Source organism: Tamandua tetradactyla, chromosome 17 (genome assembly GCF_023851605.1).
Source record: "Tamandua tetradactyla isolate mTamTet1 chromosome 17, mTamTet1.pri, whole genome shotgun sequence".
Lineage (NCBI taxonomy): Eukaryota > Metazoa > Chordata > Mammalia > Pilosa > Myrmecophagidae > Tamandua > Tamandua tetradactyla.
Window position 1 is genome coordinate 38,129,421 of NC_135343.1, and position 72,089 is coordinate 38,201,509.

Consider the following 72,089-nt stretch of genomic DNA (forward strand, 5'->3'; position numbering starts at 1 on the left):
CCTGTTCCTGTGGGTGTGAACCCATTGTAAGTAAGACCTTTTGATGAGGCTACTTCAGTTAAGGTGTGACCCATCTCAATCAGGATAGGCCTTAAACCCGGAGTCCTTTATAAATAGAATGAATTCAGAGATGAGGAAGAAAAAGCCATGGAAACAAGAGGCTGAAATCATCAAAGCCTGGAAGAGAAGGGAGAGACCAGTAGATACCATGTGCCTCGCCATGTGGCAGAAGAGCCAAGGATCACCAGCAGCCAGCCTGGAAGAAAGCATCACCTTCATGATGCCTTGATATGGTCACTTTCCTGGCCTCAAAACTGTAAGCAAATAAATTCACAATGTTTAAGCTAAACCACTTCATGGTATTTACTGGAACAGCGTAGGAAACTAAAACAGGATCCATACCAGATTGTTTCTTGTGAATGCAGGTGGAGGCCACACTGCTATAAGGCCATTTTATTGACAGATAGATGTGGTATATTTCTAAAGGTTTTATCAGTCAAGATCCAGTCAGAGAAACAGAAATCACACTAGGAATTTCCAACAGAAGAAACACAATATAGGCAATTGATTATAAAGGTGTCAGAAAGCTGGAAAAAAGCAAATAGGGAAGCTTGAAGTAAATTAGAAATTTGTAGCTGAAGGAAACCCTACCACCCTTAGGACTGAGAGGCAAAAGGGCTGATGCTCTGTGGGAGTGGCAGTGGCGGACCTCACACATCTGGTGGTCAGTCCTGCCTTGAGGGGAAAAGCTGATGCTGCTGAGGAAGGTGGGGGCCAGCTGACCATGTGGGGGAAATGTATGAGGCAAGTGCTGGAATCACAGAAAGAAGCTGTTAGCTGGAGCTAAAGCTGTCTGCTGCTGCTAGTGATACCCTGATGGGAGACAGAAACAGAAAACTCATCTTTCTTTCCCTTTTTCTGCCTTACTTTTCCCCACCAGTTTCTCCCAGGACCACAAGAAGCCGGTTGGCAATAGAACATGGGAAATGCAACTCTACTCTGATAGCATGGGGTGGGGGTGGAGGGGCTGGAGTCAGGGGACAGATGGATAACCAGTTCAAAGGTCATGAGATCACCCTAACTTTCCAGCTTACTAACTGAACTCCAACTCCCCTAAGTCCTTTTTATATTTTTGAATCTTGTTCTGGTATAAAATATTTTCTAGTTGAATTACCAGTCTGTGTGTGTCAAATTTTTTCTTATCAACCTTAATATGATACTGAATATCATATATATATACACACACACACACACACACACGCATTCATATGAAGCTATGTATTCGAATTTCAATATTACATAAATGGGCACTATTACATACTAGTACCCATGTATATTTTATTCAAAGCCTGGCCTGGGCTGGAATTACATTCCCCTCTCTTTTATATGAGCTCTTTGACCCTCATTCCGCAGGAGTGATTCTCAACCATGTCAGATCTAGCACCTTCTCTTGTCCGAATATGGTAGAGGACAGTCCTACTGTGGCCTGCCGCCTTTCCCTGGGACCCACAAAGACATGCTCTGCTCAGGACCAGGTGTGTTGGCCAGGCGGGATATAACACAGCCCCGTAGTAGATAAGGAGACTTCTGGTACATTCCTTCCCCTATGCCCCAAGCATATGTAAGTATTCACTGGGGACAGTCTGACTCTGGTAGGCATGTTTTATGATATCCAGTTCACACCATGATGGTATATCTGTCCCTGGCGGGGTGGGAGCAGAGCTCCTCCACTAAAGTGCGTGTGCGCGCGTGCACACACACACACACACACACACACACATGGGAGAAGCAATGCATGTAGATTATCTCCCTGTGTCAGCCACCACAGATTGAGACCCACTGGCTACGGGGAACTGAAGTCCACTAGCAAAGCTGACCTTGCTCTGTCTCTTAGGTGAGTAAACTGTTGTTCTATCAGGTTCTGTGAGTTGTGCTTTTGCGGGTACCCCGACACCTATATTGGAGTGGTTTGCATCTGTTTAGGTGTCTCGCCTTCTGACCAACACCTTAAAATGAAGTTCACAGGTAATACAGCCTACCTATCACATAATTCCAAAAAAATCAATATAATAAAATAATATGTACTTCACTGTAAGTACCTGAACAAGATCGCACAGGTGGATACATTGAAGTAATTGGATGCTTGCTCATTGTATATTGTGGCCGTGACCACAAATGTAGACTGTCTCAGGAGCATTGGGTTGGCCATTCAAATACCTCAAGTAGCATTTCCCCTGGTGGCATGATTTTCTAAAATGGGTAAACAACTCTTTGGCAAGTTTGAAACAAAGCACTCTTTCATATTGATTTCCACATCAATTGAAAATTCAGTGTATATTCCTATTGGTCAAACGTACCTGATGTTTCTGTGTTAAACAGAATTGGGTTCTAGGCTCAGATCATTTTGAACAGATTATTCACCTTGTGAGTATCATATAGGAACTGGAAATCCATGAAGGACTCAGGATGATTTGTTGTCAGGACAGTCCTGTACATTGCAGGACATCTACCAGCCCTGATCCGTGCCCATTAAGTGCTAGCAGCACCCCCTCAATCACTGGGGCACCCCAAAATGCCTCCATACATTTCTAAAATGTCCCCTAGAAGGCAGTGCCCCTCATATTCAGAATCAATGTTCTACAGTAAGTTGGTCCTCATGCCTGTATCAATTCTCTCTTACCACAATAATATCGTGTAACTGTGGCAGCTGTGAGAATGCACCTTACAAACCTTCAATTACAGGGAACACAAATGACCAGTTAGTGTGCTCTGAAATCTAACGTCTTAGTTTATACCAGGACCGTGCTCCCCACATATTGCTCCGGGCCAATGGTTGAAAGTAGTAAGAAAACTAAGGCAGACTTAGGAGGCATGAAACTCCTCTGACAGCTGACTTTGGCTTGAGGGTTCCCCAACAGCCTTGTTTAGACTGCAGGACAGTCTAGGAAGTTTCCATCTAATCTTCATCCCTCTTTCCTTCCCTTGGGGTCAGATTTGCCTTGCTGCCTGACGGCTCTCTCAGCCTCCCAGCTCTCTCCCTATTTTCTCTCACATAGGTGTTTCCTCTAATAAAATCCCTATATGTTTTATCCTATCTTGGCATCTGCTTCTTGTTGGACTTGGACTAACATAGTAAAAAATAACCACAAAACCTCGATGGAAAACAACATGTGTTTTTATTGCTCATGTTTTTGGGGTGGCTGCCTCCATGGCACTGCTGATCTTGGCTGGACTTCCTTCCATATCTGGGGATCAGCTGGCTGTTGACCTAGGACTTGGCACTACACCAGGATGACGGGGAAGCTTGTCCTCACCTGCCAACAGGCCAGCTCAGACATGTTCCCTTAGCTTTGAGAGAAAAGCCCAAAGCATACATCTATTTCAAACTTTTGCTTGCCTTGGAGGGGTAGAAGGGTAGAGGTCAGCTGTACCCCATTGGCCAAAAATCACATGGTCAAGCCAATTCAGATCACGGGGAACAGGGGGAAGTGAAGGATGGGGCTACTATTGTAATCGGCCACAATGCCCATGCATTTTTTTTCTTAGAAAGTGGAGTAATACTCTTCCTCAATTTTGTTTTTAAACTGTAACCTCCTGTGCCAGTTTGAAAGGATTACGTACCCTAGAAAAGCCATGTTTCAATCCTGATCCATCTTGTGGAGGCATCTGTTACTTTTAATCCCTATTCAGTGTAGGTTGGAAACTTGATTAGATTATACCCACAGAGATGTGACACAACCAGTTGTTGGTATTAACTTTGATTAGAGGGAGAAGTGACTACACCCATTCCAGGTGGGTCTTGATTAATTTACTGGAATCCTTTAAAAGAGGAAACATTTTGAAGAAAGCTTCAGAGCCACGAGAACCATGACAGCCCACACAGCCAGAGACCTTTGGAGATGAAGAAGGTGAATGCCCCTGGGAGAACTTCATGAAACAAGCTTAGAGAAAAAGCTAGCAGCTGTCACCATGTTCACCATGTGCCTTTCCAGTTGAGAAAGAAACCCTGAACTTCGTTGGCCTTTCTTGAATGAAGGTAACCACTTATTAATGCCTTAATTTGGACATTTGTATACACTTGCTTTAATATGGACATTTTCACAGTCTTAGAACTGTAACTTTGCAATTTAATAAATTCCTTTTAAAAGCTGTTCTGTTTCTGGTATGTCATATTCCAGCAGCTAGCAAACTAGAACACCTCCCTTACAATTTTCTATAATCACATCATTGTAGAGTCACTTATTAATAGAGACAAAGTCTGAAACACTGATTATCTAACAAAAGACCCTGAATTATCCAGATACATCTGTTTGATCTGGAAATGACTGCCATTACATTTATTGGCAAGTTAAACCATTTTCTCCTCCCCACAGGAACTCAGTGACATGACTACCTAGGACAAGGATTAGATCAGTTACATATAATAAAGAGTCTACATTTTCTTTGCACGTCAGAGTGATTTATCAAGTTTTCAAACCCCTTCCACATAAAAGTACAGAAGTCAGGACATTATTATTTTTAAAATAATTTTGAAAAAATTCAAAGTTATCCCTATGATAACATCACTTACTGACAGGCCAACATTCTTTCTGAAAAATTTGTAGCTTTACAGGTTGGTAGCCAAGAATTACATCTAAGCCTGGGTCCACCCGTAGTGGTGGGTGTTGTGTGTAACCATGACTTGTCACATGTGCTCTAGCAGAAAATGGGTGGAGAACCAAAGTTCTAGCCCAAAATGACCTCTCATTGCGCCATGTTCTTGTAAAACACATCTTTCTACAAGAATTCTAAAATCTGTTTTGCTACAAAATCAAATGTGGCACTTTCTCCATATCGTCTATTTTCTTTTGCAAAAAAAAAAAATAATAATAATATTTTCTAATTTTGAAAAAAATTTAAACCTACAGAAAAATTTCAAGAACAGAGCAGCAAACATCTGTATATCCCTCACCTAGTTTGGCCAGCTATTAACATCTTGCTTCCCCCTCTCCATCGCTCTCCTAATATTTACACACATTTCTCCTTTACCCAAAAGGGGTCTGCAGACACCATGACACTTTACTCCTAAATTCCTCTCTGTGTTCTCCCAAGAACAAGGCCTTTGCCCTACCAACCAGAACACTGTTTCCACAGCTAAGAAAGTCAACATTAAGTTCAACACAGAGTCCATAGAAAATTTTTCTGAACTGTCTCAAAGTTCTGCCTTTTAGATACATTTAAAAATCTAGATTCCATTGCATTGGTTGTAGTATCTCATTATTCTACTACCTGGAAGCATTTAAAATACAGAGATGTTAAGTTGCTATTCTAGAGCTACAAAACAAAATTTCCAACAGTGGAGCCACGGAATCTGTCTTTTTCAAACCCTTTCCAGGTGACTCTGCTGAGAGTTGTATCTGTGGCCCACTGAACTCTAGTTGTCAGGCTAGTTATATTTTCAGGAGTCTTATCTGTTTCTCCAAACAGACTTTACTTCTCCTCGGCGGGTGCTTGTACCAGGCAAAATAAGTTGTTGTGAGATCTCGAGCTGATTCTAGTTCTGAGATCTAGAGCTGATTCTAATTGATATCTACTTCTTCTCTCCCCTCTCAGCCCTCTTCCCCTCTCCTCCCACCTGCTTCTCACCACTTAGCACTACGCTTGGTAGGAAAGACTACAGGTCAGGCCTAGCTCTAGACCTGCCTCATGGACTTCTCTCTACTTCTAAACTCTGTTAATTCAACGCCCTTGTAAATACTTCTCGACCAAATAACCTGGGGGAAAGGGAGACAGGATTGGCATGTTGAAGTACAGAATCCTACACTCTGCTCCGAGTGGAGGAACAGGCATTTTAACCAGTTCCCCATGCAATTCTTACTCTCGTTTTCTGTATTCTTTGTATGGACCTCACATAGTATTTTACTCATAGTTAGCAACTCAGTAAACATCTGGTTGTGTTGTTGAATGAAATCCAAACCCTTAGAACCCCTACCCACAAAACACAGACCCCAAACTAACTTGTATTCCCATCTTTTCACTCATCTCTTTGGATGCCCCTCCTGTCTTTCATCCTCTTTAAGAATAAAATGTCAGTTAATGTATCTTTAACTGGTCTCTGAAACATAGATGTGGACATCTCATTTCTGTTCCATTCTGCCTTTTACTCCCACTCTGACCAAACTCCCTTTTAGTATTTGCTCCATTTGTTTGTCTGAGTCTGGGCCTGACTGGTAGTCTTGGGCTCTAGGGGCATTTTTATGGCCCTTTTTCCTTTGTTTTTGGTTTTTTTTTTCATGGGTGAAGAGGACACTGAAGGAGCCTGCAGGAAAGATTACAGTTTACAAAGTCATAAGTACTTTGAAATTAAGAAAGCTACAAAGCTGACCACCACGGAAGAAAATGATGTATTAATAAATCATCATGAATTTTCACCTTGCTTGCTTTGTTTGCTAAGCAGTCTGTTCTATTTGAAGAGTAAATGTTCTTTTAAAAAATCACATTAAACTTTCTACAAAGTTATGGTTTGCTGACATAGAACTAAACTGAAGCTCAATCTTTCTAATATACTTGCTAGTTCAACTATCTGGTGTCTCTCAGTAAAGGTAAAGAAGTACTCTAGAATACTCTCAAGTGTGCCTGCAGTGAAGAACACAATTTTCTTTTTTCAGTCCATTCATAGCAGAAAATAACACCTGCCATATTATTCTAGCGATGCCACTAGTAATTCCACCAAAATACTAATAATGTGGAAAAAATGTAATTGTCATCAGATGTAAAGTTAGAGCTGAGATAACCTTTTTCCTAGCAGAAGGTGGCATTTGCAGCTAATACAAACTATTCCCGGATAGATAAGTGTATTGGGAGTGATAAACCGTCATTTTGACAAAGTAGGAATATTCTTATCTTTTAATGAGCCGGAAACCCACAGCTGATGCTTTTTTAATGAGAGAAACTGAATCTTCCTCAAGATAGATGGTGCTACTATGCTTTAAAAACATGATGCCATGTAGCCAGAGAGTCACAGGATGACCCCAGAGCCAGCCCAAAGTGAATTCTGAGGGCAGCCATTCCTCTACTTCCCAGTAACAGGGGCAGCAGGAAGCAGAACTTCTCGCCCTCCCGCGCCCCCCACCCCTACCTCACATAGCATCCAACAAGCTGCTGCAATAAAAGAGTCATTTTTGCTAAAACAAAACAAAACAAACAAACAAACGTGATGCCAAAGGAACTTTACTGGCAGAGTTGTCCCGAAAAAGTTCAGGGCTGGGTCGCTTTTGGAAGTAGTGACCTCTGTGTGCTGCTCTGGCCTAGAACAGGAGCACAATTAAGTAGAGGTGTTACTGTGGACTAAAGATGGCTGCAAATTGTTTGCTCCTTCTTCCACAGAGAGGTGGAGCCTAATTATCCTCCCCTTGGATTCCGGCTGGCCTTATCGATTTGCTTAATTACCAGAATGGGAAAGAAGTGATTCCTGACATCTCTGAGGCTAGTCCAGAAGAAGCCTTGCAGCTTCCGCCTCTAGATTTCTTAGGACAGTCACTCTGGGGGATGTCAACCACCCATGTAAGAAATTTGACTACACCTACACCTCATGCTGTGAGGAAGGCCAAGCAAGCCATATGGAGAGAAAGAGACAGAAATGTCCAGTAAGCCCCAGCTGTTCCAGCCAAACTAGCTGAGTGAGTTTTGTGAGTGAAAGAGCCATCTTGGGCATTCCAGCCTCGGTAGGTGCATGTGGAGAACAGATTGGCAGAATCGAGGCCAAGGCAAACGGCCTCAGGTGAGCTGTACCAGCTATCTCCAACCATCTGGGCCACTCCAGCAGAGGCACTGGTCATCATGGAGCAGAGATGACCACCCTGCTATGCTATCTGGATGTATGGCCTTCAAACTCATGAACATAATAATAGGGTTGTTGTTTCCTGCCACTGTGTTTTGTGTTGGTTGTTATGCAGTAATAGATAACTGGAACAGAAGTTGAAGAGAGGATAGTATCACTCAGCTATTGCCACAATAATGCAGCACTACATCTGACTCCAAAACTCAGTGGCCTTCAACCACAAACATCTATTTTTTTCTGCATTCACACTTCTTTGGGTTTTACTGGGGCACTCTTCTACAGGTGATGAGACAAATGTGCTGAGCTGGTTCAAAGCTGCAGTCTAGATTTGGAGACACTCTCCTGTCTTTGTTCTGGGGCCAGGCTGAAGGGGCAGTCCCCACCTAGCTGGGGCATGCTGGGTCACATACGCAGGAGTCCAAGGCCAACTACACACAATTTTTGCATACACATTCACAATTGCAACACATTTGCTTATTCCATTGGCCAAGTCGGTTACACAGTCAAGTCCAAAGTTGATGGGTGAGAAAATGCACTCCCAGCCAAATGGGGGGAATAAGGGAGGAAACGCTTGCTGAATAATGCTCCAACCTTTCACAGGATTCAAGCATCGGATGATGGTGGTTGTGATAGCGAACAATGCCAGACTGGATTGCTCTTAATGCATTTCTATAATTTGGTATTTATACATCGAGAACCCAGAAAGAGCACACATTAGTGTTGGGCGGAGGAAGGTGACTAATAGAGGTCTCAATAACTCAGGTTTCTTTTTCCACTAAATAGCTACAAGCAGGAGGCAAGAAAAATTATGAAAAGACAAACAAAATGTAATGAAAGAGCCAAAGGAAGGAGATTACGGGAAGAAAGGAGAGAAAAAGAGGGCAGAAAGTGAAGCCCTTTCATGGAGTTGGTAGCATCACCAACTGTTTCAGAGACCAGGAGAGGACACCTGTTTCTTGCTTTGCCTTCCAGGTAAGCAGAGCAGCTATAGGGCAATCAGGGGGAAGAAGCCTCAAGAGACCAGACCTTCTTAAGGGAGGGTATTGCTAAGTCAACGACAAATATATACGACATGGTATAAAGCATCTCCAAACACTGATTTCTCATTCAGCACATACTTGTGTCCAATGAAAGTGCCAACAGTGCAAGGAGTTTCCTGCTCCTAATTGAGGGTCAACTGCTAACTCAGCCCTGGGGTGCACAGGAACAGCATAAGCTATGGGCAGCAAGCAGAGTTGGAGTGAGGGGGATTAAGAAAGGCTTGTGGGGGTGGGCAATGGTGGCTCAGTGGCCGAGTTCTTGCCTGCCATGCCCGAGACCCGGGTTCAATTTCCGGTGCCCGCCCATGTGAAAAAAAAAAAAAGGCTTGGGGAAAAAAATTCATGGAACTGTACAACACAAACACTGAACCCTAAGGTAAACCTAAACCATGGACTCTAGTAATAGTATGTGCCAGTTTGCAGCTATTATGTACCACAGAAAAGCCATATCCTTTAATTCTCATTCAATATTGCTGGGTGGGATAGTTCTGATTGTTTCCATGGAGATGTGCATGATTGTTTCCATGGAGATGTGCATGGTAACTTTTGATTAGATGGTTTTTCTTAGAAAGTGGAGTAATACTCTTCCTCAATTTTGTTTTTAAACTGTAACCTCCTGTGCCAGTTTGAAAGGATTATGCACCCTAGAAAAGCCATGTTTCAATCCTGATCCATCTTGTGGAGGCATCTGTTACTTTTAATCCCTATTCAGTGTAGGTTGGAAACTTGATTAGATTATATCCACAGAGATGTGACACAACCAGTTGTTGGTATTAACTTTGATTAGAGGGAGAAGTGACTACACCCATTCCAGGTGGGTCTTGATTAGTTTACTGGAATCCTTTAAAAGAGGAAACATTTTGAAGAAAGCTTCAGAGCCACGAGAACCATGACAGCCCACACAGCCAGAGACCTTTGGAGATGAAGAAGGTAAATGCCCCTGGGAGAACTTCATTAAACAAGCTTGGAGAAAAAGCTAGCAGATGTCACCATGTTCACCATGTGCCTTTCCAGTTGAGAAAGAAACCCTGAACTTCGTTGGCCTTTCTTGAATGAAGGTAACCTCTTATTGGTACCTTAATTTGGACATTTGTATACACTTGCTTTAATGTGGACATTTTCACAGCCTTAGAACTGTAACTTTGCAATTTAATAAATTCCCCCTTTTAAAAGCTGTTCTGTTTCTGGTATGTCATATTCCAGCAGCTAGCAAATTAGAACACCTCCCTTACAATTTTCTATAATCACTTCATTGTAGAGTCACTGATTAATAGAGACAAAGTCTGAAACACTGATTATTTAACAAAAGACCCTGAATTATCCAGATACGTCTGTTTGATTTGGAAATGACTGCCATTACATTTATTGGCAAGTTAAACCATTTTAACTTGATTGTACACGGTAAATTTTGATTAGATGGTTTCCACGGAGATGTGTCTCCACCCACTCAAAAGTGAGGTCACTTGCTGGAGTCCTTTAAGAGGGAACCATTTTGGAAAAAGCTTTAGAGCCACCAGAACCAACAGAGCCCACACAGCCAGAGACCACTGGAGATGAGAAAACGCCCCTGGGGAACTCACTGAAGAAGCCTGGAGAGAAAGCTAGCAGGCATTGCTATTTGGTTTTCTGGCTGAGAGAAACCCTGAACATCATCAACCTTTTTGAACCAAAGTATCTTTCCTTGGTTGCCTTAATTTGGACATTTTTACAGCCTTAGAACTGTAAACTTGCAACTTAATAAATTTCCCTTTCATTGTAACAAAGTACAATTATAAAATGTGCTTTCATCAATTGTTACAAATATACCATACTAATGCAAGCAGTTAGTAATAGGGTGGGTGTATGAAAACCCTGTATTTTATGCAAGATTTTCCTATAAACCCACAACTTTTCTAACAAAAAAAAGAAGAAGAAGAATAAGAAGAAGAAAGAAAAAAAAAAAGAAAGGCTTAAAGGGAGAAGTGCTATCTGAACTGGGACTGGATGGAGAGGCAAGAAAATGCGGGAGAGGCAAGAAAATGTGGGAGCAGCACACAGTCCCATTATCGTTGCATGTGTAGAAGGTATTAATACTGGACAGTAAACTGAGGCCTGATCGTGGTAGGCCTTGAATGCCAGGATGAGAAACATATTTTTAATTCCGTGGAGAGCCACTGAAAGCTTTTGAATAAGAAGTGATAGGAAGGGGACTGCTGGTTGTCCTCCAACATCATTCTTCCCTGCTTCTTTAGTTAACAGAAGCCCCAGGTTTTAAATGGGTATATCCTTGGGCAAAATAAAGATTAAAACACCTTATTTCTTTTGCAGAGAGGTATACTAATTTGACTGAATTCTAGTAATGAAATATAAGGGAAGTAATGTATGACACTTCCAGAAAGTCTCCTTTAAAGAAGCATACCTTTGTGCTCACTATATACTTGTATGCTCACCGCCCCTTTTTCTTTCCTGACGGACTGAAGATAAATTAATACCAACATGTATAGCATTCATTAGGGAGATTATCTTGGAGGCAAGACAGAAGAGAGGATGAGAAGAGCACTGACGGAGGAAAGACCCATTAAGAGAACATTTCAATAGTCCGGGTAGGAAGTGAAGAAATGGTAACAGTGAGAATAGATGGGATGGGAGGTGTGGGTGTGAGCGATATTATGAAATAAATGTCTGTGGGACTTGGCAATTGATCAGATGTGAGAAGATACTAGAGGGAGAAGAATCAAAGGTCACTTAGAGGTTTCAGGCAGAAATGATCGCGCAGTGAGGATAACAGAAAAAGGAGAGCCAGAAGGATGAGCAGGCTTAAGGGAGATAACTACAAGTTCGGTTTTGGACAGGTGGAGTTAGGATGCCTGCAGGATATGCAGGTGGAGAAGTAAAACAGGGAATTGGAAATTCATTTCTGAAGCTTGATTGGAGAGTCTTTTGCATAAAAGCGGTAGTCAAACCAAAGGGAGGGACTGGTTGGAAAAATAGAGCGTGTGTATGTGGCATTACTCTTTCTTGAGTGCAGAGAGAAGTAAATAGCGTTCTGCTGGACAAGATAAAAGTTAGTACTTTACTTGACTCGTCCCTTACCCCTCAAAAAAATCCTCCAACCATTAGATGGCTTTACTTCAAGAGATGAAATCCTTGTGCTCTCAAAATTTGGACAGCTCCCTAAAGTTACTTTCCAAGGTATTTTGATTTGCACAATTATCTGTGAAGACGTGTTTTAAGATGATTTTTTTCCTATGGTAAATTGTCTTCCTTTTAAATTCAGGTTATCCACGCGTAAGAGGACTTTGCAGGGGGTTCCCTTATATCTGTCGCGACCAGAGCAAATATTAGAGTTGAAATAAAAACGAAATCGATTTAATGTGAATAGGAAGAGACCATCTTTTCGGGTTGGCGCCGTTTTCGCGCGGGGGCTGGGGGCCGCGCGGGACGGAAGAGGTTCTAATCCAGTGCTTGTGTGTTTCCGCTGGGGGCAGAAACGACTGGAAGGGGTAAAGGGAGCGTTCTGTTGTCTCTAGAAGAGTTCTGCGTCTCTAGCCCGCCTCTCGCAGACAGCTGTCGGGCGACCGTGACTCAACTTGGAGGCCCCAAGCTACCCTGGTGCGCGCAGTGGCGTGGCCTGGGCGCTGCATTTGGCGCCACGCCGGGTTTCACTTGCGAGTGAGGCTTTTTTAGAGCTCTTAAGGAGAGTGTGATAAAGCTTCTCATTCATTCACTCGTTCGTCCTTTGTTTCAGGGCCAGGGCTTGTGCTGGATACCCTAGCGAGCTTTATCTCACCCAGGCCCACACGACATCTGTGGGGAGGGATTTTACGCAGACGGAGAACGCGGCGGCGGACTGCGCTGGGCCACTTCACCGCTCGCCGCCCCTCGGCTGGAGCGGCAGGCAAGCTCTCTGGCGGGCCCGTGCGGCGGGGCGAAAGCACCAACCCTAGAGAGAAACTCTCTCCTCCCAAATCCTCAGGAAAAGAGATGCGACCACGTTCCACGTTCTCCCGGGCCCTCTGACCCCGAGGGCCTAGGCCCGGGTCGGCTCGAGCGGCTCCGGCAAATGCGAATGAGCCCGGGGCCGTCCCCCAGGCCACATCTCCCAGCGGTCACCCGCAGCCGGTCCCGCGATTGGCTAGCGTTGCCCGCGTCCGGGCAACCTCGGGCAGCACCTCCTGCGGGGCTCCCCTTCGCCCCCCCACCGCGCGAGTGGCCCGGGGCCGGGCGATGGGGCGCGCGGTGGCGGCTCCCGGGCGCTGATTGGCCGAAGCCTCGGGGGCGGGGCGTCGGGTGTGAAGGGGGTGGATTCAGGCGCAGGCTGCTGCCTTCCTCCTCCCCAGACTGCGTCCCCCCCAGGCGGTTCACGCGTTGCATCATCTCCAGCCCGCCGCTGCTCTGGAAAGGTTGGGCGCGGCGAGATCTACTCCGCCGGTAGCTCTGGCACCAGCCCGCACTCCCTCGCCTTCATCGCCTTCCCCGCCTCTGCCTCGGCTCCCAGGCCGAGAGACCCCGCGGGTCACACCCGGCAGACCTTGCTAGCTCTGCCCGTCTCCATTCATTGGGAGAGCCCAGGCTTTTCCCAGAGCCCAAGTCCCCCGCCTCCTCCAGCTCCGAGTTGCGGGCAGCGCCATGGAGAACAGCAGCGAGACCAACGGCTACCTCGACAGCGCCCAGGCTGGGCCTGCGGCGGAGCTCGGCGCGGCCGGGGAGGCGGCGGTACGCGCGCGGCGCTGCGCGGGCTTTCTGCGGCGCAACGCGCTGGTGCTGCTCACCGTGTCCGGGGTGCTGGCGGGCGCGGGGCTGGGCGCGGGGCTGCGCGGGCTCGGGCTGAGCCGCACGCAGGTCACCTACCTGGCCTTCCCTGGCGAGATGCTGCTCCGCATGCTGCGCATGATCATCCTGCCGCTGGTGGTCTGCAGCCTGGTGTCGGGCGCCGCCTCGCTGGACGCCAGCTCCCTCGGGCGCCTGGGCGGGATTGCCGTCGCCTACTTCGGCCTCACCACGCTGGGCGCGTCAGCGCTCGCCGTCGCTTTAGCGTTCATCATAAAGCCCGGGTCCGGCGCGCAGACCCTTCAGTCCAGCGACCTGGGGCTAGAGGAGTCGGGGGCCCCTCCCACCCCCAAAGAGACGGTGGACTCTTTTCTCGACCTGGCCAGGTAACGTTTCCCTACTTCGCCGAGGTCTCCCTAGGAGACTCCAGCTCTCCGTGCAATGTGGTTCATAAACATACCCACCCTCATCTACTTCTAAGGGTTAATTATTGGACATTAAAAAAATATATTAAAATATAACCTCTAGAGTCTTTGGGTGCAAACCGAAGATGTTTGCAAACATCACCCCGGCCCACCCAATGATAGCAATTTGCCAGGCCGCAACTTTTAGCAAGAGCCAACCCTACCGTTAGGGGCGTGGCAGCCATCCCACCAGTTCTTAAGCCTTATGCTCTTGGGCTGCCCTCACAGGTAAAAATGCTAAGATGTCGACCCCGTATCTTCATTCCCTTCTCACCTCACAGTGCCAGAAAGCCCCTGGGACCATAGGTTAAATTTTGTCTCTTGGGCTGTCCCACTGTAATTAATATGTGTGAGCGCTTGGGTTACAAGGAAGCTGGCATTTTCTGAAGAGTTGTCAGTGGACCCAAGGATGCAGGGGTGGGGTTAGTTTTGTGGAGTCCGTTGGCCAGAAACGTGCCTGTCTTCCGGACTTGGGAGCCGGTTGCTGTCCAACAGTGAGGACCATGGCAAAGTTTCATCAGCTTTACTTGGGAAGATGTGAGGAGGAAGGGAGAAGCATCTTCACTGAGCTTGGCCTGCTTTTTTGGGAATCTTAAAGGTTGCATTTCATCCCTTGAGATGATGATTATCCAAAGCCTCAGGCCCTTTTTGGTTTCTCGGTGAGCTCCAAGTTCACAGATGGGAAAACTGTTTCCTGGAGTCACTTATAACCTAGCCAGGCTCCGTTGAGTGAGGAATCCAGCTGGCTCCCTCTTCAGGTTTCCGATGGTTCTGGATTCTGAGAGGTATGTTTTGTCTTGATCCACTGAGTCAAAGCTGCTCCTTACATAGGCTGTGGAAACAGCAAGCTCTGGGCAAAGCAAGTTGACCTCCTGCTGTTTCCATTTCTCATCTGGAAAATGTGATGAGTGTCTGCTACATAGAGAGAGATTTTTGTTTAAAATAACAAGTCCAGGACATTTGTGTTGGAAATAATCCCTGGTGAGGGAGACCAAAAGTTCTTTTTGGTCTAGTGGGCAGGTGGGGGTGGCCTATTGGGATTTCGATGAGATCACAGCCTATGTTCAGTGTCCGGCAATTTGGTGTTTGGAGTCTTTAGAGATTCTTAAAATTTGGGAACTTATTTTTAGATGGTTGCTGGGGAAAAAAAGAAAGTCTGCTGAGGCTGAGAGCACCTTTGGCTTGAGGTCAGGTTATTGGCTCTCATGGGGAGGGAAGTCATTTGGGGGAGGTTGAAAGGATTCTTTTTTTTCGCCAGGAGCTGCAGCCAAGAGAGGGAGTGTGGCTATTCAGTTCTGTCCTGCTTCATTGGCCCACAGGGAGCTTCAGTAGCATCCATTTACCTCCAGGAGAGGAACAGCAACCAAAAATGTGTGCTGGGGACTGAAGCGGGGCAATTATCTCATTACCGCCAGCCCCCAAAAGGACTGCTAGTTTTCTGATTTTAAATTGAAGCCCTTTCAGCTCCTGCTTCTGAAGTGAATTGGCGAGCCGGAACCGTGGTTTAGCGGTCAGTCTAGGGGTAGCTTTTTGGTGGCTTGGGCTGCGGATGCAGGGGAGGGCTTAAGAGAGGCTTTGCCATTGCTTGTTCAGAATAGGTAGCATTTCATAGTATTCCCAACAGGCAACTTCATGTAACCCAGCAGTTCACAGACAGAGGGAAGGCAGGTGTTATGATCCTATTTTACGACTGAGGAAACAGAGAGATTAAGTAATTTGCCCAAGGTCACAGAGTGGTTTATCAAAAGAACGATTAGAAGAACTAGGAATCTCCAGCCATCGTTCAGTACTGTCTCTGCTTCTTCCACGCTCCCTGCCCCAAGTCAGCATGCCACAGTAATAATGCTGGACATCAACCTGTTAGTCATCTGTCCAGTCTAATCTGATTGGTTCAGAAATGTTTGCTCTGCGCCAAAAGAAGGGACCAGGTAAGCATGTGACTGGGTCAGGGCAAGTGGACATACTTCTGCGGGTGGGAGTTAGGGGAGGTCTGTGCCCCTGAAGTGAAGGAAAGCTCACATGCCATGCTCAGATTTGGTTTTCATTGTGAGCAGCTTGTGAGAGAAAATGGAGTCCTGAGCCACCTGTAAATGTTTCCTGGGTCTGGGTAGTCTCTGGGTAAAAATTTTTTTAATTGCTTCCTTCAAAGAAACTTCAGAGGTTTTATGTGACTCTAGGCATGCTTTTTGGCAGGGGCAGGCACCTAGTCCTTGCTTGCCTGTGGGCACCTGGGTGAAATGAGACTCTGTCAGGACACACCTCAATTATCTAAAAGGAAGTTACGTGGTAACCACCCAGAACTGAAAACACCTGGGAGGACTGGAAAGTCTGATAAGTTAGAGACTTTTCATCCAAAATGAAATGGTTTTAGCACTCAGAGAGACAGAAGCAAGTTAGAAGAATCTAGGCGTTGTGGAGCCTCTTGATGCCTAATAGTGCTCCCGGATTGTGGATCCTGGGGCACGCCCATCACTTTTCTGTGCCTCAGCTTCCTCATCTGTATAGTGGGGATTGTGACAGTACCTGCCTCACAGGGTTGCTATCAGGGGTAAAAGCCTTTATAGGACAGGACTGGCTGAAAACATGTTTGCTCTTATAATAAATGGAGCAATATGCAGAGTGATTGGGTTTTTTCCAGTTCACTTGGGCTGAGGTGGGATGGCCCTCTTTTTATAGCCTGAAATAAATGAGGGCAGATGGGAAGGAAAATGACAAGTTCAAAGATCTCAGGCTTTGAGGAGTGGTGGGGAGCTCAAGACGACTTGAAGCTAATGTAAGCTTTAAGCATATTGGGAGTCATGCAGAGGCTGGAGGAAAAGAAGGAAACAGTTGGGAGTGACTGACTTGCGCTAGATTATAGACACACTATAGGAAATTTGGAGAACAAGAAAAAGGTCAAAACTGAACACTGAAGTTCCTCCCATTATGAAATAGGGCAGAAATCCCCACAAATCCTTGTGACATTCGGTTTCTTTCCCTCCTGCCTTCTTTGCTTACTGTCTTCAAGAATGTCTTCACAGTCGGCCTCAGTTTTCTTCAGCTTCATCTTTGCAGGGATTGAGGTAATAGGCTGCTGCCTTTACTTCGGACGCTAAAATTTGTAGTTTTTAAATGGAGACCCAGAAGTTTAGCTGCAGAGGAGGCAGGGAGGGACAGCTTCTGGGCCCAGGGCTCCCATCGGCACTGCCAGCCAGAACAGTGGCCCTGGGACCTCGTCCATTGCAGGAGCATAGCAGCATGCAGTCACCTACAGGGCACACAGGAATTGAGATTTTGTCTGTTTTTTTCTTTTTTTTTTATTCTTGTGCTTATTTTCCAAACAGTAGACAGTGCCCTGAGACTTTCCCTCCACAGAGGGAGGTGTGGCAGCACGCCCTTCCGGAGAACCTGCGTGAATACGATGCCTCTCAAGTCACAAGGAACACACTTTAGTAGGCGCAAAGGAACCTCTCTGAGATTGGGATCTAATATTACCCCTTTGATTGCAAAGTCAAGGGAATGAATTGTGAATCTTTTTTTTTTTTTGGTGAGGGCAGGCACTGGGAATCGAACCCGGGTCTCCAGCATGGCAGGCAAGAAGTCTGCCTGCTGAGCCACCGTGGCCCACCCTGAATCATTTATTTTTAATGTTGGTCATTGCAGGTTGTTTTAACTATGCCTGTGCCTCTTTTGTTGGCAAGATAAAAACACTTAGCAAACCTAACAAAGATCCTATTTACAGATCCCTGGAAATTCCTCAGCCATACTGGTCACGAAAGGAAAAAAAAAAACGCTACTTAAAATTAAAAAAAAAAACTGTTGCTGTCATTCCTTCTACCACCCAGAAGCATACCTGAGAGTTCCAGAGGATGAAAGATGCATAAACTCAGAGAAACAGCTTGGTAGTAGGAACAGACACTACAGCCAATTACCTGAGTTTGAATCCCAGCTCTCCTACTTACTAGCTGTATGTGGACAAGCGATTTAGCTCTCTGTGTGCTTTTCCTTATCTGTAAAATAAAGCTAATAATAGTTTCTACTACCTAGAATTGTTATGAGGATTGAGTTGGTATTTGAGTGCCTTGCTAATATTCTGATGTGTCCCAGCCTCTCAAGGACAGCTGAAGATACTTGATACAAAGAATGAGTGCTGTTCTTAGCCTTATTTCCCAAAAAGCCCCCCCCCCAAAGGCCCAGCCTTAGCCTTTCCAGTTGTCATCTGAAACTGGACATGGGCCTTAAACAGAGGATGTGTTAACCCCTGTCCCGCTAGTGTGAGCCCACCACACCCACCCCTCCTCTGCTCCCAGCCTTGTAGGGGGTACCAAGATCTGAAGGGGCACATCTCTGTTAACTCAGTGCCTAACAGTAAACACTAGGGATAATAAATATTTATCCAGTGTACATACTGTGCCATATCCTGTCCTGAAGGGTCTTTGAAATTTCCATAAATTTGGTAAGGCGTTTTTGAACTTAAATAAAAGGAAATATTTCTGGAACAAAAAAGTATACCCAAGCAAAAGTAAATTGTTTTACAATCTTTTTATATATGACAGGAAAGTGTGTATCACCTTGACAATAAGATCAGAAGAACAAATAATACCTGGTGTAAAGAGGGAACATTTTTGAAGTTTTGAGTTGTGTGAGCTCTGTTGAGTCCATCCAGCACCTCTGAGAGCAGTTCTGCTTTTGTCAACTTAGCCTCATACCAGTTTTTTTGTCCTAAGTAATGTATCCAAGAATTCTTAGTATGCCAGATATGCTTGTCCGTTCATTCTCTCCCAATCGGATCTGATTTGGGTTTTTGAATTTAGTAGTATAGTCTTGGAGTTTTTGCAAATGTTGTTGACTTTGACCTACAGTGAGAAATATGTTTTACATTACGGTGCCCATGCACACATAGGCAAACCAAAACCTTAAAGTAAAACAGTCCTTTAGGTGTCATACACCTGATATTTTCTATTCTGTCTAATGTATTTCAGCTTTTATAAAATGCTGGTTGAGAGCCAGTAAGGTGATTGTTTGAGAAACAACACTGTTTGAGAACCTTTGGTCTAATGTGTATGTGGTATTACGTACATTCAAGTAAATTTCTCAAGATCAAATAACAGAAAAAGGGAAGAGTTGAGACCTTGAGTAAGGCAAATAATTGGTGGGTAGCAGCACCCCGAAACCTGATGAAACTGAGTGAAATGCAGTGGTAAGCATGAGAAGACCATCCCATCCTTCTAATTTCTAGACTCTGGGTTTCAGAACTCTAATCTGTACTGTCCAACAGGATAGCCACTCCCCACATGTGGCTATTTAAATTTAATTAGCTTAAGTGTAAATTAAATTTAAAATTTACTTCCCTCAGTAGCTATCAGCACATTGCAAGTACTCACTAGCCATGTGTCCACCCTATTGGCCAGCTCAAATACAGAAATGAAAATGGAAAATTCCCATTTTACAGAAAATTTTTGTGATGGTTGGTTCATCTGTTGACTTGGCCAGGTGATGGTGCCCAGTTGTCTGGTCAGGTGAGCACTGGCCTAACTGTTACTGCAAGGACAAATCATGGCTGGTTAATAAACCAGGAGCTTAATAAACCAGGAGGCTGGTTTATTAAATCATCAGTCAGCTGATTGTGTCTATGGCTGATTATATCTATGATCAACTAAGGGGAGTGGCTTCCACAAGGAGAGAACCAATCAGCTGGATTTACTCTGATCAGTTTTAAGGGCGAGGTGATGATTCCAGCAGTCAGAAGAGAGAACTTTCATCTCTGCATCAGCTAGCCAGCCTCTCCTGCGAATTCATCAAACATCTTCATCGTGGTTGCCAGCCTGAGGCCTGCCCTAAAAATTTGGACTTTTGCATCCCCATGGCTGCATGAGACACTCTTATAAAAACTCGTATTTACAGATATCTCCTGTTTGTGATATTTCCCTAGAGAACCCTCACGAATACAATTCTGTTGAACAGTGCTGATTTAGATGGAGCACCAGTGGGAGATATATCAACTTAATGTCTCTTGGCCTTGGTTTTTCCATATTGCTGAAGAGGGGGTTTGAGTTGGCTTTGTTCTAAAATGTCTCCCAGCTCAAATGACCCTCATTTGGGGAACCCACAAAGTTACTGTGAAGAGTGGGGAAAAGAGACTAGAGACAGAGCGCTGGGGAGCAAAACTGTTTGCATCATGAGCAGCTGATCCCTGAATGCAGGAGGGATCAGGAGTGAGAAGAAGCCAGAGGACACTGTAGCATGTGTGTTTAAAAGCCAAAAGAGACAGGGGTGAGAACGATGCAGAGAAATGTCTTGCCTTGCTGCCCTAGCCAGAGCTCCTTGTCCCTTGATGCTGGTGGAGGAAACAGCTTTGGGTCTGTGACAACCAGAGGGGCCAAGCAAAAGGAGTCTGTGCTTTGCCAGTGCAGGAGCATCAGTTAACAGCCCCAGGCGACTCCCTCCTAGGGATTAGTAACAAAGTGCTGAGCTGTAGAATCTAAAGAAATTTCAGCCCTCTCGATTGACTGTATTTTTTTAATTGCAAAATCTGTTTCACAGCACTATAGCACTGTACAGTATCTTTTAAAACAATTAAAAAAATAATTTCAAACAATTTCTTAGTAATTTCTTTATTTTTTTAAATAATTTTGATACATTCAATAAAATGCAACCATTTTAAGTACACAGTCAAATGAGCTTTGGAAAATATGTAACTCACTTAACCACAGCTACAATGAGCATACTGAACTTTTCCATCGCCCATGACCAGTCTCAGCAATGCTTACTTCCTACCCCTGGCTATCGGCAGCTGATCAATTATCTATCACTACAGATTGGTGGGTTTGTTTGGGGTTTATTTTGAGCTTTTTAAAAATTTAATATATTTTTTGTTAGAGGAGTTGTAGGTTTAGAGAAATATCATGCATAAAATATATGAAATACAGAGTTCCCATATACTATCCTATTATTAATACCTTGTATTTGTGGTACATTTGTTATAATTCGTGAAAGAATATTTTTATAGGTGTACTATTAACTATATAGACCATAGTTTATAATAGGTTCACTGAGTTGTATAGTCGTATGTTTTTTCCTTTGATTTTTATTCTAGTAACATATATAACCTAAAATTTCCACTTTTAGTGACATTCACATATACAGCCCAGTGCTGTTAATTACATTCATAATGTTGTGCTGCCATCTGTAATCAAAACTTTACGACCAACCCAAATAGAAATCCTGTACAATTTAAGCATCAACTCCCCATTTCCTACCGTTAACCCAGCCCCTAGTAACCTGTATTCCAGATTCTGACTCTATGAGTTTGTTTATTCTAATTACTTCATATCAGTGAGATCATACAATATTTGTCATTTTGTTTCTGGCTTATTTCATACAACATGATGTTTTCAAGGCTCGTCCATGTTGTCTCATGCATCAGAATTCATTCCCTTTTAATGCTAAATAATGTTCCATTGTATGTAGATACCACATCTTATTTACCCATAAATTGGTTGATGGATACTTGGGTTGTTTCCATTTTTTGGCAATTGTGAATAAAGCCACTGTGACCATTGGTGTGCAGATATCTGCTCGAGTCCTGGCTTTCAGTTCTTTTAGGTGTATACTTAGTAGTGGAATTGCTGGGTCATAAGGTAATTCTTTGCTTAGCCTTCTGAGGAACTGCCAAGCTGTCTTCCACAGTAGCTGCACTGTTTTACATTGCCACAAGCAATGAAGGAGTGTTTCTATTTCTCCACATCCTCTCCAACACTTATAATATTCTGGTTTTCTTAATAGCCATTCTAGAGGGTTTGAAATGGTGTCTTATTTGTAGTTTTGTTTTGCATTTCCCTAATAGCTAACGATGTTGAGTATGCTTCATGTGCTTTTAGCCATTTGTCTATCTCCTTTAGAGAAATATCCATTCAAATCTTTTGCCATTTTTAAAATTAGGTTGTTTGTATTTTTTTTGTTAAGTTGAAAGAATTATTTATATATTCTAGATATTAATTCTTTATCAGAAATATGGGTTCCAAGTAGTTTCTCCCATTAAATAGATTGTCTTTTCACTTTCATGATAAAGTCCTTTGATGCACAAAAGTTTTTAATTTCATTTTAAAATGAAAATTTATCTATCATATTTATCTCTGTTTTCTTTTGTTGCGTGTGGTTTGGGTGATAAGTCTAAGAAACCATCGCCTAACACGAGATCCTAAAGATGCCTTCCTACATTTGCTTCTAGGAATTTTGTAGTACTGACTCTTATCTTTAGGTCTTTCATCCATTTTCAGTTAATTTTTGTATATAGTGTAAGACAGGGCTCCCTTCTCATTATTTTGCATATGGATATCAAGTTCTTTCAGTACTATTTGTTGGAGAGACTGTTCTTTCCCAATTGAGTGGACCTGGCAGTCTTGTGAAAAATCAGTTGTCAATAGATGTGAGGGTCTATTTCTGAACTCTCAATTCGATTCAGTTGATCTATAGATCTGTCCTGGTGCTGGTAACATGCTGTTTTGACCACTGTAGTTTGTAATAAGTTTTAAAATCAAGAAATGTGAGTCCTTCAACTTCATTCTTTTGAAAGATGGTTTTGGCCGTTTGGGAACTACAGGTTAGTTTTCCTTTTCCTAGAGTTTCATGTGAATGAAATTATTCAGTATGTACTCTTCTTTTCCTGGCTTCTTTTACTCTACACAATGTTACTGTGGTTTTCTATATTGCTGCTTATATTAGTAGTGGTTTCTTTTATTGATAGGTACTATTCCAGTGACTGCTTATATCACAGTCCATTTATCCACTCATCTTGTGATGGACATTTGGGTTTTGGATCACTGTGAATAATGCCATTATGTGTACAGGTCCCTTTTTCAGACATATGTTTTCATTTCTCTTAGGTAAATATCTAGGGATGGAATTGCTGGGTCACATGTAAATGTATGTTTAACTTTATAATAAACCACCAGAACCCACTGTGACCTTTATCAGAACTTGATATTTTTGGCAGGAATTGCTGATTTGCCTCCAGTATTAGCTGCACTCTTCTGTTCCCATTGGATTTTGTATACTTCATGTTGTAGACTGTCTGAAAAGAGGTTGTCAATGCCTGTTTGGGGTAGAAATTCCTAGGTTAGGGTCAGGGTCTGTTCTGGGTTATCACTCATAATAAAGAGACCAAGTAGGCGAGATAGAAGGGTTTAAACAACACTTTTTAGGGTTTGTGCTTTTTGGAAGAGAGTGCATTTCAGTGCTATGGGAAAGGCTTTGCTTGCACCAAATGGGGAAACAGCAACCCCCTTAAAGATATGAGGTATTGGTAGGGGAAACTGTTCCCTATGAGGGAAGATGGAGGGCTTCTAGATGACTTGTTCTTTCTCTGACTTCCTGGGAAGAGAATCCATGGCTGGCTCATTAGAGCTGTCATGTGGTGGATGTAGAACAGGGACGTCTTGGTTCCAAGCAGTTTCTGTTTGTAACTAATATAAAAAATGGAAATGAGATACCACATCTACCCCCAAAGACTGAAATATGTCAGAAAGTTGCTATATAATTTAAAAGGCTAGGCAGATGTAAGTTGCTGTTTATCTATATACTAAAGAAAATAGCCAATATAACTTGTTAATTTACTTCTTTTAAAGTAACTATACATGTAATAGGAATCAAGTTTCTGATCACAGTTTTGCAGTGGTTAGGTCAATTGAAGATCAATTTTTGTCTGGTTAAATGCAGGCATGTAATTGCTAGTATTCTATAAGTATGTTGCAAGCAATTTAGGCTTCACAGACAAGTAAGTTGGGGAAATACTTTGCTGCCATTTCTAAATGCTGGCTCTCCTGTGGGAGCATTTTATGTGTTCTATTTAAATTGTTTTCCCATCTCATTAACTAATCCCTCTGGCTGGTGTATCCGTCAGTTATCTATTGCTGCATAACAAATTAGCACAAATAGAGTGGCTTAAAATCACCCACGTTTATTACTTCATGGTATCTGTGGTCAGGAATCAGGGCAGAGTTTAGCTGGGTCCTCCTCTTCAGAGTCTCTTAGAGAGCTGTGGCTGCAGTGCCGGCCAGAGTAGAGTATCATCTGAAGCCTCAACTGGGGAAGGACCCATTTTGAAGGTAACATGGACTTTGGCAGAATTCAGTTCCTTGACTGGGAGGTATTAGACTGGGAGCCTCAGCCTCTAGCTGACCGTCGGCCAGAGGTTGCTCTCAGAGTCTTGAGGGTCTCTCCACCGTGCTACCTTGCTTTATCAAAGCATGCAAGGCCAGAAGGCTGCTAGCAAGATAGAAATCACAATTTTTTGTAACAGTGTCACAGGAGTGACTTTTTCTGTGTTCTGTTGGTTAGAAACAACAAAGGCCCCATTCCCATTCGAGGGGAGGGGATTCCATGAAGGAGTGACTGCCAGAAGCCAAGATCACTAGGGAGTTTTAGTAATCTTAGACTCTGTCTGCCTCAGGTGGCTCCTCTGAAATCAAGTGCCCTACAAATAGTTGCCTGGAGATCCTAGTGCTAGCACAGAAGTAAAAATTAGCAATGCCAGATGTTTCTTGCAGGAAATGTGTAGAACAATTGTCTGTGGGCTGGAATTTCTTGCATCTCATTATCAGCATCCTACACAGAACCTGACCCAAAGGATCCCTTAATAAAATTGTTTGCAGGAATAAATTTTGGTTTCAGAATCTAGCTTAATTCGATCAGCTCAATTGCCCTCCTTTTGTAATAAGTATTTTTATAACAGTTATAGCAAATATTTTATAATAGCCATCATCCTACAGTGAAATCCATTAGTAGAATTTACCTAGGCACATAATTTCGACATCAATGTGACTTACCTGTAATAGAAAAGACAAAAGGAAAATTATTTGCAATAAAAATAATGTCTCAATATGTCAGTACACTAAAACAAAGCCATTAGGTGCTTGTTCCTGAATTGAGAATCATCATTCATGAGAGAGCTATCAGATACTTGCTCCTCACGTGTGGAATTAAGGACTAAGATCCTACAAGTTGCCATTGGAGATGTGGTACTCTAGAAAGATGAACAAAGATGGAAACAAAAACCCTCTCCTCGTTTACACAGGAGTTACATTCCTGAAAAATTAAGCTTCTGTTAAAACTGTGCAAGAAATACATGTTTTGGAGTTAGTCTAGGCTCAGGCAATTATAAAAATGAGGTTTGCATCCACATGTATGTCTTACAGGCCACTGGGACGCCAGGAGTACCTTGAGATTGCCGTGCATAGCAGGACAAAAGGCTGCCGCCTGGGACTCCCCTCCTTGCCCTCGCTACCCCCAGTTCCAGGAATGCCTCCCAATTATCATGACAACCAGAATGCCCACTACTGGGCAGCACCAACAGGGCTAATGCTCAGGGGAAAGGAAAATGGTGCAGTGATTTTTTTTTTAGTTGGACACAGTTGAGACCTAAATACTGAGGAGTACCATGAGGGAGATGAGGACAAAATTCAGTGCCCCCGAATTATCCATTGTGGGCCAGCAGCCAGGGAACAGTCGGGTTGCTGGATGAGGGAACTGTGGTAACCACTGTGGGTGGGGGAGAGAACACCCCGGGTTTGGCTGTTAGAGATTGACAGCTCAAAGCAGATACTTCACTGAATTTTACAGATACTGATGAAATGCTCTTTTTTCCAACAGAAACCTGTTCCCCTCAAATCTTGTGGTTGCTGCTTTTCGTACGGTAAGGTCTTGAAGCTTTGCTAAAAATATGTGCCTTTGAGGGGGAGGTGTGTGTATAGATTACTGCTGTAGAGTTAAGTAAGGTGGAACTGGGAGGGAGAAAATAAAAATCACCCATAATCACTATCTAGCTATCATTTTTAGCACTTTGATATACAACCTTTAAATATGGTTTTTCTATGCATATGCACACAGGTTGCAAAAATAAAGATCAGCTCATCCTACACATATTGTTTTGTAAACTGCCCTTTTTTAAAACTGCTTTTATTGTATAATATAACATATATACAAAGCAAAGAAAGACAAAAGCAGTAGTTTTCAAAGCACTCTTCAATATGTACTTACAGGACAGGTCCCAGAGTTTGTCATGGGCTACCATACCATCCTCTCAGATTTTTCCTTCTAGCTGCTCCAGAACGTTGGAGGCTAAAAGAAATAAATATTTTTTTATCATCACAATCAACTTTTTTTTCTTTGTGAAAATAATACATAACAAAAAAGCAATAAATTTCAAAGCACAGTACCACAATTAGTTGTAGAACAGATTTCAGAGTTTGAGATGGGTTACAATTGCACAATTTTAGGTTTTTACTTCTAGCTGCTCTAAGATCCTGAAGACTAAAAGAAATATCAACGTAGTGATTCCGCAATCATACGCATTTGTTAAGCCCTACCTTCTCTGTATAGCTCCACCATCCTCTTTGATCTTTCTTCCACTCTTTAGGGTATTTGAGCTCTGCCTATTCTAATAAACTGCCCTTTTTAAAGGCAATATGCTGTGAACACTTTCTCATGTCAGTAGGTGTCCTGCATAATTGTTAATGGCAGTACACCCCGTGAGTGGGCCATGATGTTACTCTATCAGCCTGTTCCGGTGGGTGTTCAGCCTGTTTCTAGTTTTCCTGTTTTTAGCAGTGCTGCATGTAATCACCCTGTGGCCGGTTTTTACACAGAGAAAATATGAAGTCTAGATGAGATGGTCTAATCTGCTTACCTTTCTCAAGCAAAGACTTTGCTGTTTCTACTTACAGCCTCTCAGTTTTGTTTTTTAAGCCGAGTATAAGCACAGGTGGAGTCAGTCTGAATATATAATGTGAGGTAGGAGAGAAAACTGGATTTATGGAGATGCAGTCGCATGGTATGGGTAGGCTTTGTTTCTCCTGCTGACTTGATCCTGAGACAGCTGAACACCTCTGCTTCTGGGGACCCCTGACCTGTCCCTGCTGAGAGAGACCCAAGCTCGTCCCCCCTGGCTTTGCTCCTCCTGCCACATCAGGAACCAGCTGCCCATGGATGGAGCCAGGAAGGATGTTTTATAACAAATTCCACTCGATGTTGCCACTGGGAGCTGCAGGGAGACCCCACTGGGCACCGCACAGAAGTATGTGATGTCAACCGTGGGACCAAAGCCGGGGAGACCCTCACTCTGAGTCCCCAGGGGGCAGCCAGAGGCAGCCGCCTCACCTCGCTCCCATCCCTCGCCTGGAGAGAGGCTCAGGCCTGGTTAGCAACAGGTGCTGAAAAGCAGTCAAGCTAAAATAAGTTCTGAAGCACAGTGGAGCATAAATAAATGAATGAAAATAAAGTGGCCCCTTGAAGAGTGACCTTTGGCATTAAGGAGTTAATACCAAGGTTAGGCAAATAATATGAACTGTCAGCTGCTTGGGGGCGTGGCATGAAATTGTGTAGGCTTCTCCTCCCAACCATTGCCCAAGGAACTAAGGAAATTCCCTCTGGTTCTTCATGTCGTTAAATAACCCAGAGGCTCTTGGAGTACAAGCTACCTTGATCCTTTTATTTAATTTTTTATTTTGAAATAATTTCTGTCTTACAAGACAGTTGCAAACATAAATCAAAGCCAACACAAACAACTCCAATATACCCCCTACTCAGAGACTCCAAGATAACAGCTTTTAACATTTTGCCACACTCATTAAATCATCCCCTATCTGTCTGTCTGTATGTCTGTCTCTTTCTCTCTCGCCATAAACATTTGAGAGTAGATTGCATATATCCTGCTCTTTGAACACTTAATATCATGTGTATTTTTCCAAGCAAAGATATTCACTCATGTAACCCATAAAGTTCAGTTATCAGGTTCAAGAAATTTAGCATTGATATAAAGCTTACAGTCTATACTCCTTTTTTTTCCCTTTCATTTTTCCCAGTAATACTCTGGAGAATTTTCCCTCCATTATTAGATCCCACCCAGCTACCCTGATATTAATGTAGCTTTTGTACAGTTCTCTGAGGCCTTTGATAGACCAACCAAGTGAGGAAAGAACATACTCGGGGCTTGGGGCATAGAAGGCTGGCAGTCCTCCGTCTCCTCTCTGCCCTCCCTCTCCTCTCCCTCCTCCCACTCCTCTCCATCTCCCGCTCCTCTCCTGTCTCCCAGCTCCTCTCCATCCTCCCACTCCTCTCCCGTCCTCCCGCTCCTCTCCCGTCCTCCTGCTCCTCTTCCGTCCTCCCGCTCTTCTCCATCCTCCCGCTCCTCTCCCGTCCTCCTGCTCCCCCTGTCCTCCCGTTCCGCTCCATCCTCCCACTCCTCTCCATCCTCCTGCTCCTCTCCATCCTCCCGCTCTCTCCCATCCTCCCGCTCCTCTGCATCCTCTCGCTCCTCTCCCTCCTCCCGCTCCTCTCCCATTCTCCTGCTCCTCTTCTGTCCTCCAGCTCCTCTCTGTCCTCCCACTCCTTTGCATCCTCCCACTCTTCTCCGTCCTCCCACTCCTCTCCCTCCTCCTTCACTCCTCTGCCATCCTCCCGCTCCTCTCTGTCCTCCCGCTCCTCTCCCTCCTTCCGCTCCTCTCCATCCTCCCACTCCTCTCCCGTCCTCCAGCTCCTCTCCCGTCTTCCCGCTCCTCTCTCATCCTCCCACTCCTCTCCGTCCTCCCGCTTCTCTCCCTCCTCCTGCTCCTCTGCATCTTCCCACTCCTCTCCGTCCTCTTGCTCCTTTCCCATCCTCCTGCTCCTCTCCATCCTCCCGCTCCTCTGCATCCTCCCGCTCCTCTCCCGTCCTCCCACTCCTCTGCATCTTCCTGCTCCTTTACCGTCCTCCCGCTCCTCTCCCGTCCTCCCACTCCTCTCCCATCCTCCCACTCCTCTCTGTCCTCGTGCTCCCCTGGCCAGGCTTAGCCTGTGAACTGACAGCAGTTTTCCCTTTTCTTACTCACAGTATGCCACCGACTACAGAGTGGTGATCCACAACATGAGCTCTGGGAACACCACCACGGAAAAGGTAAAGCTTTTTATAAGATTACTTATAAAAAATGCTTACAGAAAAGCAAGTAATGTTTCCTAATAGAAGATATATGAGGCATCTTTTTCTCAGCAGGACATAAAACGAAGTTTGGATGGGCTGTTTGAAGCACACAGGTTCACCTGACTACTTTGGTTATTTATAGCCACATGCCAGTATATCTGTAGTGCTGGGGTCCTCAGTGGGTCAGTTTACTCCAATACTAAGGTTCTCTTTTTTCAAAAAATACCTATAAAACCTCTTCTGCTATTCTGAAATATAATTAATAAATTATTTAACCTACATAAATATATGTATACACACACACATAACTTTTAAAAATGAGCATGATGCAAGAAAGAAATAAAAGTAAGGAAATTTAAAATAAAAATAAGTGTTTTTCCATGCAAATGCACAACTAAACTAGAAGACAATGAAGTTTTAGATATTTGCATCTACTTAAAAATGTATAAATTTGGATTTAAAAGCAGTGAAATGGAATTCAACTGAATATTGTAAACACTCTGGGGGAGGAGATTTGAAATAAGGGCTAAATAAGTATTGTTGTGTATATGTAGAGAATCACACTAAACGCGACTGCCACGACTGCCGACTGACAAAAATGTGTTGTGCTAGTTATGTGGTTATCATTGGCACTTTGGCTTTTGGCAACATAATTATTTAAAAATGGAGGACACTTGGTAAATTTCAGTGCAAAATAGATTGCAATCTTCTTTCTGTGTACATCAACTTGGTATTACTGGAAAACCCAGTGTGCATTAAAACTGTGGAGACAAAAGCCTGAGTTTACGTATGAAGTGGACTTAGCTCTAGGCGCAGATAATGAACCTGTTTGCACGTTGATGGAGTGCCCAGAAGCCTGAGGCATGTGGGAAAGTCTGCCGGGCTTATTGGCATTCTGAGGGCCTGCGCATTATTACCCTGCCCATTAAGACCCCCAATTATTATGAAAAAACAAAAATACCCTCAGGGAATGATATTTTCAATGTTGAGAAATAATGATTTAATCAGTGGCCCTTAAGTAAATAGGATGGATGTCGTGCCCCACCCTTTGACCAAGCCCAGCTGGACCCCGCTTCCGACAATCCCTGGATTCCAAAGTAGGGCCAATTGAGATAAGGGGTCAGGTGGGCTAACGACCTAGGTAAGTGACACACCTGTGTGACAACCTTATGGCACAGATGCTCTCCTTATATCATCTCATCTGAGCCTTGGGACAACTTGATCAAGTAGAATTTATTACCCCCCCTTCTCACGTACTTGAAATTATAGTACGTGATAATAACTTCAAGGTTGATCAAGACAATTTGAAACCAAGAGTGATGAATAATTCTAGAAAACTAATTGTGCAGTACCTTCAGGTTTTGGCAAATGGGTCATTCATCAGCTGCTCTAACCTCCAATTAGAGATATTGGTGATCTGTGAGCCTCCAGCCCGGCTGATCAACTCTTGCCCCTGCTATGAATTTAACAGAGAAGTGTGAGGACTCAGACTTTAAGAAGAGAGGAGTGGTATCTCCTCACTGGTTCCAGTGTTTCATAAACCCTGTGGCTGTAAAATTGTGTAAAGACATAGCCTGAGTGGTCCTTGTCCCCTGGGATGGGATGTTGGTGACAGGGAACAGTCAGTCCGGAAGCCCTGAAATATCTTCCCCCAACCGTGGCTCTATCTTCTATGCCCATTTTGACCCCATATGGTAACCTCCACGGATACATACCTCTTAGGCTATAATTGAGTCATCAATTCATTAAACAGGGATTTATTTGACATCTATTTTTTTTATATCCCAATAATGTGCTTTAAAAAAAAATTATTTATTAATTAAAAAATTAAGAAACCAAATAAAACATCAACATATATAATCAGTAATTCACAGTATCATCACTTAGTTGCATATTCATCATTTCTTAGAACATTTGCATTAATTCAGAAAAAGAAACAAAAAGACAATAGAAAAAGAAATAAAACGAACATAGGAAAAAAAAAAAAGATTATACCTACCATACCCCTTACCCCTCGTTTCCATGGATCACTAGCATTTCAAACTAAATTTATTTTAGCATTTGTTCCCCCTATTATTTATTTTTATTCCATATGTTCTACTCGTTTGTTGACAAGGTAGATAAAAGGAGCATCAGGCACAAGGTTTTCACAATCACACAGTCACATTGTGACAGCTGTATCATTATTCAGTCGTCCTCAAGAAACATGGCTACTGGAACACAGCTCTTCATTTTCAGGCATTTCCCTCCAGCCTCTCCATTACATCTTGAATAACAAGGTGATATCTACTTAATGCATAAGAATAACCTCCAGTATAACCTCTCGACTGTGTTTGGAGTCTCTCAGCCATTGACACTTTGTCTCATTTCCCTCTTCCCCCTTTTGGTCGAGAAGGTTTTCTCAATCCCTTGATGCTAAGTCTCAGCTCATTCTAGGGTTTTTCTCAATCCCTTGATGCTGAGTCTCCGCTCATTCTAGGATTTCTGTCCCATGTTGCCAGGAAGGTCCACACCCCTGGGGGTCATGTCCCACGTAGAGAAGGAGAGGGTGGTGAGACTGCTCATCGTGTTGGCTGGAGAGAGAGTATTTGGCATCTATTTATATGTGCCCTTACCAGGTGATGAGCTATAATAATATAGACAAAACTTACATTCCAGTAAGGAGAGAACTATACTAAATAACTGTCAGTTGGGGATAAGTGCTAAGAAGAAAAGTAAAGCAGAGGCCCAGAGGACAGACAGAGAGAGAAAGGGAGTGTGTGTGTATTGGGCGGGGAGGGGTGTGCTATTTCAGCCTGAGTGGTCAGGGGGGCTCCCAATAGGGTGGGGAGGAGTTCTAGGGAGACCTGGACCTAGAGTGACTTGGGCAGCAGGAGTAAATGCAAATGCACACCACGCTGGAAGCCCACCTGTCGGCAGCCTCCTGGCAGAACTGTCATTGCCCTGAAGTCAGAGAGCCGGCTTTGTTGTCTGGAATGTCCTCACACCTCTGACACCACAGCTTGGAATTGCAGACCCACTAAACCCAACTTTGGGCTATTAGTCAAATTCTCTGGCTGCACTAATTCTCGCCCTTTAGTTCTGTTTAGGACTCAAGATGTAGTCAAGAAGTGTGAGTCAACAGCCCCAAGGTCAGCACCAGGTATTAGCTGTGCAGCTGGAAGAATTCTAGTAGTGCCAACTTCTTTGGAATCCTTCTCCAAGCTGGTGGTAGAGAAAAGGCTAAGATCTAAAGCACTCTTCTCTCTCCCTTAGCTCTTTAAATTATACTTGCCATAAATTCACAGTTCAAGTCCAGAGAGAGAGTGATAATATTCAGAAGTCCTGTTATCTGTGGGATTACAATAGCATTGTAAAACTCACACACACACATCATAAGTCTGGAATGATCTCTAACGAAATACCCCTGATAGAATAATAAGGCTAATGCTTGTTGGTTTTTATTTGCCAGACACAGTCTAAGCACTTCACACTTATTGACACATTTAATTTTTTTTTTTTTTTTTTTTACATGGGCAGGCACCGGGAATCAAACCTGGGTCCTCTGGCATGGCAGGCAAGCATTCTTGCCTGCTGAGCCACCATGGCTCACATTTAATTTTCACAGCAATCTTATTTTAGCTACTGTTATTGTCCCCATCTTATAGGTGGGAAACTGAGGCACAGAAAGATTAAGTAACTTAGCCAGACTGTTGGTATGAAGCGTTTATTTCAGCTGCTGTCATAGATTAGGAAACCAAATTGCTATTGCACTTGGTTTATTACTTTGTCACTTTGCAGCTCCATACCACAAGGATCTCTTTTAGATTAATTGCCTTCAAATGGAACTTGAATAAGATTATCACTTGCCTCGGATAACGTTGACCTGATTCTAACTTTACAACCACATTTCTCAATCTGTTTCAAGATTTGCAGTATTTTTTATTTGTGTGTATGTGGGGGGAGTGTTATATACTTACATACATATATCTACACACTTGTGTTGATATCACAGATGTGCTAGGAATCAGAAACAGGACTGATCACTAAGCCCTTCCTTCTAGAATGTGACAACGTTTTTAATAAGGAAAACCTATATTTGCAGAGTCTAAAGTCATTTATGTTCAAACGTATTTATAATGCAACAGTTTAAAAAAAGAGCTCTGTAGTCAAATAAGTTAGAGAAACCCTAGCTTTAATAAAATAAAATCAAGCATGTTTCTTTACCAAAAAAAAAAGTAACTTAGCCAAGTTCACATAGATAGGAAGTGATGGAAGTGGGACCCTGCCACCCAAGCTCCTTAATTATTATTATTACTTTCCTATAAATGATATAAATCAATATGAGCAAAGGTGTTTATATATGTAATCATTGTACTATATTTCTTTCAACTTTTGTATTATGTTTGAAATTTTTCATCATGAAAAGTTGAAAGAAACTGAAAAACTCCTCTATCAGTTTTTATGATACATTTGAAGTCATGCTTCCTGGGGCATTACAAGTAAATTGTACCTGTGCCTCCACTTAATTTGGGAATTAGAAAAATCTTTAAAAAGCATATTTGTGGTAATTTTGTTTAAGAAATAAACATGCCTCTTGGTACTTCTTGCAAAGGTAATAATGTGAGATCATATGTTAGGATGGGATAAAATGTTGATCTAATATATGCTTGCTATAGTGAGATTCATTATTACTGGAAAAAATGAAGAATGTATTATATCTACATATTTTAAGTCAGTGATTTAGGAAAGAATGCCCTGAAAAAGTACCTTTTTGTGAAGTACATCAATGGAAGGAGTCATCATAAAACCCAAACAACGAAAAATTGGTTGACATTAGAAGGCAGATGACAACCATTGATTCTTTTTCTTTTTTTTTAACTTTTTTAAATTGTATAATATATATACAAAGCAAAGAAAGAAAAAAACAATAGTTTTCAGAGCACTTTTCAAGAAGTAATTTCAGGACAGATCCCCTCTCAGATTTTTCCTTCTAGCTGTTTCAGAATATAAGAGGCTAGAAGGAATAGATATTTTGTTATCATTTTTCTTTTTTGTGAAAAATAATATATATACAAAAAAGCAATAAATTTCAAAGCACAGCACCAATTAGTTGTAGAACAGATTTCAGAGTTTGGTATTGGTTACAATTCTACAAATTTTAGGTTTTACTTCTAGCTACTCTAAGATACTGGAGACTAAAAGAAATATCAATTTAATGATTCAGCAGTCATATTTGTATGTGCAGCCCTACCTTCTCTGATTAACTCTGCCATCACCTTTGATCTTTCTATCCCACTTTTTAGGGTATTTGAGCTATGGCCATTCTAACTTTTTCACAACCATTGATTCTTGGTTTGAAGGAACTTTTCACTAACCAGTTGTTATTCTTTTAAAAGCCAACTGTCAAGGAGATTGTCCAACTTCTACTTGAATATATCCAACCCAATTCTTTCTGTTTCACCTGTGTCATTTTCAAACAGCTTTTAGAGGTGACAACTAGGTGAAAGTTTGATTGACTTTTGTACCCTCAGACTCGGTCTCCTCCTGGGTTTCCTACCCCTTTATTTGTGAAATCACTGAGGGCTAAAGAAAACATTAAACTTTTTCTCATTCTGGGCATAGTGTTTTAGGTTGGTGGACATTTTTGCTTACTGGCTGTGACCCAGGGCCCTTCCGTCCCCTCTGAACCTGCAGATTCCTGTTGGCACCGAGATCGAAGGGATGAATATCTTGGGCTTGGTCCTTTTTGCCCTGGTGTTAGGAGTGGCCCTCAAGAAACTAGGCTCTGAAGGAGAAGAGCTCATCCGTTTCTTCAATGCCTTCAACGAGGCGACGATGGTCCTGGTGTCCTGGATTATGTGGTCAGTGCTGCCCCTCCCCTCCTCCTTCCCACTCATGACTTCCGCCTCCGGAAAAGAGCCCCAGACTGCTGTTCTGGGTCATCTTGTGGGGCCACCTGACCTAGGGCTCTGTTTGTGGTTGATGCTCCTATGGGTACAGGTGGGTGGTGGGCGGTGGGTAGACTGTTCTTGGTTCAGGTGGTGGAGGTTTCTGCCCATCTCGAGGACCTCAGAAAGTTAGGCATGTGCCATAGTTACCCTTGGCTTCCTGAGAGCCCACAGTGACCCCTTGTGGTTCTGTCACCCATGGTCACTTTATTGGGTTGAACCCGTATCATCGAGTAGAGCCCTGAATTCCATCAGTTTGCTCTGTAGCATAAAATAAGACTCATTTATCTTAAATTAATAGCCTTCAAGTTTCATTTAAGATACCCATAGGTGTAGTATTTTATAACACGAAGGACAAGTCCCTCTTATTCCATGCACACCATCTCCTAGTCATATCAACTTGGGAGAGTCCTCTTTTATATAGGCTTTTAATTTATGAATGTTTCTTTTGTAATATCAATGAAAGGATGATTGTTCAATAAAAATCATTAAATTGATTCCTAGCTAAAAAGTAAAAATCTAACAGATCCCTCAAAGCAATTTCTCAGAAATCATACTAATTCCAGCACCAGGCCCTTATAACCTTTATCTTACTCTTTTGCCCCAGGCAAACTTCTTTGGTTTTAGCTTCTACCGATTTGTTGTCAAGAAACTAGTGTAGCCTTCCACACACAAAGGATTTCCCCCATTGTCAGACCTTAAAGAGCCCAGGACCTTTACCTCTCAGAGGGAATTGGGAAGAGACAGCTGGTTTACTTTAGTAGAGGAGCCTGGAATTTGGTAGGAAAGTTGGAATTGAATGGGAGACCAAGCCTAGAGCCCACCCCAGTGCTGTTTGTCCTGCCCAACCCCAAAATTCCAGAGTCTGACTCCTCTCTCATAGCCTTGTGTCATTCTGCTGTTGTTCTGGAGGAGATCTTATATCGTCAGAAAGGTTTTTCATCACATGTCAAGTTCTTCACCTGGTTTATTTTTTTTAGTGTAAAATCCTCCCAAGGTTAGGGCTAAAGGAAACCTTTGTAAGAAAGTGATGGTCTCATGTTAAGACATTTTTTTTCAATCTGGAACCAGTTTACAGTCCTTCCTTCAATTTGGTGTGCTAGTTAGGCAAGCGGTATTGCCTGCTTAACTGTAGTTGGGAATCTGTTATCCAGAAAATGATTTTATACAGAACTGTGGTTTAAAATGCTTAAACTGGTTAAGGGATCTCACCAGCTTCGGGATCTTCAGTAGTAGCTCTTTTAAGTCCTCGGCTCTTTTCTCCTTCGCTAATTACTTACACTAAAATCAAAGCACGTGTCTTGTGCTATATTATTCATAGACATAAATTACAGATGAATTAAACACCAGGTCCACAAACTTCGCAGGCTCTGTGGTCTCTGTCTCAGCCAACTCTGCCATTGTAGGGCCACTGAGGGTGGCTGTGTTCCAACAAAACTTCATTTACAAAACCCCATGGTGCTCACCCATGGATTAAACTAACCAGGGAGGAAGGAAGGAAAGGAAGAAGGATGGTAGCCCTCTAAAGTATTAGAAGAAAATAGAGAGGTAGGAAATATCTTCTTAAACAAGACAAAAAAAGTAAAAGCTACTAAATTTGACTATATCAAAATATAAAATGTCTGCATGCAAAAGATATTAAGCACCAAGTTAAAAGATAAGACACTTATAGAAAAAATTACTATTTATTTGTAGTATGTATGAATACACACATGCACACATACACAAGCATAATCTCACAGAATTGGTACACTGATGCCAGGGTGAAAACTGTTTATCTGTTCTCAATGACATTTGTCGGGAAATTGAGAATAAGTGGCATTGCTGCAACATCTAAGCACGTAATCATTTTCCTAACATTTTATTTTTATTGTATTTTATAAAAGTATTAGTCCATGACCAATGGTATTTTTGTTCTGAGGATAAAATTTTAAAAGAATAAGGTAGATTTCTGTGTACATGTATGAAAAGATCACAAAGCTGTAATGTGGGGTGAAAAATAAGCAGATTTAAGTATGTCCATACGTACCTAAATGCATAGGATGTAGGTGTAGCTATCTGAGGCAGGGCCAGGCATGAGAATGGTGCCTAAAAAGGATTTTGGCCTCATCTATGATGTTTTAGTTTTTGTAAGGAGAATGTATTCGTGGTTTTCTGTGGGATTTAAAATTAATAATACTGCTTAGACTATCTCCAGAGAGAAAACTCAAAAAACCAATGACATGGGCTGTCCCCAGGGAGGGAAATCACTTGCCCTTTTGTACCCTTGAAATTTGAATTATTAAATTAAACTGTTACTATCTATATATAATTAAAGATTACATAAAAGTCAATAGTTACAAAATCCTTCCTCAGTTCGTACTAAATTCAAAACAATTACGTTTAGTTTTCTGTGGCTGCCACAGTTGCTTACCTTCCCTTCTTCATTCCCATCGCACCATTAAAAAAATCTTCACACTTTAGGACCGTTCCTGGGAGCGTCACTGTTAATGGCATTTTCCCACGGTGTCAGGTTTTCCAAAACACAAAAGAATTTAAAACTCGGCAAAAGCCCCAGCTTTGACTCAGTTTTTTTTATCACAGCAGTTGTGAGAAATCCAGATTAGTCTTTTGTGTTTCTGAGGTTTCAGAATACGCACGTGCAGAGCCGAAGTCAGCTCCCTCTGATCTTGAGTTGCCGCTTGGGAGCGCACTGGTAGGTAGTGTCCATCTGCTCAGGACAGAAGGTGGTCAAGGGGAAGGCTGGCTGCCTGGGTTCTGGCCCTGAACCATTTCCACTCCTGAGAGTTCTTCTGGGGAGGTGGAAAGCACCCAGATGAAAGTCCCTGAGTCTGCATCAGGAAGGCTGTGCAGACGCCACCCTTGCTTATTCCCTAGGTATGTGCCTGTGGGCATCATGTTCCTGGTCGGAAGCAAGATTGTGGAAATGAAGGACATTGTCGTGCTGGTGACCAGCCTGGGGAAATACATCTTTGCATCTATACTGGGCCATTTTATTCACGGAGGAATTGTTCTGCCACTTATTTATTTTGCTTTTACACGAAAAAACCCATTCAGATTCCTGCTGGGCCTCCTCACACCATTTGCAACAGCATTTGCTACCTGCTCCAGGTGAGTGGGTTTCGGGGTGGTACTCTGAGCCATAAAAAAACCAGGTAAACCCAGTGGAAATTGCACGACCAGCATCTCAACATATTTTAATTCCTTGAAAACTCTAAATTCATCATGTCTGATTTTTTTTTAATTTTAATTATTAGACGCATAGCTCTTACAAAGGCTTCTGGGGTGGGTTGTCTATTTCTCCCCCTGATCTAATGAGATTACCTCATTCCTTATTTCTCCTTGCTCCTCAGAGGATAGATCCTCATTAGCCCAGCTGTGGATCCTTCATCCTAATTAGTTAGGCCTTTGCCTGGATTAAAAAAAAAAAAAAGAAAGTCCACCTAACTCCCAAAATGCACAACTGAGTAGTTTCTAGAATGGGACCTGCCAAAAATTCCTCCCTGTTCCATGAAATAGAAAAGAATACGAGGGCTCCGTGGTAAGGGCTAGACATTCATTTCTCTAAGGATCTGAAGTATTGTAGGATTATCTAATTTAAAACAAAAGAAGCCCACTTGTCATTCATCGGAAATCCTTCAAAAGACATTTGGCCTACCACGGTATGTTCAAGAAAACTTTCAAAGGATGGCAGCCCACTGTTTCATTTGAACATTTCATTCTTGCCCCTCCCCTGCACACTTCCTCCCATCCTTGGTGGCTACTTACATGCCAAGGTGGCAATGGGACAAAGAATGAGGGAGGTCAGTTCTGTGCCCTAGACAGAAGCAGGTTCTCAGCTGCACCCACTTCTGTGGAGCCTGCAGAGCCCACTGGGGAGAGAGGACCCTGTTCTTACAGTTAGCCTGGACATTTCACACTTAATTGCTGTCTGCAAACTTTCAGAGTCATTTCTGCTTCTTGGCCTAATAGGAAAACGAACCTTGAAAAAACATTCAAGGGAGGATTTTTGTCCTCTGGAGAACATTTTGCACCAAGAGACAATGTATGGTTCTTGAGAAATTTGGAACAGGTGAATCCAGGTAAATAACATAACAGGTAAACCCAGGGAGTCATATTTTGAAGACTTGAGAGTTGACAAAATCCAATGCTGTGCCAGAAAACATTGAAACAATTCTGCTTTAAAAAAATTTTCCCAGAACTAGAATAGTGCTCATTGTACTCACTGTTCAGGGGTCCAAGATGAGTAATGTGGTAGCCTGGCCCAAAGGAGCTGTTCTCATGTTTTCCGTTTTTTTGATTTCTAGCTCAGCAACACTCCCCTCTATGATGAAATGCATTGAAGAAAACAATGGCGTGGACAAGACGATCAGCAGGTTTATTCTCCCCATCGGGGCAACTGTGAACATGGATGGAGCCGCTATCTTCCAGTGTGTAGCCACAGTGTTCATTGCACAGTTGAATAACGTACAGCTGAACGCGGGACAGATTTTCACGATTCTGTAAGTTCATTGGTGTTTTCCTCACCTTTGGGCCTGGGTCAAAATTTGAGCTTTTCCTTGTGACTTCCTTTGAAAGACCTCAAGAGAACCAGTCTCCCCAGGCCTGAGGTATCTCATTTGTCCAATGCAGAGAGTGAATTCATTACTCGGAGGGAGTGGATCATCTCTCAAGGGCTCTGCTGGCAGAATCTATCATTGATTGTGTGATTTTGAACTTCCAAGCCAAGGCTGGCCTGGTATTGTCTGCATTTCTCCATGCCTACTCCATGCTTTGTGTTAATGGTTGACCCTGCTTTGCAATCCCCTAGCGTGACTGCTACCGCGTCCAGTGTTGGAGCAGCAGGTGTGCCCGCTGGCGGAGTCCTCACCATCGCCATTATCCTAGAGGCCATCGGGCTGCCCACCCACGACCTCTCTCTGATCCTGGCTGTGGACTGGATTGTGTAAGTAACAAGTCTGAAGGGCATCCGTGGATTGGAAGACAGAACCATTAATTTTTTTTCCTTAAGTTTCCTATTTTGAAATAATTTCCAACTTACAGGATAGTTGCAAAAATACTACAAAACCCATACAGAAACTTCAACATAGCCCCCCATAATCAAATTAATGAATTTTAATATTTTGCCATATTTGCTGTATCATTCTATATACCATCCATCTGTCCATCCATATAACTATTTTATCTATCAATCTATATCTATTTGTATCTATCTATATTTTTTAAACATTTGAGAGTAAGTTGTATACATAATGCTCCTTAAACATACAATACTTCCATGTACATTTCCTGAGAAAAAGGTGATTCATTTAGTAGCCACCTTAAGTACAGTTATTACAATTGATATAAAACTTACAGTTTATATTCCACTTTTTTCTTATGTCCCAATAATGTACTTTTGGGCCTTTTATCCTTCATTATTAGATCCAATCCAGGATCATGTATTGCATTTAATTGCATCATCTCTTTAGTTGCTCTTTTTCTTTTAAATTGTGGCAACATATATGCGAATAAACATTCCCATCTCAGCCACTCCCAAGGATACTGTTCAGTGAGATTAATTACATTTTCAATGTTGTGAACCCTTACTACCTCCCATTATCAAAACATTCCCATCACCCCAGATGGAAACTCTATAACCATTATGTATTAATTCCCTATTTCCCCATCCCTCATCCCTAGCAGTCTGTTTTCTACTTTCTGTCCCTACCTGTTTCTAAGCCAAGGCTGGCTTGATTTAAGAATATGTGTTTGCATAGTCTAGCTATTTCATGTAAGTGGAATCATATCAGTTCCTTTGCGTCTGACTTACTTCACTCAACATGATGTGTTCAGGGTTCATCCATATTGCTGCATGTGTCAGAACTTCAGTCCTTTTTAAGGCTGAATAATATTCTAATGTATGTATATACCACATTTTGCTTATCCATTATCTGCTGCTGGACATTTGGGTTGCTTCCACCTTTTGGCTATTGTGAATAATGCTGCTGTAAGCATTGTGTACAAATATCTAAATCCTTGCTTTCAATTTTTTAGTTACATACCTAGAAGTGGGATTGTCAGATCATATGATAATCCTGTGTTTAAGTTTTTCAGGAAGTGTCAAACTGTTTTCCACAGTGACCAAACTATTTTATGTTCCCATTAACAACATATAAGCTTTCCTATTTCTCTGCATCCTTGCCAGCACTTGTCATTGTCCTTAATAGCCATTCTAGTGGGAATAAGGTGGTTTCTCATTGTGATTTTGATTTGATTCCTTAATGACTAATGATGTTGAGCATCTTTTCATGTGCTTATTGGCCATATATGCTTTGGAGAAATGCCTGTTCATTCCTTCATTCTTAATTAGGTGGTTTTTCTTTTTGTTGTTCGGTTGTAGGAGTTGTTTATATATTCTAGATATTAAACCCTTATTGGACATATGGATTCCGTATATTTTCTCTCATTCTGTTGGTTGTCTTTTTTTTTGTATGCTATATGGCTGGGGTCACATTCCATTCTTTTTCCATGTGAGTATCCCCATATTGAAGTGCCATTTGCTGAATTTTTGTTTGTTTGGCTTTTCATCTGTTTGCTTATTTGTTTGTTTGGGAAGTGCATGGGCCAGAATTGAACCCCGGGTCTTCGGCATGGCAGATGAGAATTGTACCACTGAACTACCCTTGTACCCCTTCTGTTGGTTGTTTTTTTTACTTTCTTGATAATGTCCTAAGTACACGAAAGTTTTTAATTTTGATAAGGTCAAATTTATCTGTTTTTTTCTTTTGTTTGTAAAGTCTAAGAATTCATCACCTAATACGAGGTCTGCAGATATTTTCCTCTAAGAATTTTATAGTTACAGCTCTTATATTTAGAGCTATTGATCCATTTTAAGCTATTTTTTTATATGGTTTGAAGTAGGGGGTCCCTTTCATTCTTTTGCTTGTGAATATCCAGTTTTCCCAGTACTATTTGTGGAAGAGACTGTTTCTTTCCCATTGAGTAGACTTGATTCTCTTGTCAAAAATCAATTGGCCACAGATGTGTGGGTTTATTTCTGCACTTTCAACGCTATAACATTGTCTATTTGTTTATCCTTGTGCCTGTACCATGTTATTTTAATTACTGTAACTTTGTTTGTAGTAAGTTTTGAAAGCAGAAAATGTGAGTCTTCCAACTTTGTTCTTTTTCAGGATGGTTTTGGATATTCAAGATGGTATTGCCCTTATATATGAATTTGATGATTAGGTTTTCCATTTCTGCAAAGAAGCTGTTGAAATTTTTATTGTGGTTGTGTTAAATCTCTAAATCACTTTGGATAATATTGATGTCTTCGCAATATTAGGTCTCCCAGTTCATAATCATGGAACATCTTCCCATTTATTTAGGTCTTCTTTAGTTTCTCTCAGTAATGATTTGTAGTTGTCTGTGTACAAGTCCTTTACATTCTTGGTTAAATTTATTCCTAGATATTTTATTCTTTTTGTTGCCGTTGTAAATGGAGTTGTTTTCTTGATTTCATTTTTGGATTGTTTATTGCTGGTGTATAGAAAGAAACATCACTAATTTTTGCATATTGATCTTATACCCTGCCACTCTAATTTGTTTATTAGCTCTAATAGCATTCTTATAGGTTCTCCTGGATTTTCTATATAGAGGATCATGTTATCTGCCAGTAGGAATAGTTTTATTTCTTCCTTTAGAGCTGGATGCCTTTTTAGAAATTTTTCATGGTTAATTGCTCTGGCTAGCTGTTACAGAACCATTTTTATAGCAATGGTAATAGCGGACATTCTTGTTTTGTTCCTGACCTTATGGGGAAAGCTTTTAGTCTTTCATCATTGAGTATTATATTAGCTGTGGGTTTTTCATATATGTCCTTTATCAGGTTGAGAAAGTTCCCTTTTATTCCTGTTTTTCTGTATCTTATCAAGAAATGGTGCTGAATTTTGTCAAATGCCTTTTCTGCATCAATTGATATAATCATGTGGTTTTGTCTTTCAGTCTATTAATGTAGTATATTATATTGATTGATTTTCTTATGTTGAACCATCCTTGCATTCCTGGAATAAATCCCATTTGATCTTGGTATATATTTCTTTTGATATGCTGTTGAATTCTGTTTGCTAGCTTTTACTTCTATAGTCTTAGAAGATATTGATCTGTAATTTTCTTTTCTTGTGATATCTCTGTCTGGCTTTGGTATTAGGGTGATGCTGAACTCATAGAATGAATTTTAAAATGTTCCCTCTTCTTCAGTTACCTTCAGGAATGATTGCCCCTGCCCTGGAAACTTCCAAGAAATGATTTCTGTGAAGGGAGAGTAGATGAACTCCCCTAATGAGAGAGGCAGGGGCTTGGGCTCAGGGGAGGAGTAGTGTGGGAAGGAGACAGGATCCACACTACCATCTCCAGGGCTGCTGTGAAGATACCAGTTTCTGGGCATTGCGTCCTTAAGTCTCATGATGCCTCTTGCCAGTTTAAATAGAATCTGTTCTATAGCGAAGATTGGCTGAGGTACTAATGTGGAGAGTAGAGCATATGAGTAAGAACATGGAACTCTGGAGCCGGAGTTTGAATCCTGGCTTCATCATTTAGTAGTTGTGTGATATTAACTGTTCTGTGCACCACTCTCCTTATCTGTAAAATGGGAATAACAATAAAAGTAAACCAGAGCTGTGGTGAAGATGAGATGAGAGCACAAGTACAATGTACAAAGAAGACTGGGTGTGTGGTAAAGCACTCAGCAGATGTTACCTTCAGGCCAGGCTAGTCAGGACAGTGCCTTGCACTGGGTTTGTGGCTCTGCCTGTTATGTTTTGTACGACTACTACCTATATCTAATAATGAAACATTTTCATCATCACAAAAGTACACCCTGTACTCATTAGAAATCATTCCCAGTTCTTCCCTCTCTCTAGTCCCTGGCAACCACTAATCTTCTTTCTGTCTCTGTGGCTTTGCCTATTCTCGATATTTCATATGAACAGAATCATGCAATATGTTATCTTTTGTGACAGGCTTCTTTCACTTAACATAATATTTTCAAGGTTCATCCATGTTGTAGCATGTATCGCAATGTCATTCCTTTCTGGGGCTGAATAATATTCCATGGTATGTATAAATGACATTTTGTTTATCCATTCATCCAGTATCCATCAACACATGGGTTTTTTCCACCTTTTGGTTATTATGAGTAGTGCTGCTATGAGCATTTGTGTAAAGATATCTGTTTGAGCACCTGTTTTCAGTTCTTTGAGGTCTGTATTGAGGCATGGAATTACTGGGTTGTATTGGTGACACTATTTTTAACTTTTTTAGGAACCAGCAAATTGTCCTCCACAGAGGCTATCGTTTTACATTCCCAGTAGCAGTGTGTGAATTTTTCCACATCCTCACCAACACTCTTACTTTCCCTTTTTTTTTTTTTTTTTTTAATTATAGCCATCCTATGCCCATGGTGCTTTTCAACCTTTTTTTTAGCCCTAGAACCTTGAAGGAGCTTTTCAGACTCCTTAGGCCTTCTCTAAGAAATGAGGGGGAAATGTGCATGGAGACCCCTGTTGTCCAGACAGCTCATCAAAGGGAACTTGCTTGAACTCGCAGCCCATATCCTTCCTCACCCAGCTGCCTCCTCTGCATCAGACAAATGGGCCATTTAAGAAGCACTGAGCCAGGAATGGGGAAATAGGACACCAAGTAGCTGTCTGACAGAGACCTGAAATCACATGAGCCTTCTGTAGGCCTTAAGCTTCTCCAGTGCCTTGAGCAAATTCATATTTTTTCCACTCTATTTAAATTGGACATAATACTCCTATAGCTCTAGGGACCGGAGGTTAGCTTTTTGTTTGTTTTTTATTTGAAAAATGTATACTTAAAAAACACAAGAGAGTCAACATGAAAATTATTTAAAACAGTATGGGAAAGCAATAACATGGTGTTTTAGTTTCCTAGGCTGCTCACAGCAGATACCATACAACATGCTTAAACAATGGGAAATTATTAGCTTACATTTGAGGCCAGGAAAATGTCTGCATCGAGGCATCATAAAGGCGATGCTCTCTTCCTGAAGACTGGCTGCCAGTGATCCTTGGCTCCTCTGCCACATGACAAGGCACATGGTGGTGTTTGCTGGTCTCTCCCTTCCCTTCCAGGTTTTGTTGCATTTCAGCTTCTTGCTTCCATGGCCTTTCTTTCTTCCTGTATTCCTTCCATTTATAAAGGAAGGAGGGTAGTTTTTGAGCTAACCTGTAGAAAGACAATTAGGCTTCTGGAAAAGACAGTGCTATTTGTGAGGCGGTGTAAGTGAACACCCATGTTGCATATGAAGATTAATATTCAGTAGTGATGCAGTAGTAAAACGAGAAAATGAAGTATAACCCCCACAGTATAATGTTGAATGGAAAAAAAGCTGGCATAAAACCGTAACTGTTGGCAATAGTCTATCGTTTACCAAGGAGTTCACTATTTGGGCTGTACAATCCTATGCTGTTATTTTTTAACTTTTATTCTAGATGCATATAAACATTCCAAAATTTCACCTTTCTAACCTCATTCACATATATGATTCAGTGTTGTTAATTACATTCACACTGTTGTGCTACCATCACCACTATCCATTTCCAAAACTTTACAGTCAACCCAAATAGAAACTCCGTACAATGCAAGCATTAACTCCCCATTCCCTGCTCCCCAACTGGGCCCTTAGTAACTTATGCTCCAAATTCCGACTCTATGATCTGTTCATTTTAATTATTTCATATCAGTGAGATCATACAATATTTGTCCTTTTGTGCTTGGCTTATTTCACTCAACTTCACGTCTTCAGGGTTCATCCATGTTGTCACATAAGTCAGAATTTCATTCCTTTTTAATGCTGAATATTTCATTGTATGTATATACCACATTTTGTTTATCCATTCATCAGGTGATGATTACTTGGGTTGTTTCCATCTTTTGGCTAAATTATTGGGAGTAATACTACTATGAACATCAGTGTGCAAATATCTGCTGTAGTCTCTGCTTTCAGTTCTTTTGGCTATGTGCCTAGAACGGGGATTGTGGGGTCATATGGTGATCCCATATTTAGCTATCTGAGGAACTGCCAAACTGTTGTGCAGTGGCCACCAACAATACATTTTACATTTCCACCAACAATAGATGAGTCTTCTTTTTTCTCTACATCCTCTCCAATACTTGTAATTTTCTATTTTTTAATAGTAGTCATTTTAGTGAATGTGAAATGGTATCTCATTGTGGTTTTGTGATTTCATTGTGATTTGCATTTTCCTAATAGCTAATGATGTTGAGCATGTTTTCATGTGTTTTTTATAGCCATTTGTGTGTCCTCTCTGGAGAAATAGCTATTCAAACTTTTTTTTGCATGGGCAGGCACCGGGAATTGAACCTGGGTCTCCAGCATGGCAGGATAGAAGTCTGCCACTGAGCCACCGTGGCCTGCCCTCTATTCAAACTTTTGCCCATTTTTAAATTAGGTTGTTTTTCTTTTTGTTGTTGAGTTGTAGGATTTCTTTTTTTATTCTGTATATTAAGGACTTATCAAATATGTTGTTTTCAAATATGTTCTCCCATTGATTGAGTAGGCTGTCTTTTCACTTTTGTGATAAAATCTTTTGATACATGAAAGTTTTCAATTTTCATTGTCACATTTATCTCTGTTTGTTATTGTTGTTGCTGTTTGTGCTTTTGGTATAAAGCCTAAGAAACCATTGCAAGATCCTGAAGATGCTTCCCTAGTTTTCTTCTGGGAGTTTTATGATCAGTTTCTTATATTTAGGTCTTTGATCCATTTTGAGCTAATTTTTGTAAAAACTGTAAGATAGGTGTACTTTCCATTTGTTTGCATATAGGTATCCAGTTTTCCCAGTACCATTTGTTGAAGAGACTGTTCATTCCTAATTGAGTAGACTTGGAAGTCTTGTCAAAAATCAATTGCCTATAGATACGAAAGTCTATTTCTGAACTCTCCATCTGATTCCATTGGTCTGTCTATCTAGCTTTGTGTCAGTACCATGCTATTTTGACATCTAGAGCTTTGTAATAAGTTTTAAAGTCAAGAAGTGTGAGTCCTCCAACTTCATTCTTCTTTTTCAAGATAATTTTGGCTATTTGGGGCCCCTTATCCTTCCAAATAAATTTGATGATTAGCTTTTCCATTTCTGCAAAGAGGGTTGTTGGAATTTTGATTGGAAACGTGTTGAATCTGTAAATCATTTAGGTTAGAATTGATATCTCAATGATATTTATTCTTCCAATGCATGTGCATGGAAAGTCCTTCCATTTATTTAGGTCATCTTTGATTTCTTTTAGCAAAATTTTGTAGTTTTCTGTGTACAACTCCTTTACAGCCTTGGTTAAATTTATTCTAGATATTTGATTCTTTTTTTTTTTTTTTTTTTAAAGGAAAGACAGAGAGAAGGAAGGAAGGATAGAAGGAAGGAAGGAAGGAAGAAAGGGAAACATTTTTAAACATTTTCTTGTTTTATTGTATTCTGTTTCTCCGTTTTTGTTACATGGGCTGGGGCCGGGAATCGAACCGAGGTCCTCCGGCATAGCAGGCAAGCACTTTGCCCGCTGAGCCACCGCGGCCCACCCTAGATATTTGATTCTTGTAGTTGTTATTGTAAGTAGAATTTTTTTTTCTCGATTTCCTCCTCAGATTGCTCATTACTAGTGCATAGAAACACTACTGATTTTTACATGTTGGTCTTATACCTTGCCATTTAGGTAGATTTGTTTATTAGCTCTAGTAACTTTATTGCAGATTTTCTTGGACTTTCTTTATATAGGATCACATCATCTGCAAATAAGGGAAGTTTTACTTCTCGCTTTCCAATTTGAATGCCTTTTATTTCTTTGTCTTGCCTAACTGCTCTGGCTATAACTTCCAGTACAATGTTGAATAACAGCGGTCACAGTGGGCATCCTTATCTTGTTCCAGATCTTAGAGGGACACTTTAGTTTTTCACCATTGATTATGGTATTAGCAGTGGGATCTTCATATATGATATTTTTAATGTTGAGGAAGTTTCCTTCTATTCCTAGTCTCTTAAATGTTTTTATTTTAAAAGTATGCTGGATTTTGTCAAATCTCTTTGCTGTGTCAATTTACTTGATCATATGTTTTTTTCTCTTTGTTCTGTTAAGGTGGTTTATCACGTAATTGATTACATTGGATCACCCTTGCACACATGGGATAAAAGAGCCCACTTGATCATGGTTATAATACTTTCAATGTGCTGTAAAAATATTTTGTTGGGATTTTTACTTCTGTGTTAGTAGGAGATATTGGTCTGTAATCTTTTCTTCTAGTATCTTTATCTGTCTTTGGTATTAGGGTGATGCTAGACTCATAAAATGAGTTAGTGTTCCCTCTTCTTTAAATTTTGTAAGGGTTTGAGCAGGATTGTTAATTCTTCTTGGAATGTTTTGTAGGATCCCCCTGTGAAGCCATCTGGTCCTGGGCTTGTCTTTTTTGGGAGGTTTCTGATCATTGATTCAGTTTCCTTACTTGTAATTGATCTGTTGAGATCTTCTATTTCTTCTAAGAGTCAGCGTAAGTTATTGTTTGTTTCTAGGAATTTGTCCGTTTTTTTTGTCTAATTTGTGGGCATACAGTTGTTCATAGTATCCTTTTATGGTCCTTTTTGTTTCTGTGGGGTTGGTGGTAATATCTCCCCTCTTGTTTCTGATTTTATTTATTTGCATCTTCTCTCTTTTTTATTTTGTCAGTCTAGTTAAGGGCTTGTCAATTTTATTGGTCTTTTCAGAGAACCAACTTTGGTTTTGTTAATGCTCTCTATTGTTTTTGTCTTTTGGCATGGAATCGAACCCGGGTCTCCAGCATGACAGGCGAGCGTTCTGCCACTGAGCCACCATTGTACCAACCTTTATTGTTTTTTAAATCCTCTAATTTATTTCTGCCCTAATCGTTATGTCCTTCCATCTGCTTGCTTGCTGGCAACAGGACTCAGGTAGCACTGGGTGTAATACCTGCCTTTCTCCTTTTCCCATCAGAGACCGCACCACCACCGTGGTGAACGTGGAAGGGGATGCCCTGGGCGCAGGCATCCTCCACCACCTGAACCAGAAGGCAAGGAAGAAGGGAGGGCAGGAGCTGAGTGAGGTGAAAGTGGAAGCCGTTCCCAACTCCAAGTCTGAGGAAGAGACATCCCCTCTGGTGACACACCAGAACCCTGCTGGCCTGGTGGCCAATACCCAAGAACTCGAATCCAAGGAATCGGTTCTGTGATGGGGGCCGGTTTTGGGCTTGCCTGCCAGTGGTGCCACCCGCCCTGTCAGTCCAGCTGCCAAACATAGGCAGTGCCCTTGCCGACTAACCTGAGCAATGCTTTGGCCCGATAACCAATTTGAGGATTACCTCTCAACACAGGCATTGGGATTCCCAGTAGGAACTGGTTACCAAGGACCAGGACACTGATATCTGACTTGTCCACGTCCAGGTGCAAATGTGAACACTGGAGATCTATTTGGAAACACCGCGTGGAGCTTCCAGGCTTGGGAAAATAATGACTCATCAGGAACTGGCGGCTAAAGCTTGGAAACATGCAGGTGTCGTCTTCATTGCACCCATTTACTCTGCCTTGGGTAAACCGAGGGCTGTCTAGTTATCTGTTGCATTGCTTCAGTAATTGGTGAATACCCAATTCTTAGTCTTGGCTGGAATTCGCTCAGTTGGGACTGAAGATGTTTAAGGAGTTTGTTCTACAACTAGGTGGGTGGCTTCTGATTCATGGATCGTTGGTGGGCTGGAGGCAGTGTACTTTGCCCAACTGGAAATACTCTAGGTGGGTTTCTGATCAGTGGCGATAAGGAAACCATTTAAATTCTGTGGTCAAATAAGTGAGAGGGAGTGCAGTCTCAGGGGGAAGGGAAGAGCCCTAATCAGGAATGAACCAAGACACACACACAATTTTCCCCCTTTTGTGCCCAGCTCTGGCGAAGTTTTCTGCTTCTGTGATAAAGGCGTATGACAGCACCATAGCTTTTATCTCTATTAAGTCTGATTTGGCGACAGACCAGAGAAAGGCTTTTTTACCTCTGGGGTGGTTTGATGAGGTCATCGTATTTAGGACCCAGGGTGGTTTATCAGAGCATTATTTTAATTCCACTAGACCTTCCCCAAGATGCCACATTGAAGTAAAACAAAACAAAACACAAAAGCCACCCTGGTAATTGAGGCAGGTTCCCCTACTCTCAGGCCCCCTGGCTTTAGGCGATTTCTGTGGAACTGGATTTCCTTTCCCGCTGGTACAACAAAGTCAAAAGTTAAAAGCAAAATGATCAGTCTTTGTCCAGTTACCTGCCGATTTGGTTTTAACTAGGTGAGGGGGCATCTGCAGAGAAGACCACGTATTTCCAGTGAGGGGGAAGATCTAAAGGCACAGTCACTATTCCATTGGCTGCTGGCCTGTGTCCACAGTGTGACCCGCAGGAAGTCCTTGGGCCTTACTTTACCCTATTTGTAAAATGGGGCTGATGCCACCTGCTCTTACCTACCTCAGAGGGATTTGATGAGGCAGACTGAGTGAATCCATGGAAATGTCCATTTCGCCACTTGACAGTTGAGTGCAAACACCCACACCCTCTTTAATTTTTTGCCCCAGTAATACCTTTTCTCCATGGAGGCCTCACGCTTGTGGTAAAGACAGCTTTTCTGAGCGGGGGCTTTGTGCTTTACGTGCATTTGCAAACTTGTTTCATGCCACCTGTTCTTTCTGTAGTCGTTTTATATCATCAAATGCAGTCTATTTCTAATGCCCCTCAAGTTTTGATGAATCGGCTACCGCACCGCCTGATACACTTTTGGGTACCTGACTTTGCTGTGACTACCAGAGGCAGGCACTGTTTTCTGCCACCCCACAATGGGTCATTAAAACGCCTGGATTTTTAGCCTTGCTTGTTTCCTGTTTTTCCTGTTGCTGAGTCCCCCAGGCCCCCACAGAGGGAGTACATGCCATAACAATATTGTTACCACTGCAGTGAGCGTGGATGGATGGGCCAGAGATGGACAAGCTTTCCCATTTTAAAATTGGAAGCCTGTGCCTGACCGGAAGGGGTGGGGCAGAGCCAGGCAGGGTGCTGAGCTGGCCTGGCCCTTGGGAAACCCCAGCTCCCTCTGGCCCTCTTTAAACCAGCTAAGCCACTCCTATCTCCTGCTAAACCAGGAGTGAACAGCAAGTGAGCAGAGTGGTGCCTGGAAGCTTTTACCCTCAGGCTAGAGCTTATTCCTAACACCTTTCCCTTTTCGAAGGGGAAATACATTTTGTTTAATTCCAAACTGCAAATGAACATTAACTGTTTTCCCAGCTCGGTACATCTTCTCTTTCCTTCTTCCATATATATATATATATGGAAGTTTTAGCTCCAATCCAAGAAAGTTTGAGGCTTGAATAGAGGTGAGCTCAGCTGCCAGTTGTATGGCTTTGGCAACCTGACTTTCCCCATTTCTAAAGAGGAACTTCACAAAGGATGGAGATTAGAACTGGAGAAAACCCACTGACTGATCATCCTATATTCTGACCTGCAAACAGAGTAAGAAGAATCCTGGGGTCTGGAGAAGGGAGCCTCTATAAACCCTCTGGGAGGCAAGAAGAGGAGGGAAATGATGCCACTTCTCTCGTCTTTCTGGAGCTGGGTCCACAGAAGGAATCAGTAGACCAGCAGTGTCCCCACCAGGGAAAATTTCACCTTCTCATTGTTTGAAAACCTCTCCTGTTCTTCTTCCTAACATGTTGTCATAAATACTGTTCAAATACTGTTCATCTCTGTTTTGTATGTGTGACACTTGCCTTAAAATGTAGCACAGTTCTCAAAAACGAACTCACTGTTTCTACTGGAATCTGCATCTTCCTTTCTTCCTTTCTTGTGTTTGGAAATGGTATTTATTAATAGAGCCATTGCTCTCCTCGGGGAGGCCTGGAGGTGAGTGAGTTGGTTTTATTTGTCTTGCTTCTCCAAACATGAAGCACAACCACCATCGCCCGTCCCCGGCAGGATGTTCAGGTGGGCAGAGCTGCCGTTGGGGCGTTACAGAGCTTGCGGCGACTTCACACTCGACAACAGCAGGGTTCTTGCAAAAAGCATGGGGTTTTGCCACATTTGCCCACAAAGTCAAGTCTTATCTGAACAGCTCAGGTCAATTGACCTTCACTGAGCATCTGCTGTGAGCCAGGAGTCTATTTGGACAACAAGGAAGAATGTCCCAGACAGAGAATCACTGCATAGTCCCCAAGTAAGGACAACTGCCCATCTGTCCACCCTCCACACCACCTTTTTTGTTTTTTAACTTGAATTTGTTTGTTTTTTTTTATTGTGAAAAGTAACATATATACAAAAAAGCAATAAATTTCAAAGCCACAACAATTAGTTATAGGACAGATTTCAGAGTCTGGTGTGGGTTACAGTTCCACAATTTTAGGTTTTTCCTTCTAGCTACTCCAAGACACTGGAGACTAAAAGAAATATCAATATAATGATCCAGCAGTCATACTCATTTGTTAAATCTTTTTTTTTTTTACATGGACAGGCACCAGGAGTCGAACCCGAGTCCTCTAGCATGGCAGGCGAGAACTAAGCCTGCTGAGCCACTGTGGCCCGCTCCATTTGTTAAATCTTATGTGTTATAACTCTACCTTCTCCTTTGATCTTTCACCTAATCTTAAGGGGTATTTGGACAATGTCTATTCCAAAATTCTCATGTTGGAAAACGGTGTCGATAATATGGGATGCAGGATGTAACCAGCTGATGTTCTGGAGAGCAGCCCTTTTTTTAATATAATTTTGCCTTCAGTGATATCACATTCTAGCACAATTAGGGACTCCTGAAAACCCTTATAATAGGATTATCCTGCAAGCTCACACTGGAGGCCTTGGTTTCCAGGCTCTAATGCCTCTGAAGAACCAGGAAACCATTCTGACCTAGATATTTCCAGCCCTTCATGGAGTATGGGAACCAGCTTTGATTTCTAGACAAGGCCCAAAGGGTTAAAGAGAGAGTTTGCAGGGAGCAAGGTCCCCCTGGGGCCTGAAACTAATGACTGTTTGGATTGCCGTCTTGGAATATGGCAGCCTCGATTCCATGATGTGGCAAATGTTGGAAGTTGGGACTTGTACTTAGTGATTTAGCTTTTTGGTGTAGCCAAATCAAGAGTAGCAAATTCTTCCCAAGTGACCAGTTGGTTCAACTGGGAAACTTCCACTTGCATCTGTGAATAGCACAAATGATGCAGGAGAAGAAGCAGGGATTATCTGGGTTCCAGTCCCAGCCTCTCCATTTGCCGGCTGTGTGACCCCAGGGCATGTCAACCTCTCTGTGCCTCAGCCTCATCTTTAACTTGGGGGTGATAATTGTACCCATGAGGATTAGATAAATTAGTATTTGTAAAGTGCTCAGAAAAGCGCCTGCACATGGACCATGCTGTGTCACTGTTTGTGCTCAGTGGCCCCTCCAGGTTCAGCTCAAGTAGACCTGGGATGCAGGAAGTTGAGGCCCTTGCTGAAAATCCTGCCTTCCGACCTTGTCTTTGTCCTGGTTTGGTCTGTTAGAAGTAATCTGCTGTGCCATTTTCCAAATCACAGTTTACCTTTTTTGCCACATCCTTGTCCTGGTAAGTGTTTACTTTCTAGCAGGACTCAGAAGCAGTCAGGCCTCGTGGGGGGAGGGGTGGCTATTGCCACCTGGCTGAGCCTCTTCTGGTCCCCAGTGCCGCATCCACCCCTGTGTAACTGCCGCCCTGTGTGCCTACGGTCAAGCCCAGTCTGAGCCACAGGGTACCAGCAGCAAGAAAAATGACTCAGGAAAGCTCTGGCCCATCACGTGCCCTTGGTACTGCATCTTCTGAATGCAACGGTGGAGAAATGTCTGCAATTGGGATTGGAATCCATCTCTGGGATCCCGGACCCCAGATCATCTGTTAAAAGCATTTTGTAAAAGAAAGACCCAATAACTTCTTGATTAAAAAAAAAAAAAAAGAAAATTCAGTTAGCTGAACATCTTGAGTAACCTTTAGACTCAGTTGAATCGTGAAGGTGATCCCCATCTAGAAGCTTCTACATGCATGACTTGCTGAGGAGGGGACATGGGAAGGCAGGGGCCGAGGAGGCTCAGTCTGGGCATCCGTGAGGCACCACAGTGGCATTTCCCTCTTACCATTCACATCTCAAAATACTAGGACCTGGATTGACCTTGAAAATCCAGGCAGATGACTAGGACAAAACAGGAAAAGACTTACCCCTCGCTTCCCTGGTAGGTGCTGCAGGTAGAATATGAATCGGGTTGAAAAGGGAATTTATGATGGACGGTGCTTGGAGAAGCTGCCATGCAGCCAACATTTGGGGCCTCTGTTAAAGAGGAGAGGTGTCCACTGGGGAAGGAGATGGAAGACCTGCCCAGAAAGGTCCTGGGCCTGCCCTGCTTGTCAGTCCCTACGTGTCTTCTCTCCTTCCTCATTCCTTTTTCCTGCCCTCTTACCTTCACTGCCAGGGGCATGACTTGGCCTAGCGGTGGAAATGGTGCTCTGGAAGAAATCGGCTTTCCATACTAATGATGTTGATTTTATAGCTTTCTCCTGAAGACTTGAAATTTATAAACAGTATTAATGTTAACTCAAAATTGTTTTCTCTTTCCTGAGGTATAATTTAGGTGCAGTAAAATGCTCAAATCTTAAGTGCATGTATAATTCTAGGAGTTTAACAAGTGTATATTCCCAGGTTACGGTCCCCGAATACAACATTTCCATCAGAAAATGCCTTTTATACTTCTTTTAAGAAAATAGTTTTATTTGGGGGGATGGAGGTTCCAACTTAGAGTGTGTAAGTACCATAAAAATTATATGCAATTCGGTCATAAAGCAAATCTCAACAAATTTAAAAAGATTGAAATCATACACAACACTTTCTCAGATCATAAAGGAATGAAGTTGGAAATCAATAATAGTCAGAGTGCCAGAAAATTCACAAATACGTGGAGGCTCAACAACACACTCTTAAACAACCAGTGGGTCAAGGAAGAAATTACAAGAGAAATTAGTAAATATCTCGAGGCGAATGAAAATGAAAACACAACATATCAAAACCTATGGGACGCAGCAAAGGCGGTGCTAAGAGGGAAATTTATTGCCCTAAATGCCTATATAAAAAAAGAAGAAAGGGCAAAACTTCAGGAATTAACTGTCCACTTGGAAAAAGTGGAGAAAGAACAGCAAACTAACCCCAAAGCAAGCAAAAGGAAAGAAATAACAAAGATTAGAGCAGAAATAAATGAAATTGAGAAAATGAAAACAATAGAGAAAATCAATAAGACCAGAAGTTGGTTCTATGAGAAAATCAACAAGATTGATGGGCCCTTAGCAAGATTGACAAAAAGAAAAAGAGGACGCAAATAAATAAGATCAGAAATGGAAGAGGAGACATAATCACTGACCTCACAGAAATAAAGGAAGTAATAACAGGATACTATGAACAACTTTATGCCAATAAATACAACAATGTAGATGAAATGGACAAGTTCCTAGAAAGGCATGAACAACCAACTTTGACTCAAGAAGAAATAGATGACCTCAACAAACCAATCACAAGTAAAGAAATTGAATTAGTCATTCAAAAGCTTCCCAAAAAGAAAAGTCCAGGACCAGATGGCTTCACATCTGAATTCTACCAAACATTTCAGAAAGAATTAGTACCAATCCTGCTCAAACTCTTCAAAAAAATCGAAGTGGAGGGATAGCTACCTAATTCATTCTATGAAGCCAACATCACCCTCATACCAAAACCAGGCAAAGATATTACAAAAAAAGAAAACTACAGACCAATCTCTCTAATGAATATAGATGCAAAAATCCTCAACAAAATTCTAGCAAATCGAATCCAGCAACACATTAAAAGAATTATACATCATGACCAAGTAGGATTCATCCCAGGTATGCAAGGATGGTTCAACATAAGAAAATCAATTAATGTAATACACCATATCAACAAATCAAAGCAGAAAAATCACATGATTATCTCAATTGATGCAGAGAAGGCATTTGACAAGATTCAACATCCTTTCCTGTTGAAAACACTTCAAAAGATAGGAATACAAGGGAACTTCCTTAAAATGATAGAGGGAATATATGAAAAACCCACAGCTAATATCATCCTCAATGGGGAAAAATTGAAAACTTTCCCCCTGAGATCAGGAACAAGACAAGGATGTCCACTATCACACTGCTAGTCAACATCATGTTGGAAGTTCTAGCCAGAGCAATTAGACAAGAAAAAGAAATACAAGACATCAAAATTGGAAAGGAAGAAGTAAAACTATCACTGTTTGCAGATGATATGATACTATACGTCGAAAACCCTGAAAAATCCACAGCAAAACTACTAGAGCTAATAAACGAGTACAGCAAAGTAGCAGGTTACAAGATCAACATTCAAAAATCTGTAGTGTTTCTATACACTAGCAATGAACAAGCTGAGAGGAAAATCAAGAAACGAATTCCATTTACAATTGCAACTAAAAGAATAAAATACCTAGGAATAAATTTAACTAAAGAGGCAAAAGACCTATACAAAGAAAACTATAAGAAAATGTTAAAAGAAATCACAGAAGACCTAAATAGATGGAAGGGCATACCATGTTCATGGATTGGAAGACTAAACATAGTTAAGATGTCAATTCTACCTAAATTGATTTACAGATTCAACGCAATACCAATCAAAATCCCAACAACTTATTTTTCAGAAATAGAAAAACCAATAAGCAAATTTATCTGGAAGGGCAGGGTGCCCCGAATTGCTAAAAGTATCTTGAGGAAAAAAAACAAAGCTGGAGGTCTCACGCTGCCTGACTTTAAGGCATATTATGAAGCCACAGTGGTCAAAACAGCATGGTACTGGCATAAAGATAGATATATCAACCAATGGAATCAAATAGAGTGCTCAGATATAGACCCTCTCATCTGTGGACATTTGATCTTTGATAAGGCAGTCAAGCCAACTCACCTGGGACAGAACAGTCTCTTCAATAAATGGTGCCTAGAGAACTGGATATCCATATGCAAAAGAATGAAAGAGGACTCGTATCTCACACCCTATACAAAAGTTAACTCAAAATGGATCAAAGATCTAAACATTAGGTCTAAGACCATAAAACAGTTAGAGGAAAATGTAGGGAGATATCTTATGAATCTTACAATTGGAGGCGGTTTTATGGACCTTACACCTAAAGCAAGAGCACTGAAGAAAGAAAGAAAGAAATGGGAGCTCCTCAAAATTAAACACTTTTGTGCATCAAAGAACTTCATCAAGAAAGTAAAAAGACAGCCTACACAATGGAAGACAATATTTGGAAACGACACATCAGATAAAGGTCTAGTATCCAGAATTTATAAAGAGATTGTTCAACTCAACAACAAAAACACAGCCAATCCAATTACAAAATGGGAAAAAGAATTTGACAGGCACTTCTCAGAAGAGGAAATACAAATGGCCAAAAGGCACATGAAGAGATGCTCAATGTCCCTGGCCATTAGAGAAATGCAAATCAAAACCACAATGAGATATCATCTCATACCCACCAGAATGGCCATTATCAACAAAACAGAAAATGACAAGTGTTGGAGAGGATGCGGAGAAAGAGGCACACTTATCCACTGTTGGTGGGAATGTCAAATGGTGCAACCACTGTGGAAGGCAGTTTGGCGGTTCCTCAAAAAGCTGAATATAGAATTGCCATACGACCCAGCAATGCCATTGCTGGGAATCTACTCAAAGGACTTAAGGGCAAAGACACAAACGGACATTTGCACACCAATGTTTATAGCAGCGTTATTTACAATTGCAAAGAGATGGAAACAGCCGAAATCTCCATCAACAGAAGAGTGGCTAAACAAACTGTGGTATATACATACGATGGAATACTATGCAGCTTTAAGACAGGATAAACTTATGAAGCATGTAATAACATGGATGGACCTAGAGAACATTATGCTGAGTGAGTCTAGCCAAAAACTAAAGGACAAATACTGTATGGTCCCACTGATGTGAACAGACATTCGAGAATAAATTTGGAATATGTCATTGGTAACAGAGTCCAGCAGGAGGTAGAAACAGGGTAAGATAATGGGCAACTGGAGTTGAAGGGATACAGATGGTGTAACAGGACTAGATACAAAAACTCAAAAATGGACAGCACAACAATACCTAATTGTAAAGTAATCTTGTTAAAACACTGAATGAAGCTGCATGTGAGGTATAGTGTTTTTTTTTCTCTCTATTATCATTTTATTTCTTTTTATAAATCGATGCAAATGTACTAAGAAATGATGAATATGCAACTATGTGATGATGTTAAGAATTACTGATTGTATATGTAGAATGGAATGATTTCTAAATGTTTTATTAGTTAATCTTTTTTAATTAATAAAAAAAATTATATGCAATTCTATAAGAGTCCATCAGGAATTTAATGAGCACATACTATGTGCCATAGTTAGATACAAAAATAAAATGAGGCCAGAAACCTCCCTGACTTCATGAGATGGTCTGATTCGGTAGGCTAATTGACTTGAAAATGCCTTTGTCTCTGAAATAGGCAAAGCAAATAATCCACACACAAATCAGAGTGGCAGGTAGGGTTCCTGGCTGATCCATGTCCCTTTGTATCCAGCCCAAGTGGCCCGAGAGTGTTTGATCCCTTTATCCCTTGGCGAGACCAGAGAGGAAGGCAGATCTCAGCTCCTGGGTGTTCTATTCACTCGTGCCCGCATAGTACCAGAGGGTGTCTACTTGGCATTTGGTTCTAAATATATTCGGACTGCTGCTTAAAAGGAACCAAGCCTTGTAAACAAATATCAGGATGCACTTGAATGCCTCTTCACAAAAGTAGCCCACAAAGCACCGTCTCCTCTCTTCTCAGTTACATGTGCCCAAGTGGCAGCCCAGGAGGCAGACTGTCCCCAGCGATGCCCGATTTCTCGGGAACTCACCCTCTTGGCTCACATCACTGGAGGGAGGCGAAGGCAGACTTCGGTGTCAAGTATCCGGTCTGCCTCCTGATCTGAGGGCCTCCACCTGCAGGCCCCATTACTAGGGAACCTCAAAGAGTGAGGGAGAGCTTAGCAAGAGAGAGTATTTGAAAGAAAACTTCAACCTTTCAAAGGAAGACACTGGGTTTTCACCTTCTCATTGAGTTGGAGTGTTAGGCTGAATTTTAGTATATTTAGGATCAGTTGGAGCAAAACATGAGACAGAGACCATAGCCTTGGATTCCTCTCATGGCTTGTAACAAGTAAACTTACTCTAGGGCTCAGGGCACAATTGTCCCCAAACTTTGCCTTTAGGGGAAAAGTAAATCATGCATGAAGCTCAGAAGGGTTCCTGCTTTGAAAAAATAGCTTCAGAGGTATCTTGAGGTCAGGAAAGATTCAGCGCCCCATCTCACTTTTTTAATAACAGCTTTATTGAGATATGTCACATTCATAAATTTACCCATTTTTAGTACAATTCGTGGTTTTTAGTATAGTCACAGATCTGGGCAATCATCATCACCATCTAATTCCAGAACATTTTCATCACCCCTAAAAGAATCCTAGTTCCCACTCCCCCATACCCCTTTCCTCCACTAATCTACTTCCTGTCTCTGCAGATTTGCCTGTTCTGGATATTCCATATGAATAGAATTGCGTTTTATGGATATATTCCAAATGAGGAGAATAGTTGTTCAACACATAACTGCCACCCCGTTTCCCGCTGTCCCCACATATTCCCAGAGGGGTGCAGTGAGATCCTCTCAGCCATCAAGTACAGATCCAGTCAGGCTGTCCTACAACTATTCAGAAAGATTTTTAAAATTGGGTTGGAACAAAAGAAAACACATAATGTGTTAACCAGAATCCTTAATTTATAGAAGAACCCGTTGCCCAAAAACGTAAGTGATGAAGCTTTACGTATCTAGACCACAAGCTAAGTCAAAACGTGCTGTGGTTTCAGGACAACAGATTCGGCTAGCGTTGTGTGGGTGCAATCCGTGCAGCTTTCCGAGGCCCCGACGGCGTTGTGTCCTGTGTGGCCCCTGCACCCCGGGGGTGTCCCGGCTGGAGCCTTCGCAGATGCATGTGGCAGCCCTGAGCTCTGGAGGTGTGTTTCCGTTAAAAGGTTTGACTCACACTCAGACATGAAGCACATTGAATCTACCTATCCTGTAGAAGTGGAGTTTCCCTCCTTTTAATAAATGGAGGCAAATGAATCCCAGAGGCAATGGGGTGTCATCCAAAGGAACCCTTTATCCAGCGTCACCAAGCAGGTGGACTTTTCCGTTTGTTGGCATTTCTATAACAGAGCACCCGGTGCGGAGCCCTTTCTTTGTGACATGAGCATGCTCGGTCCCCCGACCAGCATGGGTCGGCTGGCTGGGTTGCACACAGGCCATCCTCACCTCCAGCCGAGCCTCTACGAGGGAACTAATTCATGACAACAGGGCAGCCCCAAGGTCCTGGGAGTGGTGGCCCGCTCCGTTCAGTCGTTCCAGAAACACAAGGGTCCCAACAGTCAGAACTGAAAGAGGCCGGATGCCAAAGAGCACACTGCTACCTGAGGCACTATTCCATTCACACAAGATCAAAACCCATCCATGCTCACCCCCAGCATTAGCAGTCGGCTTAGCTCCTGCTTCCCGAGGAGGGAGGCAGCAGAGGTTGGGAGGCGCCAGGAGGGACCAGAAGAGCTGTGGGAGCACCCGCAATGCTCTACTTCCTGCCCTGGGTGGTGATAAAACACGGGTTTACTTTGCATCATTCGTGAAGTTGTACACGTGATGTTTTGTGTCCTTTTCCATAAGTAATACTTCATTAGGAAAAAATGGAAAATAATAATAACATCAACGGCCTGGCCCTGGTTTTTGAAGCTCTAACTTTGCAGAGGGGTAACCCATCCATTTGGGTGACCATATCCTTTCTGGAGTGTCCAATGACCCATCAGAAATTCTCTCTGCTAACTGAGCCTTGGTGCTACAGAGCAGAAGTCACCCAACTACGGCTCACGGGCCAATTCCAGCCTGCTGCTTGTCTGTGTTTGGCCTATGGACACAACTCCAGTGGGCTAGCTCTGGAGCCACGCAGTCCAAGGGCTCCAGTCCCTCTACCAGTGTCAAAGCCAGCTTAGCCATTAAGTACTGTGAATAGCAGTGCCTGGCGCCCGCAGTACTTTTAAGGACCCATGAGAATGTTTTAGTTTTTTTTAACCATTAAAAAAATTTAATATAATTCAGTCTGGGTTATATTCCTCTTTATATCAACATAGTCATAGAATTTAATTTTTAACATTTTTATAGAGAAAGGGGCTCATAGAGGCAAACATGCCAAGGTCCCACGGAAGTCATATGAAAGCCCTGGCCGCTCGCCCTCCCTCCACTCCCAGCACCAGCCTCTCCGGGAGGTGGCCAGGCTTCACCACTGCTCAGGCCCATGCTGGTTGCCACCTACACCTTGGTGTCTTCACGGTTGGCAACTTCAGGGACCAAGCAGTAGAATCACAGGCCAGGCGTTGGCAGCCTGGTGAAGGGCCTCACCTTCGGCCAGCTGCCCAAGCTTCCTGCTCCCCAGGAAGGAGAGTGTGTCAGGATCCAGGTGACACTGACAAGCAGCCAACCCCACCCCTCGGCCCTCAGGCCTCTCCCCCTCAGGCCAGTCACTCTTTGTCCTGAGAATGTCCCCAGCTGATGGCAGCTGGACATAAAGTATGTCCATTACCAGGGATGACCCAACCCAGGCAAATGGGGCAAGGTGAGGTGGGGCAGGAATTTTCTCTCTGATTATATGTACCTATATAATATCCTTGATTTTGCCTCTTGGCCCACAAAGCATGAATTATTTACCATCTAGCCCTTTATGGAAGATGTTTGTCAACTCCTGCTCTAAAAGGAATATTTCCCCACTCTCCTTACCCATTTGCCATTGGTATTATTTGGTGGAAGCCGGGAAGCCAAGTATAAACTGCACAGTAACGTTCAGCCAGGGAGAGGGGGCTCGGCCCTCCCAATCCTAGGACGATGAATGTTCTGGACAGGGAAAGTGACAAGATTTGTTGGTTGGCTGGTTGGAATTTTCACTAGCTGGAAGACAAGCTAAGCCACATATGTAAGATCTGTGTGGTACCCAGCCTCCAAGATGGGCCTCCCGGTCTGCATGGCCTTGACTGGTTCCCATCCACACTGACTAGGCCTGATCTGTGCATACGATGGGATATTATGGAAATGAGACCATAGGATTTCCAGAGCTAGGTAAGAAAAGGCAAAGCGGCTTCGGTCTTGCTCACTCATGGATCACTCACTCTGGAGGAAGTCAACTGCCATGGTGGGAGGACACTCAAGCCATCCTAAAAAGAGGTCCTCCTGGGGAGGAGCTGAGGCCTCCTGCCAAGAGGCAGCACCTACTCTCCAGCATGTGAGTGAGCCGCCTTGGAAGCAGACCCTTCAAGTCCAATCAGTGCTTCAGACGGCTGTATCTTGAGTACAACCTTATGAAAGGACCTTGAGCCAGACGAACCACACAGCTTCTCCACTCCCCAATTCTGGGCCTGTTGGAGCTGTCTGAGATAAAGATGTGTTTATTGTTGTTTTAAGTCACTGAGTTTTAGGGGATATTTATTTTGTAGCAATATAGAACTGACTATGCAATCAGAATAGAAATTCCTCTGGATTCTCATCATGAACTATGGGAAACAGAGTTAAACTACTTTCTCTCAATCCAAAGGGTTAGACAATATTTAAATCCAAGCTCTGCTTGGATTAAAAAAAAAATCCTTTTTTTGGGCAAATTTTCCGACCTAGCTGCACAAGATTACACACACATGGAAAAACCTGGGTTGCATTTTAACTGTTGTTTGGAGCAATGTTTTAAAATATTAGTTTTATTGAGGTATAATTCACATACCACTTAAAGTACCATTTAAAGTGAACAAGTCAATGTTTTTTTAGTATATTCCCAGAGTTGTACAATGATCACCACCATCAATTTTAGAACATTTTCATCATGCCATAAAGAAATTCCCAATTACTCCTTGTTCTAGTTTCCTAGCTGCCAGAATGCAACATACCAGAAACAGAATGGCTTTTAAAAAGGGGAATTTAATAAGTTGCTAGTTACAGTTCTAAGGCTGAGAAATGTCCCAATTAAAACAAGTCTATAGAAATGTCCAATCAAAGGCATCCAAGGAAAGATACCTTGGTTCAAGAAGGCCGAGGAAGTTCAGGGTTTCTCTCTCAAGTGGAAAAGCACATGGCAAACACAGTCAGAGTTTCTCTCTCATCTGGAAGGGCACATGGCAAATACACCATCCTTTGCTAGCTTCCTCTCCTGGCTTCCTGTTTCATGAAGCTCCCTGGGAGGCATTTCCCTTCTTTATCTCCAAAGGTCGCTGGCTTGTGGACTCTGCTTCTCATGGCTGTGTCATTCTGCTCTGCTCTCTCAGAACCTCCCATTTTCCAAAATGTTTCCTCTTTTATAGGACTCCAGTAAACCAATCAAGACCCACCCGAATGGGTGGAGACATGTCACCTAATTCAGTTTAACAACCACCTTTGATCGAGTCACATCTCCAGGGAGATAATCTAATTACAGTTTCAAGTATACAACACTGAATAGGGATTAGAAGAAACGGCTGCCTTTACAAAATGGGATTAGGATTAAAACATGGCTTTTCTAGGGTACATACAAACTTTCAAACCAGCACACTCTCCATTTCCACTCAACCCCCACAGCCCTTGGCAACCACTAAATCTAACTTCTGCCTTGATAGATTTGTCTATTCGGGACATTTCATAAAAACTGAATCATATATAAACTCTATTATCGTTTTATTTCTTTTTCTGCTGTCTTTCTATTTCTTTTTCTAAATCGATGCAAATGTACTAAGAAATGATGAATATGCATCCATGTGATGATATTAAGAATTACTGATTGTATATGTAGAATGGAATGATTTCTAAATGTTATGTTAGTTAATTTTTTTAATTAATAAAAAAAAGAACTGGAAAAAAAATTGAATCATACCGTTTATGGTCTTTGGTGACTGGCTTCTTTTCCTTGGCACAATGTTCTCAAGGTTCATTTACATTATAGAATATCTCAGTGCGTCATTCCTTTTTATTGTCAAATTATACTCCATATACAGAACAGCACATTTTGTTTATCCAGTCATCAGTGGATGAGCATTTGGTTTGTTTCTGCCTTTTGGCATTATGAATAGTTGTTATTCATTATGTACACTATAAACATTTGTGTACAAGTTTTTGTGTGCATATGTGTCTTAATTTCTTTTGGGTAAATACCTAGGAGAAAAATTGCTGGGTCATATGATAACTCTACATTTAACCTTTTGAGGAACTACCAGACTGTTTTACATGCCCAGCAGCTGTAAATGAGAGTTCCATTACTCCACATGCTCACTAACACCTGTTGTTACCTATCTTTTCTACTATAGTCGTCCTTGTGTGTGTGAAGTAATACCTCAGTGTGATTTTGATTTGCATTTTCTTGTTGGCTGATGATGTTGGGAGAATCTTTCCATGTCCTTGTTGGCCATGTGTGTGTCTTCTTTGAGCAGCAATTTTTTTTAGAACTATATTATCATTTGCCATTGATAATGGTATATCATTATGATGCGTGATAAGTCTATATTTAAAATTTTTCTTGAGTTGATGATTGGATATATGTGTGATTGAAGTGGGGCTTTCTGTCATCCAGTTATATATAAATTGATTGTAGATTGGAGGTTTCTCCTTCCAGAAAGTTAAAGTTCCCTTCACTCTATTTGTCAGAACTGAGCCAGTCTTTTAAATAGTGAGCTTATTGCTTGAAAACTTGTGTTTCCAGTTCTGAAATCAGGGGACGATATACATATCATTTGATGCTGAATTGTGAATGTACCATTTTACAAAAACAGATCATCTCTTTCTATACACAGGCTCTGCCTGACAAAGGTCTAAAGGTTTGGAGCTTTTCTCCCTTCCACACAGGCCCAGAAAAAGATCCCAGCTCCCTCTGGGGTGACCTAGTCCAGAAATCGTTATGTCACTTAATTTAGACATGATAGGCACTCAGTGAGTATCTGTGGAAGGAAGGAATAAGAAGTGGATTAAGCATCAAGCCCACACCAGCATCCCAGGGCACTGGGGTGAAATTATGTGACTTTCATCTCCAGTGCGTGGGTGGTTTTTCCATGAATGGTTTTGTTCTCAACAAATGGGTCATGAACTCTCTTCTACAAAATGGAAGGCTGAAGCTCTGGCAAGGAATCGTGCAATCTCGGGGTGAGCATCCACATGCTCATCACCTTGTAGGTCTCGCAGTCCCGGGGGAACAGCCCTCCATGGTGGTAAGGGGCCATCGCATGGCCTTTTCCTTTACAAATTGTGAGCTGAGAAATCGCTTGTCCAGGAAGCCCTGATCTGACCCATTTCCACTTAACTAGTAGGCACGGAAAGGCACTAGCCTGGTACAAATAAGATACCTGTTATATTATATTCATGGATGTTTGGGAAAGAAGAAGAACAAAAAAACTGTTAAAATGTTTCCATAGAAGCTCAGCCCTTTCATCACCACGGAGATCCAGTCTGCTCCTGAGAGTGGAAGTTAGGGACGAGAGCACACCCTCTTTTACTACACCTGTTCCCCGGGGGGGGGACATTGTCCCTGGGTGCCAAGCATGCTTTATAAACACAGAATATACTATGAAGTTAGAAATCCATGGGGGAGTTGAAAGATCTTTAGAGGGCTGACTAACATTATTATCACACTTTTACTTCTATGTTCTGTAGCATTTTGCTTAATCCAAAATTCCCAGTGTGCTACAAGCAGCCTGGAGAGGCACAGAAAAATGAAAGGGCCTGTGCCCTGGGGCTGACTCTCTCCCTCACTGTTGGGACTTGGGCTGGTAGCTTTACCTTCATGGACTCGGTGTCCCTGTCTGTAAACAGAGTGGGTGAGATAGATGCGCCTTGGGTTCCAAGCCTCTTCTGCTCCACTACTCAGCTGACGGAATTTGAAAGAAAACCAGAAAGGTCAATTTTCCGAGAAGAAATGAAAATAGAATGAGAGTCTAAAGTAACTTTTCTCTTGCCAGTGGTTCCAATCCTGGCTGCATTTCTCTGGGAAGCTTTGGAAACTCCCCAGGCCCAGGCTGTTTCCCAAACCAAATAAACAAAATGTCTGTGGATGGGACCCAAGGCCCATGGGACCCAAGGCTGAGAATCAAGGGGTTAGTGAGCTTCAGACCACCTGCCCAGGGTGGTTAGCGGGGTGGGGTGGTGGGGTTGGGGGTCGGGCTGAGTATTTCTGCTTTGTAGCAAGCTCCCTAGAATCATTCTTGGACACATGAAAGTTTATGAGCCACAGCTGTCCTCATCTGTGGGCAACCCCATTGCATAGTCTTTGCTAGAACATTCCATTCTAGATAATGCCCAAAAAACCTCTCCACACCTAACTAGAGAGGCCATGAATTAACTCCTTTGAAGAGAAATCTGCTCTTGTTTTCACTGTCTGCCAAGAGGGAGACACAGTTCTAGACGGAGCTGCAATGCAATGCAAGTCATTCCCTGGTTTGTATCATTGGGACAATTATAGAATCATTCGCCACATTTTTCATTTTGCTTGACTACCTCATCAAGAATCAAAGATTTCCCCTTTTTTGTTGCCCAGATGTAGCCTCTCTCTCTCTCTCTAAGCCCAACTTTGCAAGGAAAATCATTGCCCTCCTGTGCTGGTTTGAAACGATGTATGTACCCTTGAAAAGCCATGTTTTAATCCTAATCCCATTTTGTAAAGGCAGCCATTTCTTCTAATCCCTATTCAGCATTGTATGTTTGAAACTGTAATTAGATCATCTCCCTGGAGATGTGATTTAGTCAAGAGTGGTTGTTAAACTGGATTAGGTGAAGGTGTGTCTTGATTAGTTTCTGGAGTCCTCAAAAAGAGGAAACATTTTGGAGAACATGAGAGATTCAGAGACAGCAGAGCAGAACAACATAGCCACGAGAAGCAGAGTCCGCCAGCCAGCAACTCTTGGAGATGAAAAAGGAAAATGCCTCCCGGAGAGCTTCATGAAACAGGAAGCCAGGAGAAGAAGCTAGCAGATGATGCTGTGTTTGCCATGTGCCCTTCCAGATGAGAGAGGAACCCTGACCTTGTTCACCATGTGCCTTTCCAGATGAGAGAGAAACCCTGACCTTCCTCGGCCTTCTTGAACCAAGGTATCTTTCCCTGGATGCCTTAGATTGAACATTTCTATAGACTTGTTTTAATTGGGACATTTTCTTGGCCTTAGAACTGTAAACTAGCAACTTATTAAATTCCCCTTTTTAAAAGCCATTCTGTTTCTGGTATACTGCATTCCGCAGCTATCAAACTAGAACACCTCCCCCCTATGTGGGACGTGATATCCAGGAGTGAAAATCTCCCTGGCAATGTGGAACATGACTCCCAGGGATGAGCCTGACCCTGGCTCTGTGGGATCTACAACACCTCCTGACCAAAACGGGGAAAACAAGTGCAATAAGGCATCAGTGGCTGAGAGAGTTCAGAGTTGAGAGTGTATTTCAGAGGCTACTCTTACTCAAACTGCAGCTAGGTATTGCTAATTACTATGGTTTGCCAAACCCCAACTGGCATTATTCCTGTTAACCCTAAAGAACACCTAGGGCTCTAGCTGCGATTCTACAAAAGTTTCACACATCAAGTTTATTTTCAAGAAACCTATAACCTCCACATGGTTCCTAGGCCAGGTAAGTCTTGAAATTCAGAGCTGCCAGTCTCTCCAAGAGCATCAGCTAGTGCTATCCCTCTATCCTATATTGTCAACACCCCTTTTCAACATGAAAAAATTAGAATGGGTGTAGTCCTTGACATGCGAAAAGGCTCAAAGAAGAAGGAGGAGTTATAACAGAGAAGATAGGATTTAACAAATGAGTACGACTGCTGAATCATTATATTGATACTTCTTTTAGTTTCCAGTGTCTTGGAGCAGCTAGAAGGAAAACCTAAAATTGTGGAACTGCAATACCAAACTTTGAAGTCTGTTCTATAACTACTTGTTTAAAAGTACTTAGAAATTTATCGCTTCTTTATATATATGTTATATTTCACAATAAAAAGCCTTTAAAAAGGAACAAAATTCTTATACTTGCAACAACATGGATTAACCTTGAAGCCATTGTGTTGAAGGTAATAAGTCAGATACAAAAGGGCAAATATTGTATGAGCTCACTGATATGAAATAATTAGAATCAGCAAAGTCATAGAGCCAGAAATTAGAGTACAGTTTATCATGGCGCTAAGGGAGGAGTAGGGAAAAGGAAGTTGCAAAATTGTACAGAGTTTATATTTGGGCTGATGAAAAAGTTTTAGTAATGGATGGTGCTGACGGTGGCACAACATTGTAAATATAATATGCAGCAATGAATTATATATTTGAATATGGCTAAAAGAGGAAATTTTAGGTTGTAGTATGTTATAGAGTTAAAGTTTTTAAGAACATGACTGTAACGCAGGGAACCTTAATGTAAACTATAAACTATGGTCCCTAGTACAATTATATTATTCTTTCATTAACTGTCACTAAGTAATACTTGCAAAGTATACCCAATGCGGGGAGGGTATTTGAACGCTCTGTATTTTATGCATGATGTTTCTGTAAACCTACAAATTTTCTAATAGAAAACAAGTTATCTTTGATTTCATTTTTGATTCAGATTAGAAATATTTGAAATTTAAAAAAAAAAGAATCAAAAGTTTCCAAAGCTGGATTTTGTCCAGAAGCAGCTGAATCCTTTCAGGAAAGACAGTCTCCAAATAGGAAGCTGGCCTCCAGTTGCAAGTGTTACTCACTAGTGAAAGAAGCTATGTGGTTTCATCATCGTAAATCCTCAGCAGATTCTCATAGGAAAGAGAAGGAAAAGCCCCATTCACTTGGATAAAGTGGTTTGCAAACATGAGGCTCATTAGATTCTCCAGGGCTTTATCAAATGCCTGGGCCCCACGCCCAGTGAGGCTGATTGTCATCCAGGCTTGAGTTTGGCATGGGCATTTTCAGCTCAGGTGATTCTCATGTGCATGCAAAGTTGCAAACAACTGGGCTATTCCCCTCACATCCTTTCTTAGCACAGGTGCCTTCTCTTGTTGGCCAGTTAGTGTTATTTGCAGGAAACATCTCTAGGTAGTTTTCAACTTCCCTATATTCAACCTCCTTGCTATGTGGCCCTTTTGTACAATACAAGTACACCACATTTGCACTGTTCTATGCCAAGCTGATAATGCTGCTCACATGGCAAATTACAGTATTGAAGAATTTACAATACTGATCGCCCAGGACAGTGAGTTTTATCTTATGGTCTTGGCCAGTGAGAGGTCTTGTGGCATAAAATACTGTAGCTTTGAATCAATGAACACTAGCGTTTTGTTGTTTGTCTTTTTTGTTTTGAGTGGTGCAGGCCACTCTGTTTTCTTACCCCATGATGTTTGTGTTCTTATGGTAATAACTGTCAAAAAAAAAGTGCAAGTGGCAGTGCTAGAAGTGCCACAAAGAACCAAAGAAGTGCCAGGCTGGATGTCAAAATGAACACCTTAAAGAAACTGGATGAAGAAAAAGAGGGTGAAAAAAAAAAAGAGAGAGGGTAGTTAGGTAGGAAATATTGGACACCCTCTGACGTGATGTATATCAGAGCACATGGGAAAGAGACATCAAAACTGAACAGTAAGTAGAAGAAAGCGTAATGGGGCACTTGTCACAACTTCAGGGGATTTGAAGAGCGACGTGAAGGAATTCCTCCTTGAGGCCATGCTGACAAGCTCTCAGTGGAGTACTCTATCTGTAAGGGTTCTGAGTTGCAGATGACAGATCTCACTCTAGTTACTAAAGGCAGAAAAACATTGATTACAGGGTATTTAGGAGCTTACAACATTTCTGGGAGGGCTAGGTAGACAGTGGGTTGCTAACAGCTGGGAGTTCCGAGCTCTAACAGCGTTCTCGGAACAGAGTCCACTGCTGCCACTGCCCAGAGCTCCGCAGAGATGCACTAACAGGCAGCAGAACCTCTCCAGGTCTGTTCCAGCCAGATGTCCCTGATGTGGCACTGCCCCATAGTGCTCGCTTCCCCTTCCCAGGCTCATCTTCGAGTTTCACACGTCTCTGCTTGGGAGAGCTGCAAGGAGGTCCAGGAAATGCGAATTGTAGCTTTCCAGACCTTACAGCTCAGAAAGATGCTCCTGCAGGAAATGAGAATGGGCCTTGGGTGGCTAATCTGCGTGTCTGCCCCGGCTCCCGCATCCAGCACGCATCCTCCTGTTTCCCCTGAATACCTGCTATATGACAACTGCACTTTTGTTCATCAGTAGATGAGTGAACACTTCACACCCTCTCAGTGGATCTCTGTCGGTGGAGTCACCATCTTTGTTGCAATATTTACTTTGCAGCTATTTGCCTATTTTATTGCACCTGCCCTTATTCCTTTTTCCTCAAATGAGTGGAAAACTGAGAAATTCAAGTAACAATAATTGTGATAAGAAGCATGAGTCTTATAAATTCACTCAAATTGAAACAGATGAAAACTAGCGGTACTCAAAGCAGCGAATCTTTAGACGCAACGAGACCCTCATTGGGAAATCGGGTCAACTCCCTATTCCCGCATAAAGAACATATTTAAGGCGCTAGAACTGGCTTAGCAAAGACCATGCTCCAGGGACCCAGGTGTACAGTCTTTCTCACGTTTCGGGGAGTGGTACCTTCCTCATAACGCAGAAGGCTGTATCTCACTTTGGCTCGGTCTTACTTGGACACGTTTTGCAGGTTCCATCATGTCTGAAATCGGACTTCACTCTACAAAGAAAGCGAAGCAGGAGAACGAGCGTGGAGGGGAGAAGCGTGGGGCCTGCCGGTGGGATGTCCTCCTCCTGCTCCCCAGTGCACACACTTTGGTCCTTTAGCCGCCAGCCCAGCTCCTGCCCCTCCTCAGGTACCAGTCCCCAGCCAGCTGTGGCAGCCCAGGGAGGGGCCGCTCCCAGGCCCTCCAGCCTCCATCCTCATCTGTCCCTCCTGTTGGTCCCGGACCCCCGAGTCTGGCTGAAATGCGGTGAAAATGCTGGGAGCCGAAGGAAAGGTCCTCTTTTTTTCTTACCACAGCAGTGGGGCTTCTGCCATGTGCCAGGATCATGGGTTCCACGGACGTGAACGTTTGTCCTGAGTGGGGCTGCAATGAAATCATCTTCTTTCGTCTTCTGATACAACGCTTTCTCGCAAATCTGCTTTTCCTGAGTCCTTTCCGTCTGAGTGACAGGAGCGATTTCCAGCAGAGCCCAGACTCTTGCGTCACACATTAGCACGGGGAAACCGCCAGCAGCCCCGGGAGGCAGCTGGTCAGCAGCGAACTGTAAACAATTGGTCTTACAGCTAAATTCACTTTTTTTTTTTCTAAGAGAAATGTTGGAACTCTTCCCAATAGCAAGAGCTGTTTTAAATTAGAGGTGAATGCAGTGACTATTGGAGCGAGGGGGCCACCCTGTGGTTAAGGGTCAAATTATCAGGTCCGGGGTTCGTTATCTCATACATTTTTGCAAGTCTTTTTTTCACCCAAAGAGGCAGATAGGAGCACCAGATCAAAATTTGCCCAATTTCTGCTCAGAATGGTCAACTGGCCTTCCAGGTAAGACTATTTAGGCCAGTGGTTTTTTTTTTTTTTTTTAATTTTTAAGAAAAAAAAAAAAACCACAACAAGAAACACAAATATTCTTAAATGATCATTTTGTTCTACATATATAATCAGTAATTCACAATATCATCACATAGTTGCATATTTATCATCATGACCATTTCTTAGAACATTTGCATCAATTCAGAAAAAGAAATAAAAAGAAAACAGAAAAAAATTCATACATGCCATATCCTCACCCCTCCGCCTCACCAATCACTAGCATTTCAATATAAATTTATTTTAACATTTGTTCCCCCTATTATTTACTTTTATTCCATGTTTTACTCGTCTGTTGATAAGATAGATAAAAGGAGCATCAGACACAAGGTTTTCATAATCACACAGTAACATTGTGAAAGCTATATCATTATACAATATCATAAAGAAACCTGGCTACTGGACACAGCTCC

The 72,089-nt window shown here is 42.3% G+C and overlaps 1 protein-coding gene across 1 annotated transcript; it reads left to right on the forward strand.

The window, feature by feature from the left end:
* The first annotated feature begins 13,117 nt into the window (after positions 1 to 13,117).
* SLC1A4 (solute carrier family 1 member 4) lies at positions 13,118 to 50,849 on the forward strand. Its single transcript, XM_077134401.1, has 8 exons — positions 13,118 to 13,994; positions 25,701 to 25,743; positions 28,918 to 28,980; positions 34,681 to 34,847; positions 37,812 to 38,045; positions 39,242 to 39,436; positions 39,745 to 39,879; positions 48,954 to 50,849. The coding sequence occupies exons 1-8, from the start codon at positions 13,468 to 13,470 to the stop codon at positions 49,186 to 49,188; spliced, it is 1,599 nt and encodes a 532-aa protein (XP_076990516.1). The 5' UTR covers positions 13,118 to 13,467; the 3' UTR covers positions 49,189 to 50,849.
* Positions 50,850 to 72,089: the final 21,240 nt, after the last annotated feature.

Excerpts from the sequence above, each read along its gene's own strand:
- SLC1A4 (XM_077134401.1), top strand. The coding sequence starts at position 13,468 with ATGGAGAACAGCAGCGAGACCAACGGCTACCTCGACAGCGCCCAGGCT. Across the intron at positions 13,995-25,700 it reads TCTTTTCTCGACCTGGCCAG|AAACCTGTTCCCCTCAAATC; the intron begins GTAACGTTTCCC and ends TTTTTCCAACAG. Across the intron at positions 39,880-48,953 it reads CTGGCTGTGGACTGGATTGT|AGACCGCACCACCACCGTGG; the intron begins GTAAGTAACAAG and ends TTTTCCCATCAG.